This window comes from Rhinolophus ferrumequinum, chromosome 9 (genome assembly GCF_004115265.2).
Source record: "Rhinolophus ferrumequinum isolate MPI-CBG mRhiFer1 chromosome 9, mRhiFer1_v1.p, whole genome shotgun sequence".
Classification (NCBI taxonomy): Eukaryota; Metazoa; Chordata; class Mammalia; order Chiroptera; family Rhinolophidae; genus Rhinolophus; species Rhinolophus ferrumequinum.
The window spans coordinates 67,238,578-67,310,666 of record NC_046292.1 but is presented as its reverse complement, the minus strand read 5'-3'; the positions used below and the strand labels follow the sequence as shown (position 1 = coordinate 67,310,666).

The 72,089-nt window shown below is 38.0% G+C and overlaps 1 protein-coding gene and 3 pseudogenes across 4 annotated transcripts; 2 read left to right on the top strand and 2 right to left on the bottom strand.

Annotated features, from left to right (window-relative positions):
* Nucleotides 1-13,310: 13,310 nt before the first annotated feature.
* Nucleotides 13,311-14,266, bottom strand: LOC117027099 (CCR4-NOT transcription complex subunit 7-like; annotated as a pseudogene).
* A 69-nt stretch (nt 14,267-14,335) lies between these two features.
* LOC117027261 (40S ribosomal protein S7-like) lies at nt 14,336-14,919 on the bottom strand (annotated as a pseudogene).
* Nucleotides 14,920-21,574: 6,655 nt separating this feature from the next.
* On the top strand, nt 21,575-69,757 carry LOC117027259 (guanylate-binding protein 1-like). 4 transcript variants are annotated; one of them, XM_033114823.1, is made up of 10 exons: nt 21,575-21,776; nt 26,485-26,612; nt 27,802-27,911; nt 34,611-34,807; nt 35,172-35,414; nt 36,489-36,769; nt 37,552-37,764; nt 38,505-38,607; nt 38,896-39,074; nt 40,495-40,628. In XM_033114823.1, the coding sequence occupies exons 2-10, from the start codon at nt 26,532-26,534 to the stop codon at nt 40,594-40,596; spliced, it is 1,509 nt and encodes a 502-aa protein (XP_032970714.1). In that variant the 5' UTR covers nt 21,575-21,776; nt 26,485-26,531; the 3' UTR covers nt 40,597-40,628. The 4 variants fall into 4 exon arrangements, with proteins under 4 accessions (XP_032970714.1, XP_032970712.1, XP_032970715.1 ...); XM_033114821.1 differs by having other exon boundaries at nt 21,577-21,776; nt 38,893-39,074; XM_033114824.1 differs by lacking the exons at nt 21,575-21,776; nt 38,505-38,607; nt 38,896-39,074; nt 40,495-40,628 and adding exons at nt 25,766-25,955; nt 67,359-67,461; nt 67,988-68,181; nt 69,311-69,757.
* Nucleotides 63,007-63,885, top strand: LOC117027262 (guanylate-binding protein 3-like; annotated as a pseudogene).
* Nucleotides 69,758-72,089: the final 2,332 nt, after the last annotated feature.

Here is a 72,089-nt window from a genome sequence, read left to right as displayed (position 1 = left end):
AATATTTTTAATTCACTCTTTTGATTTCATTTTCACCTGTATAGTTTTATAGGTATGCTTGCTTAATTTCCAAATATTTGGCATTTTTATAGATTTTTAAAATTAATTTTTAATCTAATATTCTTAAGTCAAGGAACATATTCTATATGATTTAAATCCTTTGAAAGTTATTGAGAGTTGTCTTAGGTCCCCAAATATGGTTTTTCTTCATGAAATATACTGTATTTTGTCATGTACAATGTGCACCCATGTTTTTGGCCGAAACTTTCAGGAAAAAAAATCTCCTGTTTTAATTTTTTAATTCAAATTTTTATTTGTTTACATTTAGGTACTTGTTTTTTGTATTATAATTTTACCATTTATTTTTTAACATATTATGGTACAATAAATTTTATGTAACAAATAATTACAAAACACAAGAACAGATACACGGTATAAGAAATTTTATGTACCGGTAACAAATCTACGATATTTACATCATAGAAGGCCAAGAACTCATTATTGCAAGTCCATTCTAAGTTTAAGAAAACCGATTATCGTATTACAGGGTATTAGTTTGCAAATGGATATCGTTATTGATTTCTAGAGTTACTCTTTTAACTCATAAGCAGAAATAAAAGAACTGAAAACACTTACATAGATACGTAATAGTACTACCTATGTATAATGCGCATCCTTATTTTTCCCTCACAAATTTTAGGCAAAATAGTGCGCATTATACACGGCAAAATACTGTATATCTGTTCTTCAGTTTGACCAATGTACTTCTAACCAAAGTCATTAAACAGATAAAATCTAATATATTTGGAGCAGATATCATATTGCCTGTTTTGTGCTTGATATTCAGAGTATCAAAGTGGTTTGCCTAAAACCCATTAAGAGAGGAATTATTGTCTATTGCCATGTTTCTGAACTTTCTTTGTTTCTTATTCCATATCCTCCTGTTCAAAATGTTCTAATCCATGCTTTTAAAGCAACATAATGAGTCCTGTGTTCCGCTTTCTAGAATAAGTGACAATGGATACCAAGATCTAATATTTTTGTATTTGTGATTTCCCTGAACACTTCCATATGATGTGGCATACTTTTGCATACACATGCTTTCTCTCCTTGAATCTATGTCTTTTGTTTGGTGAGGTTTGGGAAAGAAAGAAGAGAGAGCTGTTAGAAGTTTCTTTTACTTTCTGTCTGTCATTTTCTAACTACTCCCTAGAACTGAGTAGAGAGACCCAGCAGGCCCTAAGTTCAAGCGTTCCACCCCAACTCCTGAAAAACTTCATCTAGCTACATCTTTTAGGTGGTGATTGATTTTTGGTGGTCACTTGGTGGCAGGCTTTTGAGTTACTAATGTGGTTTCTAGAAAATGATGAGGGAGGAGATAGAGAGCAGTGATTCCAGTTGTGCTAATATAATACAGTTTGCAAAGGGCTTGTGGGAGGGAGGTGGTTGGCGCAAGATCTGAGAGTCCCTTCAACTAAAATGGCAAATATTTACCCACCTTTGTTTTCAGCTGTAAGCTTGAGAAGTCTTTTCCTGTAGAACAGGAAAAAATCTTTCTCTGCTCTTTATACTACTATAGCAAACTGAAATATTTAAAAGTTGTTGAATTCTGGAACGGCAGTGTCAGGAGTTTCACAGACCCACTTCCCAGCAAAAAAATCACACTGGCACAAACTATTTGAAAAGCAATCATTTAAAGTCTCTGGATATTGCTCTAGAAACATAGAGCAAATAAATATTTATTCAAGAAAACTTTGGAAAAACTGTGAGTCCGTGGCACTTGAGTCAGTGCCCACTCTCTCCCCAGCTCAGCATGACAGGATCTCCACCTTAGTTAGGTGTGGCGCAGAAAATAGGGATCTCTTTACCCTCAGCTCCCAGTTAAAGGACAGCATATCACAATGAGGGGCAGGCCACTAGCAGTTTGCAGCACCCCAGCTCTGAGTTGCAGAGGCTGCATTCCTGGTGAGTGCAGGTAAGAGTTCAGGGGCTCCCTTCCTCCACCCATGCCCCCATTCATAGGATGGAGGATCAATGTCTGGTGCAGCAGGCTGAGGATACTGGAGTTCTGATCACACTTGCATAACTCACACCTAGGGCAGAGGTTCCACTTCAGGAGAGGCAAAGTGAGAAAACAAGAGGCTGCTGCCCTTGAACAGCACGCTGCTTTAAGGCAGACGTATTACTCAGAGAGAAGTGGGCCGCTGCCTCACCCCGAGCTCTAGAACAGGAGCTCAGAGATTTTGCCTAGGATGAAGGGAAGTCCATAAGAATAGAATTCTGAAACTTCCCCAAAACATGGGCTTCATTGGAACAAACTGTAGAGGATTTCAACCCTAAGGATTCTGTCAAAACCAATTGAGGTTTGGGTGGTAAGCAATTAAGAAATGTGGGTGGTAAGAAATTATATACTCCTCTTAATTAAGAGCAACAAGGTAAACCATAGGCCAACTAATTCATCAGTGAGAAGCAGGAGAAGAGATAGTTAAGAGCCTTACTGCAGTCAGAACCCCCCACACTGGCCTCAAAAACTACCCTTCCCCGTATTTAATTGGATCAGACTTCTAACCATATCCCTTGGACACATATGCTAGAATGGTGGAGTGTGGAGTAAGTTTAAACTTATAGTCCTCAAACAAAATCTTTAAAAGTGCTTACATGCCCATTTTGAAACTGATTTTCGAAAAGGAAGTGTCATGCGGGATGTCATGTGGGGTCTCTGGTCCCGATCCCCACATAAGAACTCAGGACATGGTGAGGCCAAAAAGGAACACCCATGGAGCCATAGGTAGGGGAGTCATACCACTATAGTCTCACTGGAGGCTGGGTTGGAGACACAGGAAGCAGGAGCCACATGATCTGCAACCTGCTGTCCACTTGTCTCTGCCAACCAACCTCACTTGCTAGCTGCAATCCGCCTCTCTGCAATCCATAATCCACACTCTGCCATACCACGCCACACCACACCAGGCCAGGAAGCCATACCACTACACCACCACCTTGCTAGCTTAGCCACGACAGTTATATCAGTGGCTAATGACTAACTGGTAACAGCTGATGGCCAACTAGCCACAGCTGATGACCATCTACTACCCGAGCCAGCACTTTTCCACGTGAGGCAGAGAGCCTGGAAACTGCTCTCTGGGGCTCTGTCCCCACAGGGAGGCTCAGTTCTCTACAAGTGCCTTGCTGACTAAGTACCATCCCCCTCAAGAGATGGCGGCTTGTGGATCTAGAGAACAAAGGTAGCCTTCATCTAGGAGTTTACAGACTATTACCATCAGAAGAGATTGTTTATTATTTATCTTTCTATCACTTATACATAATGAACCTTGAAGTGAGCGTTAAATTCCTCAGCTTTCTTTAATTCTAACTCTGAATTAGAATTAGAATTAACTCTGAACTAGTTCCCTGCTGACCATTTCAGTGAACTCTCTGCATATTTAACAGCATTGTTGAACTCCCCTCTCTGGATGCTCACTCTGTCTACCTTGCTTCTGAAACCCCATGCTCTGCCAGGACCCCTTGGAGTTCCCCAGACTTCTCTTCTTTTGTATTCTCAAGCCGGATTAAGTCATTTCAACACAGGGTTCAATTACCCGTATCATTCACATAGACCTCTTTCCTCAGGATCATTTCAATTTAAGAAATCTACTACTCACATGTAGCCAGAATGCGGACAGAGCAGAGAATAAGATAAACGTGACACCTGTCCCCACAAACTTAGACTTTAGTGGTGATCGTTATAAGTGTGATAAGCAGTGGACTGTGATCAGTGTTGTATTGTCTGTTGTTCTTTTAGTTTGTGATGGGTGATTAATAGACACAGGTAGCTGCCTTCTAAATCCATTCTTTTCTTTCCCCATACTAACAGAACACCTGCTTGTTAGCTGTGTACATGTTTACCTAGAATATTGAAAGTGATTTCAGCCCCTCATCCCCTGTGGCTGAGCATGGTAATGTGATTAATTTAAGAGCTACTGTTTTTAAGCAGAAATGATGGGCTCTTAAAACAGAGCCTATCCTCCCCCCTTTTCCCCAATCTGGTGTTAAAATACAAACATGATTGATGACAAACCATCTTGGACCTTGGCCTGCCCCTCATAGATGGCTGAGCACATGAAAGAAGGGTCCTGGGCACCCACTGAGATAAAAAGTCGTGCAGGCTCACCTCCGCCACTGGTGACGCCCAGAGGAATACAGCCCAATTAGGTGTTCAGGACACAGCTCAGCTGGCTCACCTTATAAAAGGTCAAAGGCCATCCTCTCTTTCCCATTACTGCTCCCACCCGCACCACAGCACCTATCCTACCACAGGCATGAGCCTCCACATAACGCAGAACATACTTTGATCTGAAAATACAAGTACTAGGAGACCTGCTGGACAGACTTATTGACAGCTCTCTGAGTTCAACAGGAGATGAGACAGCCCTGAAACATGGTTGACAGGAAATAATGAAGAGCTCATGAGTGGGATTAATAATCGGCGATTGTGATGAGTTTGCTGAAGTTCATTCCTCACAATACCTCTTTGCTAGTAATGGTCCTTCTCCTTAGGACTCTGATGCCTAGAATAAATGTCGAACACGTAGTAGGAACTATTTGGTAATTGTTAAACTCATTTTTAAAAAATGTTTTCCACAAACTCTTTCCCCACAAATATAAACTGATGGGAATTTCATGACCACCCTTGCATGCAGTTTTGCAATTTTTTAGAACAATGAGAATTTGATGCGTTTTATTTTGGCTAGTTCTTCTGTAAAGCATTTTTAGGCCTGTAGCCTGCTTCTTGTTGCTATTTTTTGACCATTAAGAAAGATTTATAGAACACCTCATTTAATTTATTTTCAGAATAATTGTCTCATTCTGGGAGGCCATAAACTCATTCATAGGATTAAAGACATCTGCAGATATCCAGAATAGGGATTAAGCCGAGCCATGTGAAGGAAGCAGGGAAAACGGACAGGTCGCTATAAGAGGAACTCCTTGGCTCTCTCAGGTTCTGAGGTAACAGTTGTGGGGATGTCAGCATCTCAGGCATGTGTGGCCTCTCGGGTGGGTCATATAACTGTGACACACATAACTGTGTTCTTGACTTAGCATGTCCTTCAACTTCTCTGAGATGCAGCTCCTTCCCCTACAATACTGGGGGTTGGGCAGCATGACCTTACTGGTTCTATAACATTGTACCAATTCTAGAAAGACCAAGATCTACTCCCTGTCACCCTCCTCAAGAACATTCTTCTTGGGGCACTCTGTCCACTGCTGAAAGTTCAGCCACATCACTGTTCTCAGAACCTCTCTGCCCCATGTTAGACACCCCAGGACCCACAATTTCAGGGTCACCGGCACTGGTCTAGTTTCTGCTGTCCCCTGGCTGCTCTAGGTCTCATATTAGAGCTTCTTTTAGGGTTCCTGTTTCAGAGTTCCAGTTTTGGAAACATGCCCTGTCTTCCATGCACCAGGCTGTGACTTCCATTTAACACCAGTGGCCAATGTCTGAAATAAAAGAGGAGACATCAACAAAGCAGCTGTAGACATTTTTATGTCAATTTATGAACCTATAGCATTACTCTCCATGGGGAGATTTTTCCTACTACAATTATTCTGTTTTTATCTGATACATTTGTGCACTTTTGATGTCTTAAAATTTTATATATATATATATATATATATATATATATATATATATATATGTTTTACAAAATTAAAGAAATTAAAAAAATTAAAGAAGTGTCTATGTGAGAAATTAAAAAAACACATATATATATATGGTTTTTTTTAAAATTTCTCACATAAACACTTTGTTTCAGTGTTTATGTTCTTGGCAGCTTTCTATATCTGCTCTCCACTAACAGTCTTGACATGAGCATGTTGCAAGAATACGTAATTGTTTTTTGTGTGTAGATTTAGGTAGTGTTTTGATGAGAGCTTCAAGGAGCTCTGATTAACTGTGAATGTTCTGAGATTCAACAGTCTTTGAAATTATTAAACATTATCAGTTATGCTTGCAACTACTCATTTTAATTAACCATGTTCATTAAGAAATCAGTTATATTCTTATTGTAGTTTTTTTCAAACTGTGCTATTATTCTTAGGAAGAGTTTGCTAATTCAATCATTCAAGAAGCAAACTTGACTTTATGTTAGTTGAAATAGTAATAAGCACTCTAAAAAACACAATGAAAAATTATTGAATGATTAGTGCCACCTAAAAATTCCAGAATTTTAGGATTTAGGACATTATAAAAAATGGTTATCTGATGAACAAATTTTATCAAAATGTAATAGCGGTGATATTCTAAATTGAATTGTTTCATTTCTTTAGTGAATCAATTTTTGGTGAAGTTAGAAAGAAAAATCCTGCAATTGTCAATTTATAAGATGTTTTATTTCACTATCTTTTAATAATCAACGTCAGTAGTCCCTTCATCATTTAAAAGAGATGTACCAGAATTATGCAGTGTCTAAAAAGACAGGAAGGGCTAGTTTGGAGTAGTTCAGACTGATGTGAACCAATGAGTGTGAAATAAGCTCATGCTTTCACACCTTTAACTAGGTATCTTTGTTGAGAGGACTTGACTACTACTGCTAAAAAATCTGTTAGTCATTTTGGAAATAAACAAAGACCACCCAAATGAAAATAGGTAGAAGTTACTCAGAGCTGGCGTTAGCAAGGGAGTCAGCCATCATCACTTGCATTTGGCAAAGGCAAGCAGAGGAATGGAAAAGCTTTAAAATAAAAAAACGGGAAGTTTCAAGTCTGCCCAGAGACTAGAGGCCATTAGCATAGGGATGCTGGAGACAGGTTAACAAGAAGCAGGCATCTTACGGGATTGGTTAAGGACCATATTTGGCTCTCTCTGATTTGTGTTGTGTTGGAAGCTGGGGAAACTAGGGAAACTGTCAGTTATTGATCAAGTTCTGGTCAATTCTACTTTCTTTTTCTAAGAATTTGACTTGTCCTTGTGTTTTAAAATGACCTGCTGTAAAGGTTTGAAGCCAGAACAATCTCTTAGGTCATGGAAGTTCACTTCAAATGGTACTTACCATCATTGTAATTCAGATTGAACCTGAAAACAGTGAAGAGCAATTTATGTAATAAGTTCAATTCTTGGAAATCAGTTGTTTTTCAGCACTAGAAAAATAGTAACTGATTCTTTAAAGCTTTAAACTCATAGCAGACTGTATAAAAAGGGTTCAAGGACAATTAAACCAATGTCTGCCTTGGCAGACTCTCTCTAGACACCTCTTTTTCCCACTGGGACTGCCTGTGTTTCATGGTCTACAAAACTTTGACAGCATGTGCAGCTACTGCACGCATAAGAAGTTCACCAAAGTCCCAGTGCCCACGAAATGTCCATTCAATGTCATCTCATGCATCTCTCCACCTGGGGTACACTGTACACCAGAGTTTCCAAAGCAAGGGTGCCTATGCACCACCATTTGCAATACTCAAAATTTTACATGCAGTCTCTCTCTCTCCTAGCAGAACAACTACTGGGATACCATATTATTAAAAGGTAAAACAAAGGTTCATTATTTTAACAACAGGTACCCAAATTCTTGACAGAGAAGAAAAAGTGTGTGCTTATTTAAAACAAACAAACAAAACAACAACAACAACAACAACAACAAAACAACTTAGAATTGCCTACTGGAGCAGAGGGGGAGACCACCAGGTTGTAAGTCTCAGCAGAGAGCTAGCCAATGAAAAATGACGCTAACTTGCTCTGTTAGACAATTCTGTTTGCTCTTAAAAACAAGAAAGTGAATAGAGAAAAGAAAATAGGATAGGTGGAAAAGAGAGAGATTGGACCATATGGTAGAAAGGGCTTCAGAGGAGTGGGAAGCTTGTCATTCCTCACAAAACTGATAGGCAAAAATATTTAAGGAAACAGATACCCCCACCCCATATGTTCAGTAAAATTTATTATATTTAGAACTGATTTTTGGACAGGCTTGCATTTGGGAGTGGGAATTATAAGAGAAACTGTTTCTAGCTCTATCCCTGATTCAATTACTTCCCAAAGCTGAGAGATCACCATCATCATGACTGCAAAAATCATGCTGTACAGATCAGAAAATGACCAAGCATAGTCTCAGCTGTCCCTGGAAAATCACTCAACTATCACGGTAAATGGGGGGAATCAGTCCGTGATCAGTTTTCCCTTTGGGGAAGGCATGCCGTTTGAGATGTCTGAGTTAGAGAAATGAGGTTCCAGTGTAATAGGTGTTTTTAGTACAGTGAATAAGCCTATCATGGCGTAGCATCCGAAATGAGCTCTGAAACTGAATTCCCAGGAAAAGGAATGGAGGACTTTCCAGATATTCTGGGATTGATTTCGGCTCTTATTATGTCTCGTGTTAAGACAGAGTGTCCAGCACACTAGTTTCTTGCATGAATTTGAAACTGAGATGTTCCCTGGATTGTGACGTAGACATAATGTGCTACCAAAACTAGAAATAGTCTCAGAGGAAAAAAAAAAAAAGAAAAAATGTAAACTAAAGTGTTTCAACTGGGAAATACAAATGTTACAGCTACTCTAAGTAGCTGTTCAGGAATACACACACACACACACACACACACACACACACACACTCACACACACCCCTCCAAATAGAAAAATAAACAAGTGAAAAGGTTAAAAACAAATACACACATAATGACATTCATTTTCACAATATATGAGGTCACAAATTAAGTTAGAGAACTTATCCTAGAAAGAGTGCTACATGCCTCATTGCTGAATATCACTACAGTCACCTTCGAAGTACTCCCCTTGGGAAGCTATGCACCTACGTCTGCACCTCGTCCACCCTTCAAAGCAATTTTGGAACTCTTTAATTGGAACGGCCATCAGAGCTGTCATCATATTACCATTGATGTTCTGAATGTCATCAAAATGTCTTCCTTTCAATATTTCCTTTATCTTTGGGTAAAGAAAGAAGTCATTGGGGACCAGATCAGGTGAGTCGGGAGGGTGTTCCAATAGTTATTTGTTTCCTGGCTAAAAACTCCCTCACAGACAGTGCCGTGTGAGCTGGTGCACTGTCATGATGTAAGAGGCGTGAATTGTTGGCGAAAACCTCAGATCGTCTAAATTTTTCATGTAGCCTTTTCAGCACTTCCAAATAGTACTCTTGGTTAACTGTTTGTCCAGTTGGTACAAGTTTATAATGAACAATCCCTTTGATATCAAAAAAGGTTAGCAATATTGTTGTAAACAGTTCACAAACTTAATTGCCAGACCTTCGTATATAACGAAGTAGATACCAAATAGCTAAAAAGAACTGAAAAAGATGCTTAACTTTGTGTGATTAAAACAACAGTGTGTTACCACTACATATCTGCCAAGTGAAGAAAAGGCAAACAATAAGCAGTTTGATGAGCTTGTGCAGTACCTGGAATGTTCTTCTGTTACAAATATGAATTGGTAAAACTATGATACTGACATTGTCTGTCAAATCTCCTGATGCTGACCATATGCATTGACAGCAATTTATTCCTAGGAATATATGTAAAAAAAAAAAAAGTGCAGATACTTGAACTAAAAGATATGTGCAAAAATATTCGTAACAGCCCTTTCCATCATAGCTAAAAAAAGAAGCTAGGAACTACTCAAATGTCTGTTAATAGGTGACTAGATAAATAAATTATAGAATATTCTTACTATAGAATGCTATACAGCATAAAGGATAAAATATCTACAGCTACACAAAAAATATAGGCTAACTCACTAGCATAATATTGAGTAAAAGACACCAGATATTTCAGTTGTATCAAGTATCTTACAACTCTGTGAATCCAGTTGTGTGAAGTCCCAAAGCAGGATAGTGGTTACCTGGTTGGAGGCAGGGGAGGAATGGTAGTGATGGAAAGAAGCATGAGGAAAGAAGTGTATCTGGCAACCCTGACACGAGTTTTAGCAGAGCTCTTAGTGTTTCAGGACAAGGTCAAAGCTTATGCATTAGAAGGTTACTTGCTTTTTGAAAAGTTACTCCTGGGCTGCTGTTGGGCCTTGGTAAAGACTGAGCTCCTGACTCCTATGTATCAAGTCATTGTGAGGCAGAGAGCTTTCCATTATGAGCTGACTATTATCAGAGCTTCTAAACCTCAAGTTTGTTTCAGTGCAGGAGCAGGTGGTCTATGGGACAAAACAGTTATGTGAGCAAGTGGTCCAACTTCTACATCACCAATCTCTGTGACACTGAATGACTCTCCCTAAATTCAGATCTATGGAATAATGAGGCATTCTCTGAGACTAGTTGCATTTCACTCCCAGTACCCACAGGAAGATTGAGCCCAGATGCTCAGTGTGGCTCAACAACATGGCCTTGGATTTGTTACTCCATTCTTTGTTTCACTCTTGACTGTATGTTCTCTTGGTTGAATGTATATGTAGAAACAAATCCCTGGCGGAGTTGTAAAACACCGGAAGTTTGTATGCCTTCTGAAACCACATTCAGATCTATTGACAAAGGATGTTTACTGGCTCAAAGTGTTTAAGCACAAACTCTGACCTATCTTTGGCTGGTTGATAAGCTATGATGACTCAGGAGTGACCTCTAGAAAGTCAACATTGTATTCTGTTCTGTTTTCATAAACAAATTATGAGGCATGCAAAAAACTGTTGATCTAATCGCAGAAAAAGTTAATAGAAATTATTTCTCGTGGGCAACAGGTTTTGAACTTAGCAGACAAACACTTCAAGGCAGCTAGTATGAGTGTATTTAAATAACTAAAGGAAACTATTTTTAGAGAGTCAATGTATGGTGAAAATGACTCATGATATAGAAAATATTAATAGCAAGGTACAAGTCATCAAAAACAACAAAATATAAATTCCAGAGTGGAAGAGGACAAGAACTGGAATAAAAAATAAGTAGCTGTTTTTCTAGAGGGGGCTGAACAACTATAGGAGATGCTTCTGCCCATCCCTTAGCTAAGTGGAGCCCAAAGCAGGGTTCAAAGATGTCCCAGTCGATGGTATGACTTAGTTTATGGATGGATTTATGAAACTCAAAGCTGTTGGAATCCACTGTACCACTGGAATCCACTCCAAAGATGGTCACCTTTTGACTCAGACCATCTTTTGACTCAGACAAGGATGCTTTGCCCAATGGGCTGAACTCCATGAGGAGTTGAAGATGTGGCCTGTTTTCTCCTTGTTGTTTACAGTGAAATGCAAGAGGAGATAGACAAAATGAAGAAGAAATAGCTAAGCAAAAAGAAATGAGCACTAGATCTGGAAGATTCTCAGCCTATCCAGATAGCATGCTCTGGAAACAGTGCCAAGGGTATGGCTAGAAAATCATTTGCTAAAGGGATTAGGTGTGTGGCTCATGGATCTACTCAACTATCTCAGCAGAAGCCAGGAATTGAGATGCATTTACCCAGGAAAGATCTATGGAAGAACTTCTCTAATGGCTTAGATCCCCAGAAGGAGTCAAGTTGTTTGAGAATTTTACACTAGCAGAAACAATGACAGCCTGAACCAAAAGAGACAGAGATACGACCAAATGATGGGAGAACGCCTTTGAGGACAGAGCCATAGATATAGAAGCCAGTAGGACTGCAACTGCCACCAAGAGCCCAGAGGATGCAGACCATGGGCGAGGGTCATCTCCTCAGCTCCAGAAGTCAGGGCTGCCACCCAGAGGGAGGCTATGGGTCTGCTGCCCAAGTAGCCGTGAAGGACAGGTCCACCACTCCAGATGGGCCAGAAGGACAGAGCTTGGAGCCAAAGCAGATTATTCTCAAACCTTAAAATCTAACAGAATTTGCTGTGCTAGTTTTCTGGCTTACTTCGAATCCAAAATCCCTTATTCCTTCCAATTTCACACTTTCAGAACGGGAATGTCTATCCTATGCCAGTCCCATCCTTGTATATTGGAAGCAGGTAACTTGTCTGATTTCCCAGGTTCACAGTTGGAAAGGAATTTCTCCTGAGGATACAATGATTATGATGATGACAACGACGGTAAAAAATAGAATAGTAAGAGCAGCTCACATTCATGAAGTCATGTCTGAGCACTGAAGGATGGATTTTTCCGTATTTTGTTTTACCAGGTCTAATACTCAAGGTTCTGTTAGCCAAACTCAAATGTCAACCAGGCTGACACAAAGCCAGCACTTTTAAACATGATTGCATTTAGCTATTCAGTAAATAGGTGTCGGACACTGGGGAAGGCTACAGGGATACTGTGGTTTGCAAAACAGCCATGGTCCCCATGCTCATGCATGTTTTTAGTTCAGAAGTAGGACATTTGCAAGTTGTCCTACCAATAAGTGTAGAATTTCCATTTCTGATAAGCATTGTGAAGGACTCATACAGGGTGCATAAGTAAGTACAGAGGGGAGAATGAATCTAGATTAGTCAATCAGAAATGCCTCCCTGAGAAAATGAGAATTAAGATTAATTTTTTCTTCCTCACTCAATTCTTTATTATCTAAGAGGATACACTATAAAGAATTTTCCAGTCAATATTTTGCAAAAAGGAAAACATTTTTGTAAGCAAAAGAGCTCATTCTGTTTTTGCACAATCAACGTTTTTTATTTGCATCTACCTACAGCGAGGCATACCTGTTCATGTCACTTAACCTAAGAGTAGACTCGGGTTCATTGAATTTTGTTCTTCCTTACCTAACTTCTTTGTTTGAGGAATTTATTTCTGCCTTTTACCACTTAAGGAGGGTCTGCCCAATATGATTTTTGATTCAACAACTACTTCAGACTTATTTAACCCCTTTAGAATTCAAAAACCTCTCAGTAAGACTCAATTTACTAAAAAGCGCAAGTCCTACTCTATAAATTCTCAAAGTACGAAGAATGGCATGAACGATTAATATTTTTGCTAGCAGCTTAATGCCTAAGATAAGACAATGCCAGGGGAAACTTAACATGTGGATGGATTCCGTGACTAGGCAGAAGCAGCACTGACGTGGTTTATAGAAAGAACTCTGTTTTCTCCCACTAATAAAGTATGTGACCTTGGATAAAAGTTACTAGCCTCTGGCCTCAGTTTTCTCACTTCAGAAATATTATGGTTGGCCCTACATGATTTCTAAAGTAGTTTGAATTTTTAAATTTTTTAATGTACACAGCACTTATTTTTTTCATTTCCTTCTGAACTACATTTCAAAATGACTTATTTTCAAATGCTTTCATCCAAGTGTGGTAGTTATGACTAATACGGTACCTCTAATTACACCTTCATTTAATAACGACTTATTTCCCATAAAATTTTGCCATAAAATATTTAATGTTCTCAACCTAACAATGAACTGAGAAAAAGGTACCGATGTCTTCATACTTCTCTCGTTTTAAAAAAGGCCATTCCTGTAAGCAACAAATCAGATCCTGCCTGCTGTTGTGGTCCTATCTGTTCCAGCTTGAACTGTTCAGCAACTTCCTGTAAACCACCTTTGAGGTTTTTGCAGCTCTTCCTGAGATACTTCACCTCATAAATCACAGGAAAAAAACAATCGTAGGATCTCAAAGAAATCAAGTTCTTCAGGCAAGTTAGAGTTGGTCAGGATTATGATGAAGTAACCAAAGTCATAACCACTATGAAACAGTAACCATCTGACTCCTTCACAAAGGACTACTCTTGATGTCATAAAAAGTTCTGCAAAGTATTGGGTCTCAATTCCTTCCTCCTCATGTTTTTTAAATTGAATACCAGATGTTGTTAGTAGCTCTACAGAGTCCTGGCCATATGTGTCCTCTGTCAAATTAAATTTAAAATTAAACTGCCAAATTGAAACTCCTGGAGGGCATTCTCCTTGCTCATTCATAAATGTCAGTCCAAGCTGAATTATCTTTAACAAGTCTACATTACACCGCAGTAGTTGGTACTGATAGTCAGTCAGCGTTGCTCCTGAATTCTCCAAAACAGGTCTTGCAACCACTCCTGGAAACTCAACGTCCATAACCACGTAATTATATTTTCAGATAACTTGAGGAATTTTCTTCATCTCTTCATCCAGGTTGTAAGCCCAAACTTCACAAATTCTTTGGCTATGATCTACAGTGATTGCTGGCAGAGTAAGTGCACAAGACGTCTAGCTGCCAAGTATCACAATATTATATTTAATTGAAGATTTGATTCATAAAATACTTTATCCTTTATTTGTGTACTTGTGTCACTGAGCTCGCATCCCTCCTCCTCACCATGGAGATGGCACCCAGCAGTGGTGGCAGTGACGGTGGTGGTGGTGGTGGTGGCGGTGGCGGTACCGGCAGTGGCAGCGGATGCCCCATAGACACCTCTTGCGCAGCCAAGATGAATTTTTTTTTTTTAATTGCGAATGTTTTATTTAGTCATTTTTGTTACAGCTGAAACTCTGGGAATTCAAAATTAACGTCCTTGCCTGTGAGCTTCTTATAGACCCCAGAAAAGGTTTCAACCTTGTGCTCAACGTTGTTCTGCTGGGTTTGGTCCAGGTGGACCTTTACGAGCGGCTGCCGTCCAGTTTCACGCGGATTCTCTTGCCCACGATCCCACTCGGGAAAACCAAGACCTCCAGGATCGCATCGTGCACGGCGGTCACAGAGCGGCTCCTGGGACGCTTTTGCTTATTTTTTGTACGGCCTTTTCGAGTTGGCCTAGGCAGAATTCTCCTCTGGGCCATAAAGACCACGTGCTTCCCACTGAACTTTTTCTCCAATTCGGGTACTAGCCGGACTTGGATTTTCTGGAAAGATTTCAGTTGAGGAAAAGGAACAAAGATTATAATAGCTTTCCGACCACCACCAACTTCCGTTTCCTTGGCTGCTGTTATATTCAGCTCCCGAAGCTGAGCCTTGACGTCTGAGTTCATCTCCAGCTCCAGGAGAGCTTGGGAGATGCTGGACTCAAACTCATCCGGCTTCTCGCCACTGGGCTTCACGATCTTGGCAATTGAGCTGAACATGGCCTTCTGGGTGAGCACCGGCCTGGGCAAGACGAATTTTTAATGAGTACAATTGAGCCAAGGAAGAATGAGAGACGTGAGCTTCGGGCAGAAGGCGAGTTTGAGCAAAACTATTGATGGCGGAGCTGCATGCTGTGTTTGGTCCTAAATGAAGGTCCTTGCAGTGAAGCAGAGATAGCCCAGGTTTAGAGCGGAGCAGGCAGGAGCCCGAGTATGTAGTATTTTGCAGGCCCTAGAGTCGATTGCACGTCACACTAATTGCAGTAGAAGGCTTTTAAGACTTATTGGCAGAAACAAATAAAAAAAATGATAGGATTCAATTTGTGTTTTTGAAAACTCACTGCCTATTACATGGAGAATAAATTGGAAACAACCAAAAATAACTGTACATCATGACATCTGCCCTGGTCATAGGCCCACCTGCAGCTTCCTATTTTTAACAGCCTGTTTGTAGAAAGGTTTAAAGGAGATGAATGCTATATACTTCCCTTGAAGAACAAGAAGAAGAAGAGAGGGGCTGGAACTCTCTCCTTAGTCCCTCCAAATTGCATGCACTTCCAGGTACTATTTTTAAATGACCTAATACAAAGGTTTTTTCAGCCAGGAAAACAATCGCTTAGGTGAATTCCAGGCTACTTGAAATGGCATTTCCTAGAATATAATTCAGACTGAAACTGAAAGCAATGAAGAGCTACTGATGTAATCGGCTCAATTTTAGGAAAACAGTTGCTTTGCTCCTCTAGCAAAACATGAGTTTTTTAAAAAACATTTAAACTCCTAGCAGATTGCATTAAAAAAAAGTGTTCAAAAGACAACGAAACCACTTTCCCTGAGGATAACTTTGCAGACTCTCTCTAGACACCTACTTCTTCCACTGGGGCCACCTGTGTTTCACTGGTTAGAAAAAAATTGGTGGCCTGTGCAGCTGGAAACGTCACCAAAGACCCAGAGACCTCAAAATATGTAATGCAACTAAAGCTGCATGCCTCTGTCCTCCTATAGTACATTTTCCCAGAGTTACCAAAGCAAGGGTGGTAATCATAATTCTCACTATTTTGAATACAACCTCCTTCTCTCTTGCGGTGCTAGAGCTACTGGGATAATATACTTTGAAAAGGTAAAACAAAATGTTTATTATTTTAATACCCTACTCCAAAATTCTTGGTAGAGTGGTGTCAATCAATTTTGACCAAGAACTGCAAGGCAAACAAAAGCTTTATTTGGTTTTGTTTGCTTGTTTTTGTATTTTAGGAATTGCAATCCAGGAGACAGAGATTTGGGTAGAAATCCAAGGGGGAAAGAAAGGGACAGAGTTTATGAAGACAGAAAAAGGAGGAATTCCAAAGGGGTTATGTAAGTTGTTTTCAAAGAGCTGTGATTGGTGCTGGCAAGCAGGTTTACACTTTTATATATGATTAGTAGTTTATGTCTATTGCTAAGTGAAAATTTTATGTTTAATGGAGAGCTCAGTGATACAGAGCCAGTAACCAAGAACTGTGTCAGGAAATAACAGTTTGGTTTAGCCCACTTCAAAAGTTCCGTTTCACATGGAGGGGTGTATTAGCTCAGCTTTCTGGCGGCTTCCTGGCTCCTTTTCACATTGTTCTCTTGACAATACTGACTGTATTTTGATGTTTATCTTTCATAGAGGGAAATGTACTTGCTTGTGCTAATTGGCCTATCTATTGAAGGAGAGGTGGCTAATACAAGGATGTAAGTCTAGCAGAAACCTAAGAAATAAAAAATGACTTCCAAATTACCTTGTTAGAGTAATTTTGTTTCCTCCAAAAAAGCAAGGTAGTGGGTGGGTAAAGGAAAGCAGATGGATTAAGAAAGAGGAGAAAGAAGTCATCAAGAAAGAGGATGATCTTTCGGAGAGTGGAAGGCTTGTGTTCCCGTTCAGGTTGTGATGGACAAAAAAGTCTTAGGATAAAAGATGCTCCCTCCACATATCTTCAGTGGAAACTTGTACACTTATTGGATAGGCTGCATTTGGGAGTGGGGTATATAGGAACTGTTATATCTAACTCTATCTCAGTGAATTATCATACAAAAAATGAGAGGTACCTTCACCATGACTATAAAAATCACACTTCAAGGGATCAGACAATGACCCAGCATGATCTCAGCTAACCCTGGAAAACCACTCAAATGTCATACCATGGGAATATAACAGACTCACATCTTCCTCTGATTTTTCCTTTTGGAGAGTATGTTGTCAAGCTTTTCCACAGAAAAAGAACAAATAGGATGGCGATAATACATATAGATTAGATAAATAGATAGAGACATCACTAATCATCAGAGAAATGCAAATCAAAACCACAATGAGATACCACCGCACACCTGTCAGAATGGCTATTACCAAAAAAATAAATAAAAAAATAACAGATGTTGTGAGGATGTGGATAAAGGGAAACACTTGGGAACTATTGGTGAGAATGTAAATTGGTGCAGCCATTATGGAAAACAGTATGGAGGTTCCTCAAAAAGTTTAAAATAGAACTACCATATGATTCAGCAATTCTACTTCTGGTATGTAACCAAAGAAAACAAAGTTATTATCTCAAAAAGATATACATACCACCATGTTCATTGCATCATTATTTATAATAGCCAACATATGGAAATAATCTAAGTGTCTATCGATGGATGGATGGATAAAGAAATTGTAGTGTGGTTATATAATGGAATATTATTCAGCCATAAAATGAAGGAAATCCTTCCATTTACAATAACATGGATGGACATCGAGGGCATATGCTAAGTGAATAGGCCAGACAGAGAAAGAAATACTGTATGATCTTACTTATATGTGGAATCTAAAAGCAAACAAATAAACAATAACAACAACAAAATTCATAGCTACAAAGAACAGATTGGTAGTTTCCAGAGACAGTGATGCAGGTGGGTAAGATAAAGGTGGTCAAAGGTACTGTTAAATATAGAATTCAATCAAGTAAATTTGGAGATCTAATTGGCTTTATTAAGCTATTCATAATTTGGGCAGCGTCTCATCCAGCAACTAGAAGGGCCCTCCAAGGGGTGGGACAAAATGGAAGGTTTTCATAAGAAGAAGGGTAGAGCAAGGGAGCTGTTAACAAAAGAAAAGAATTGTGCTCGCTTCTGCAGCACATATACTAAAATTGGAACAAAAGAAAAGAATTATTTTAGACCAGGACACCTTCTTTTAGTGGGAAGGGAACAGGAAGGGTTTGTATCATGCAGATTCCCTTTTCTTTCTATGGAGGAGATGGCAAGGGTCCAAATAACAAATACCTCATTGGTGTTGACCAAAGAATTCCAGACTGATTGATTAATGTTATATTTCTGGTAGAGGTTGAAACAGCAATTAGGTCAGGAGTTAAATCTAGATTTGGTATCATGGGCTTTAGCACAAAGATGTCATTTTCGGTCTGTGGTTTTCTCTTTAACAAAACAAACTTCCAGTTGTAAGTTAAATAAGTCCTGGGGTTGTAATTTACTGCATGATGACTGTGGTAAACAATATTGCATTGTATTTTTGAAAGTTGCTGAGACAGTAGATCCTAAAAATTCTCTTCATAAGAAAAAAATTGTAACTGTGTGTGGTGATGGATGTTAACTAAACTTTTTATGGTAATCATTTCTCATGGTAATCATTTCACAACTTATACATATATCCAATCATTATCTTGTACACCTAAAACTAATACAATGTTACATGTCAATTGTATCTCAATAAAAATAAAAAAATACTTGGGAGAACTTTATAATATTAATATCTTGAGTGGTTGGTTGTTGTAGGTAGAGCTAAGTCATGAAGCTCTGGAAAATTCACCAACACTACTTGCTAAGTGATCATCCTGATAAATCTAGTCCCCACCTGACACCATGCATAGCAATTACAATATTATTGCCTTGATTCCCAATGCTGTACGTTACATTCTTGTGACTTGTTTTATAACTGGAAGTTTATACCTCTTATTCCCCTTCGTCTTATGCCCATTTCCCATCCCCTCCCCTCTGGCAACCAAACGTTTTTTCTCTCTCTGAGTCTGTTTCTATTTTGTTTTGTGTGTTCATTTGTTTTCTTTTTTTATATTACACATATAAGTAAAATCATATGGGTATTTGTCTTTCTTTACAAGGTTGGACAATTAAGTTGGCAAACTCATCCTAGAAAAAGTGCTACATACCTAATTGCTGAATATCACTATAGTCACCTTTGAAATACTCCCCTTAGGAAGCTATGCACCAATGCCAGTGCCTAGTCCACCTTCAAAGCAATTTTGGAACTTTTTTTCTGGAATGGCCATCAGAGCTGTCATCATACTACCCTTGATATGCTGAATGTCATCAAAATATCTTCCTTTCAATATTTCCTTTCTCTTTGGGTAAAGAAAGAAGTCATTGGGGGCCAGATCAGGTGAGTAGGGAGGGTGTTCCAATACAGTGATTTGTTTACTGGCTAAAAACTCCCTCAGAGACAGTGCTGTGTGAGCTGGTGCATTGTCTTGATGCAAGAGCTCCTTCAAGACCATTTTTGCTCACACCTTTCTCATGCCAAGATTTTCAGTTAAGATTTTCCTAACTGTTTCTCTATTGATGTTTCCTTGGTCTGCTATGCTTCTCACAATCAGCCGACAATTTTGACAGACAATTGACCAATGTTTGCAATGTTTTCCTCAGTTCTGCTCGTTACTGGCCGCCCTGACCTCTCTTCATCAGTGACACGTTCTCTCCCCTCAGAAAAAACTTTTAATCCATGCGTACACTGCCATTTTCTTCATGACATTATTCTCATAAATTTGGACTAACATGTCCTTGATTTCGCTTCCACGCTTGCCAAGTTTAACAAGAAATTTAATGTTTGTTCATTGCTCTAATTCAAGCTCAGACATTCCCTCAAGGCACACAAAATCACACAACAATAATGAATGAGTGCCACTCAGCAAGACACTGCCACACATTGACACGAACATAGATAGCTGTGAGACACTGATACACCAAGGTTATGAAACCTTACCGAGCTGTTTGTACAGTGCTGCCAGTGTAAGCGCATGGTGGCAAGTTCGCAAACTTGTCATACCACATATATCACATTTTCTTTACCCATTTATCTATTTTTGTACACCTAGGTTGCTTCCATATCTTGGCTGTTATAAATAATGCTGCAATGAACATAGGAGTCGATATATCTTTTCAAATTAGTGGGTTTGTTTGTTTGCTTTTCAGATAAATACACAGAAGTGGAATTGCTGGTTTGTATAGTAGTTCTATTTTTAATTTTTTGAGGAACCTCCAAACTGTTTTCCATAGTAGCTGTACCAATTTGCAATCCTACTAATGGTACATGAGGGTTCCCTTTTCTCCACATCCTTACCAGCACTTGTTATTTGTGTTTTTGATAATAATAACCATTCTGACAGGTGTGAGATGATATCTCATTGTGGTTTTGATGATTTGTGACATTGAGCATCTTTTCATGGGTCTGTGGGCCACCTCTATGTTCTCTTTGGAGACTTGTCTATTCAGGTCCTTTGTCCATTTTAAATCAGATTTTTGTTTTGTTTTGATATTGAGTTGTATGCCTTTTTAAATATATTTTGAATATTAATCCCTTATGGATATATCAGTTGCAAATATCTTCTCCCATTCGGTAAGTTGCCTTTCATTTTCCTAATGGTTTCCTTCACTGTGTACAAACTTTTTAATTTGATATAGTTCCATTTGTTTATTTTTTTTTGCCTTTGCCTGATGAGACATATCCAAAATAATATTGCTAAGACTGATGTCAAAGAGTTTACCGCTTATGTTTTCTCCTAGGCCTTTTATGGTTTCAGGTGTTACATTTAAGTGTTTGATCCATTTTGAATTTATTTTTGCATATGGTGTAAGAAAGTATTCTAGCTTTTTTCTTTTGCATGTATCTGTCCAGTTTTCTCAATACCATTTATTAGAGAGACTGTTTATTCTTTAAGTTCTTTAAAATTGTTCAGCATTTGCTTGATCTACAGAGGGTGCCAAAAAATGTACACACATTTTAAGAAAAGAAAAAACTGTATTAAAATTATGCTGATGGTAACCACTTTGAGCACCTCTTGTAAATGCAGAAGTCAAATGTGACTTGTATTCATCTTTTGTTATCGGTATATATTATGACAATTTTAATATAGTTTTTTTCTCTCTCTTCAAATGTGTATACATTTTTTTAGCACCCTCCGTATTTAGGAAGTTAATTATTTTCATTGACATTATCCAGCAATATATTCTGTGTATGTTAAACTCAAGTTTTATCAGAGAAAATTCTATCAAAATCTCTAATGCTAAACACAAGTATAGTTGCTTCCTTACAAACAAACAAAAATGGTATGTTCTCATAATTCAGACATGCTTTGCAGTTATTCACTGTAACTGTGTGGTTATCGTGGTTTCTCACAGCCCTGAGGGCATTATGAAGTAGAAAAGAAAAAAAAAGCAAACTATCTCAAAGTTCTCTTCCACTAACAACATGCAGTTTCTGAGAAATCAGGCTGCATACGTGCAGCCCACACATGAGGCAACACTCTGGAAATTCCTTCTAAAACTGCCTACCAAGTTAGTTTGCCTCATGGTTTCAGTTTCCTGTAGTGAAGTTTCGAATTCCCTTCAAGTCTTGGTTTCTATTTCATATTCCAATCCTCTGCCCTCTGTGTATGGGGGATGAGAGAGGAGGGTGGAAAGAAAAAAAAAAACACCCCAGGATTGGTTGGGGAAGAAATTTGTCAGAAACCAACATAATTAAACTGAGGGACAGACTTAGAACTCTTACAACGTTCTCATTGAAGCAGCTTTCTTACCAGCTCTAAAAGATATCTATTATTGATATAGTTAAGGTAAGACTGGGGCCAGGGTGGGGGAAAGTTTCTAAGGGTGAGAATGTTTTAAAAACATTCTGTCCAGATAGGATGCAGCTGAGCCTGACATGGATTATCAGATTTCACGAAAAACTAAGTTATGGAGCTGTCAGACAGGAAGCAGAATTCATTAAATGCCAGCTACATGCGCTTACTGCTGAATTAGACACAAGCATGTGTAGAGACTAACCTGAGAGTCAGAAATGTCTTAACACTGTTTTTCTTCCTTTGCCAATTTATGATCTATGGGGATCATAATTGCCACTTAAGTTAACTTTATCTTTGATAAAACTGATTTAGTTCAAATTTAAGCCTGAACGTTTCAAAAACTCTTATTTTCATGAGAAAAAGCCATGAAAGAGATGCAATGTAAATAGCTTGCTTATATCTTCAAGGACAAAAACAAGAGTTGAAACCAAAGTGAATAATGAAGAACTTTCATGAAAACAGCTACATATTTTTTGTCAGTTTTGTCCTTTGAAGGACAAAGTAAAGGATTTACTCCTTTAGAAATAACATGAATTAATGAGTTTTGATTTCTTGGCACCCAACATTCCTTAAGGCCTTTTATATTGGATTCTGTTTCTACTACTCTATTGCCTCTATTATTACTATCACTTAGTTCAACAGTTGACCAACTTGACTTCTCAATACTATCTAGCAAATTTGTTTACTCCGTGGAACTCCCTCCTTTGAATTTCTTATCACAGCACACCTTTCATTAACCTTCTTTGATTTCCATTTGTCTCTTTGATAAGAGCCTTTTCCTCTTCCTCCTAACTCAAAAAACAACACAAATGACAGCAAAAGCAAACTACAATAACAAAAATAACACAAAACCCAACTAGAATTGTATGGCTGAAAATAGAGATGTTTTTTTCTAGAAACCCCATCACTAGCATTTCTGAGCTTTTCTTTTATATTTCTTGTCATTTTCCTTCTTTACACTTTTTTCTATTCCTACATCTCTCTCTCTCTCTCTCTCTCTCTCTCTCTCTCTCTCTCTCTCTCTCTCTCTCTCTCTCCGCCCCCCAGCAGTTCTACTGATATAAATAAACATTAATTTATGTACTCCCATTATTTTGAAAACAGGCTTAGAGCATTGAGTGAAATGTCAGTGTTATACAGATAGCCAGTTGCAGGGCTAGGATTGGAAATCAGGTCTGCCTTATTTTAAAGCCAAAATGTGTATTTTGATGTATGTGTTCTGATGCCTTCTTGCATTGTTTTTATTTACAAAAGGTTATGTTTTTTTATTATTATTGTTATTAATTTCAAGTGTTCAAAACAATGTAACAGTTAGACATTTACGAGGATTATGGGGTTTAACAGTGTTAGGGGAACTGCGTATCAGGGCACACAGCACAGGCTGTTATTAATAGCAGAGCAACAGGTAAGTATGGGGCTCGAACACATTTAATCTGCAATGGTTTTGGAAATTGGGCTCTCCTAAAAGCGATAAAGATGTTAACCAGATAACATCTGAGGGCATATATAAAATACTTTTAGTAATCTAGATACACAGTTCTAGTGTTTTTCATTGGGAGGTCTGAAAACTCAGACAAATCAGTTCCCATTGATGACATCTCAGAGCACAATATCTGCAAATAGATTTGGATTGTGTATCTTCTGTTTTTCTAGCTAATTGTTTTAGATCACTACCAGGTCCCCACAGCCTTCTACTCTAAAAATACTTACGACCCCTACTGTATACAAATCAGACAACCAGAGCTCCACAAATACAAAATGCCAAGATTGCATTGGAAATGAATTATTAGGTTTGTGCAAAAGTAATTGCAGTTTTTGAAATTATTTTTCACTTTTTTTTTGTTTTAATTTTTTAAAAGATTTTATTGGGGAAGGAGAATAGGACTTTATCGGGGAACAGTGTATACTTCCAGGACTTTTTTTTTCCAAGTCAAATTGTTGTCCTTTCAATCTTAGTTCAGCTTTAAGTTGTCCTTTCAATCTTAGTTCAGCTTCAAGTTGTTGTCCTTTCAGTCTTCGTTGTGGAGGGTGCAGCTCAGCTCCAGGTCCAATTGCCGTTGCTAGTAGCAGCAGTCGCAGCCCACCATCCCTTGCAGGAGTTGAACCGGCAACCGTGTGGTTGAGAGGATGCGCTCCAACCAACTGAGCCATCTAGGGGCTCAGTGGCAGCTCAGCTCAAGGTGCCATGTTCAATCTTTAGTTGCAGGCGGCACTGCCCACCATCCCTTGAGGGACTCGAGGAGTTGAACCTGCAACCTTGTGGTTGAGAGCCCATGCTCCAACCAACTGAGTCATCCAGGAGCTCAGCGGCAGCTCAGCTCAAGGTGCCATGTTCAATCTTAGTTGCAGGGGGCGGAGCCCACCATCCCTTGTGGGACTCGAGGAATTGAACTGGCAGCCTTCGGAGTTAGGAGCACGGAGCTCTAACCGGCTGAGCCACCGAACTGGCCCTATTTTTGACGTTTTAAACCACAATTACTTTTGCACTAACTTAATAGAATGAGAAGAAACTCAGCATTTGAATTTCTAAAGTCAGATGGAATTCACTCTTTCTGGATGTGGCTTCGACTGGGCAAGCTTCTCATGCCCCAGTGCTGTCATTTGCAATGGATATCCTTGAACTGCTCCCAAGCAGTTTCTGTTCTTTTTTATCTGTCACCTGGGTGATCTCTAGGGAACAGGCTATAATGAGGAAGTGTGGAAAATGGGTCTCTATAATTTTTAAAAAGCAACTAGTAAGGAAATCCAGACCTGTTCACTGTAAGATTTCAGTGAAAGAAAAAGTCAAGTAGATAGTGGATTTTCAGTTTCTGTAGCAAATCATCAGTTTTTTCTCTTTAATTTTATTGGGGAACATCGAGGGACAGTGTGTTTCTCCAGGGCCCATCAGCTCCAAGTCGTTGTCCTTCAATCCAGTTGTGGAGGGTACAGCTCAACTTCAAGTCCAGTTGCCATCCTCAATCTTTAGTTTCAGGTGGCGCAGCCCACCATCCCATGTGGGAATTGAACTGGCAGCCTTGTTGTTGAGAGCTCGAGCTCTAACCAAGTGAGCCATCTGGCCACCCCTCTGGCAGCTCAGCAGCAGCTCATTGGCTTCAATCTAGTTGTGGAGGGTGCAGCTCACTGGCCCATGTGGGAATCGAACCAGTAACCCTGTTGTTCAGGGCTCGCGCTCTAACCAAATGAGCCATCCGGCTGCCCTGAACAATCACTTTTAAAATGGAAGGAAATTGTTCTTTATCATAAAGCAGAAAAGCAAGCATTTGCTTAAATCTCAAATAGCTTAAAAATGTTTTATCAGGGACTCTCTGGTTACAGGAATTGATGCCCAAAAGTTAGAAAATAAATGGATAAGTATTATTTAAGAAAGCATTTTCACTCATTTCTCATTCATAAAATAATCATGCATTAAAGTTTTGATTGAAAAAGACACAGCAATAGCTATATAAAACATTCTTTTAAAGTAAACAACTATGATTTGTTCAATAATGCTGTATAATGACCTGCCAGGATTTGGTATAATACATTTTGACTGGACATAGTCCTAAATTAGAGAAAAGCAAATTGATACGGGGTAAAAGCAATAAGTGTAATATAACAAATAGTGGTCATAAAGATTCAATCTGGAGATTCATTTGAGGTAAAAACTAAAAAACATAAGCAAGCCAAAAACCAACGGAGAAGAATCAGATTCAAACTAGCATTAGGTTAGTTTCAGCATATGGTTTTCCATATGCACACCAAATATTTAAGAACCAGTGGAGTAGCCTATAGCAGACCTCTGAGGGACCCAGAACTTATTTTCCTATAACCTGCTTTGTTGTCTTTTTTATGTTTCTAATAGTTTCTTCAGAAACTTAAGCCATGCTGAGGAGTAGTATGTTCCCAGGTTCAGGAAGCAAAATTACTTTCTCTGCTTAAAGACTGAAAATTCTAGTCCATCCTATCTCTCCCCTTGCAGACAAGGTCACACCCTGGCCATGGCCTCCGAGATCCACGCGCCAGGCCCGATATGCCTCATTGAAAACACTAGAGGGCAGCTGGTGATTAATGCAGCAGCTCTGAAGACCCTGTCCGCCATTACAGAGCCTCTTGTCGTGGTGGCCATTGTGGGTCTCTACCGCACAGGCAAATCCTACCTGATGAACAGGCTGGCGGGGAAGAACAAGGGTGAGTGGCACCAGCAAAGCTCTGCTGCGTCCCTTGTGTTCACCCACCCTCCCAGCACTGACTATGGCGATGTGAGGAGAGAAGGTTAGAGATGGGGAGGAAAATTGAATGGTAATGTTTAGACCGCTGCTGGCTAGTTATCTTCTGGAAGATAAAGAACAGAAGTCTGTTCCCGACATATCACCTCTTTTTTTTTTTTCTTTTTTTACTTAGTGTCTCCTTGGAAAAAATATTTTCCAATCATAAGAAGTGACACATCAATTAAATATCTCTTATATATGTAATTATGTAAACTATTAAAATGTTAGTAGCATAACATTTTTGTAAAAAAAAAAACAAACATCAAATTTTCAACCTATGGTACTTGATATTCTTATTTTCCCATTTCTTTATTATAGTTCAGATCAATACTGGTTACACTTTCTTCCATCTCTTCATGTTGCTTACCTTAAACCCAGCTCAATGGTCAAGAAAGTCTCCAATTTCCAGATCCTCTGCTCTATTACAAACTTTTCACTACCCCTTGCAGGCTTCTCTGTTGGATCCACAGTACAGTCTCACACCAAGGGAATCTGGATGTGGTGTGTGCCTCACCCTGAGAAGCCAAACCACACCTTAGTTCTGCTTGACACTGAGGGACTCGGAGATGTAGAGAAGGTAAGGAACACTGATTTCTTTTTGGTTAACATCGTCATCTCTGAACATTCTTTACACATAATTTTTTTTTTTTTTGGTAATTCCACTCTACTAGAGTATATCTTTTATTCCCCTTTTTGTTTTTTAATAGTCAAAGTTTAGAAAACTGAAGTGAGAAAAATGTATTAACATTTATAAGCCAAAACCATGATGGGGAGAGTACACTGATGTGGAGGTAGGCGGTTAACTGAAATGTAGAAAAACAGGCAAATGAACTCACTGTTGCAAGTCTGATCCTGTGGAGAACAGTGATTAGCACTGGGCTCTGGGCAAAAGGAACTTTGACCCAGTTCAAATCAGGGCTCTGGCACTTGTAGCTCTCTGACTTTGACAAGCAAGAGTAAGTCTCCCCAGAGTTTTTGTTTTCCCTTTGGTCTCATCCATCAATAAGATGGACAATTAATTTGATAAAGTGAAGCAGTAGAAACATGAGCTTTTTTTCTCTATGCTGATAAGTGTTTAACAACCAGTGCACTGAGGGGGAAAAGCCTTGATTTGTAGCACTTACCAATTTTCTAAATGCTCCCATCATAGCTGATTCCAAGTTCCCAAAATGAAGTCACTAAACTCAGGGTTTGCAATACATGTTCACAATCAGTTCCTGTGGGCTGGTGTGAGGTGGCTCTAGCTCACAATTGGATCTTTCCCTTGAACTTCCCTTGTTTTTTAGTTTTAGTTTTGATTTAACCACCAATTCAAAAGGGTCACCTTAATTTGTGCCTTCGTTTTCTTATCTGTAACACGGAGATAGCGATTATAAATCTATCTCACAGCATCGTTTTGAGTACTAGATTGTGTGAGTGATGTAAATTGCCCTGTGTATAATAACTACTCAATAAAATAAATACACGTATTGTGTACATAGGCCAACTTTGTTTTACACAATTAAAAATCTTTATTTTGAGTACTCTGTTTACTCCACTAACTTTGCAAATACCTAACTAGTTATAAGAGGGACTGGGGAGTTAACAGTGTACAATTCCATATAAAATTATCAGTGCTAATGACAGACCTATTCTACTCAAATTTATATGTTTCTCCTAATCATTTTTGTTCATCTTATTTAGCATCGTAGGTCAGGGGCTTATTTTTAATGATCGCTCATCTGGGAATGCCATGAGATGTGACTTGAATTTATTCTGACTTCTAGGGTGACAACAACAACGATGCCCAGATCTTTGCACTGGCAATACTACTGAGCAGTACCTTTGTATACAACACCATGAACAAAATTGACCAGAGGGCTATCGATCTACTATAGTATCCTTTTGTGGTCCAGGACGGCACCAAAGCCAGAGAGAATGTCTCTATTCACAAGCTGTATTTATGAGTTCTTGTGAATCAAACACAAAAATTAAAACCATGATAAACATTAAAAGTATAAGAACTGACATCATCAAAATGGTGGTGTGAGGTGAGCCTCTGTAAAGCTCTCCTGGAATTTACAACTAATCAAACAATAATAACTCCACAAAGTACTCCCTGCACAGCAGACAGACAAGACGAAGAGGCCCACTACTGAATTCACCTAAAGGTGGGCGAATCGCGTGAGTGGGCGAGGAGGGAAGGGAGAAGTGCGGAGATGGAACCGCGCGGGTGGGCGCAGGATGCAGACCTAGCTCAGTTCTCCGAGCTCACTGCATCCCGGAACTACCGCAGCTGCGGGAGAGGGAAGAACTCGGACTGCTAGGGCTCCGCTTATGGCCCACAGGGCTGAGGGGGCAGCATATAACACGGCTGAACCCAACGCTCACGGCAGAGACCTCGGAGCAAAGACTGAGGGAAGAAGGCTGAAAACGGTGGTTTAAGCCCTCACTGGTGAGCAGAGAACGGAGGCCTTAGGCACTGAGACTAGCCCCCGCCCCTGACCCTCCCAGAGCTCACCCCGCCCCCACCTGCCCAGTGCTAGAAGTGGAACAGTAGCAGTGTCAGATCAAAAGAACAGAATATTTGCTGTTCTGAGAACTGTGGACCGCAGACACAGATTCGCAGCCCAACTAGTTAAGGCAGAGGGGAGGGAGGGAGCTGTGGAAGCAGGACCGGCTGTGGTGGTGGTTACTGCCATTGCTCTGGGCCACCTCTCACAACTCACCCCGCCCCTGGCCTCACCTATCTGGGTGGATCCCTGCAGGAGTAAGCAGAACTGCTGAAACATACGGGCTCTGAATCTGGTGAAGGAAGAGCTTTGGAACTTCAAAAGCTCTCTGCATGCCCCCACGGACACTGCGCCCTGTGACCCAAGTGAACTATAAAAGAGGAGAAGCCCGTCTCCCAGGGAATCCCCCCATTGTGTGAGAAGCTGGAATAGTGCAGAGAAAACATAGCACTACCGTGTGAGAGAAATAAAAGGCTGCAGTCGGAGAGAAAATAAAACATTCTACCAACAAGTACTGGAAAACAAAAGAAAGACCTCTTCCTATCAACCTGTTGCTGAAGCCACTCCTGTAGATGTCTAGGAAGAGAAATTATAAATCAGTAATTGCCATGAATAACCAAGACAACAAGACAGCTCAGAAAGAAAGTGAAAAGTCTCCAGAAAAGGAACTTAAAGATATAGAAATATGTGACTTAAATGACAGAGAATTCAAGATTGCAGTTCTGAAAAAACTCAACGAGATGCAAGAAAACACAGAAAGGCAGTTTAATGAACTCAGAAACTCAAAGAACAACATGAGCATTTTATGAAAGAGATTGAAATTTAAAAAAAGAACCAAATAGAATTTCTGGAGATTAAGAACTCAATAGAAGAAATTAAGAATGAAATACCCAGCTTAGGTAGTAGAGTTGACCAGATGGAGGAAAGAATCAGTGACATCGAAGATAGAAACCTGGAAATGACACAGATGGAAGAAGAAAGAGACTTGAGACTTAAAAGAAATGAAAGAACTCTACAAGAACTTTCTGACTCCATCAGAAAGAGCAATATAAGAATAATGGGCATACCAGAAGGAGAAGAAAGAAAGAAGGGAACAGAGAATATATTCAAACAAATTGTTGATGAGAATTTCCCAAACTTGTGGACAGAACTGGATCCTCAAATCCAAGAAGCAAATAGAACACCTAATTACCTCAATCCCAACAGGCCTTCTCCAAGGCACATTGTATTGAAGCTGTCTAAAATCAATGACAAAGAAAGAATCCTCAAGGCAGCCAGGGAAAAGAAGACGGTAACCTACAAAGGAAAGCCCATTAGATTATCATCAGATTTTTCAGCAGAAACTCTACAAGCCAGGTGGGAGTGGGACCAAATATTCAAACTATTGAAAGAGAGAAATTATGAGCCAAGAATAATGTATCCAGCAAAGATATCCTTTAGATATGAAGGAGGAATAAAGACCTTTCCAGACATACAGAAGCTGAGGGAATTTTCTAATACACGACCTGCACTACAAGAAATACTAAAGGAGACTATTCGACCACCATCAACAGGGACAATTTGTGGCAACCAAAACATAAAAAGGGGGAGAGTAAAGGCCTGAACCGGAATATGGGAATGGAGAAAGTAAGCGTGCTAAAGAAAATGGAATACTCTAAATATCAAACTTTCTTTTACTTAAACTTAAGGGTAACCACTCAAGAAAAATCCAGAACTGAAATACATACTGTAATAAAAGAAGAAACAGAGGGAAACATCATAGAATATCACCATACAGAAATAATAGACAACAACAAAAAGGTAAAGACACAATGGAGACACAGCCTTACCAGAAAACTAAAGATAGAATGACAGGAAATCCTCCCATATCAATAATCACCTTACATGTAAATGGACTGAACTCACCAATAAAAAGGCACAGAGTAGCAGATTGGATCAATAAATTAAAGCCAACCATATGCTGTCTCCAAGACACACATCTCAGCTACAAGGACAAGCCTAGACTCAAAGTGAAAGGGTGGAAATTGACACTCCAAGCAAATGGTACCCAGAGAAAATCAGGTGTAGCCATAATGATATCAGATGAAACAGACTTCAGGGTGAAAAAGATAACAAGAGACAAAGATGGACATTGCATAATGGTAAAGGGGACTATACAACAAGAAGACATAACAGTCATCAATATTTATGCCCCCAATCAGGGTGCACTGAAATATACCAAGCAACTACTAACAGAACTAAAGGGAGAAATTGACCAACACACAATTATACTAGGGGACCTAAATACATCACTGACAGCTATGGATAGATCATCCAAACAGAAAATAAAGAACGAAATAGCAGCCCTAAATGACACATTAGATGAAATGGATATAATTGACATATATAGAGCACTTCATCCTAAAACATCTGACTATACATTCTTTTCTGGTGTACATGGAACATTCTCAAGGATAGACCATATATTGGGACATAAAATCAGCCTCAGCAAATTTAAGAAGATTGAAATCATACCAAGCATATTCTCTGATCACAAGGCTTTGAAATTGGATACCAACTGCAAAAAGAAAGCAGGAAAAAAACACAAATACATGGAGATTAAAAAACATACTTTTAAAGAACGACTGGGTCAAAGAAGAAATTAGAGGAGAGATCAAAAGATACATAGAAATAAATGACAATGAAAATACATCGTACCAACCTTTTGGGAATGCAGCAAAAGCAGTTTTAAGAGGGAAATTTATATCATTACAGGCCTATCTCAAGAAACAAGAAAAATCCCTAATAAATAACCTCATGTTACACCTTAAAGAACTAGCAAAAGAAGAACAAGTGAAACCCAAGGTCAGCAGAAGAAAGGAAATAACAGAAATCAGAGCAGAACTAAATGAAATAGAGAACAAAAAGACAATAGAAAAAATTAATGTGACAAAGAGCTGGTTCTTTGAAAAGATTAACAAAATTGACAAACCCTTGGCTAGACTCACTAAGATAAAAAGAGAGAAGACACTAATTAACAAAATCAGAAATGAAAAAGGGGAAGTTATCACAGATACCACAGAAATACAAAGGATCATCCAAGAATACTATGAAGGACTATATGCCACCAAATTCAATAACCTAGAAGAAATGGACAAGTTCTTAGAAACATATACTCTTCCAAGGCTGGACCATGAAGAACTGGAAAATCTAAACAGACCGATCACCAGTAATGAAATTGAATCAGTCATCCAAAACCTTCTCAAAAGCAAAAGTCCAGGACCAAATGGCTTCACTAGTGAATTCTACCAAACCTTCAAAGAGAATCTAATACCAATCCTGCTCAAACTCTTCCAAAAAATTGAAGAAGAGACAGTACTCCCTAACTCATTTTATGAGGCCAACATTACCCTGATACCAAAACCTGGTAAGGACAACACAAAAAAAGAAAACTACAGACCAATATCTCTGATGAATACAGATGCAAAAATCCTAAACAAAATTCTAGCAAATCAAATATAACAATGCATTAAAAAGATCATGCATCACGACCAAGTGGGGTTCATCCCCGGGGCACAAGGATGGTTCAACGTATGCAAATCCATCAATGTGATACATCACATAAACAGAATAAAGGGCAAAAATCATATGATTATATCAATTGATGCAGAAAAAGCATTTGACAAGATACAACATCCATTTATGATTAAAACACTTAATAAAATAGGTGTAGAAGGAAAATACCTTAACATAATAAAGGCCATATATGACAAACCCTCAGCTAATCTCATAATTAATGGTGAAAAACTGAAGCCCTTTGCTCTATGTTCAGGAACATGACAGGCTGTCCCCTATTACCTCTGCTTTTCAACATAGTGTTGGAAGTCCTTGCCAGAGCAATCAGGCAAGAGAAAGAAATAAAAGGCATCCACATTGGGAATGAAGAAGTTAAATTATCACTCTTTGCAGATGACATGATGCTATATATAGAAGACTCCTAAAGACTCCACCAAAAAGCTATTAGAAACAATCAACGAATACAGTAAAGTTGCCGGCTACAAAATCAACGTACAAAAGTCCATTGCATTCCTATATACTAACAATGAAATCTCAGAAAAAGAAATACAAAAAACAATTCCTTTTGCAATTGCAGCAAAAAGAATAAAATACCTAGGAATAAACTTAACCAAGGATGTGAAGGACCTATATGCTGAAAACTATAAGACATTTTTGAAAGAAATTGAAGAAGACACAAAGAAATGGAAAGACATTCCGTGCTCATGGATTGGAAGAATCAACATAGCTAAAATGGCCATATTACCCAAAGCAATATACAGATTTAATGCAATCCCCATCAAAATCCCAATGGCATTTTTTAAAGAACTAGAACAAAAAATCATCAGATTTGTTTGGAACCACAAAGACCCCGAATAGCCAAAGCAATTTTAAGAAAAAAGAACAATACTGGAGGTATCACACTCCCTGACTTTAGCTTGTACTACAGGGCTACAATAATCAAAACAGCATGGTACTGGCAGAAAAACAGACACATAGACCAATGGAATAGAATTGAGAACCCAGAAATAAAACCACATAAATATGGACAGATAATTTTTGACAAAGGAGCTAAAAACATACAATGGAGGAAAGACAGCCTCTTCAATAAATGGTGCTGGGAGAATTGGAAAGCCACTTGCAAAAGAATGAAACTGGACTGCTATCTGTCACCATGTACCAAAATTAATTCAAAATGGATCAAAGACTTAAGCATAAGACCTGACACAATAAACTGCATAGAAGAAAACATAGGTGCTAAACTTATGGACCTTGGGTTCAAAGAGCATTTTATGAATTTGACTCCAAAGGTAATGGAAGTAAAAGCTAAAATAAACAAATGGGACTATATGAAACTTAAAAGCTTCTGCACAGCAAAAGAAACCATTGACAAAATAAAGAGGCAACCAACTGAATGGGAGAAGATTTTTGCAAACAGTGCCTCCGATAAGGGGCTAATATCCAAAATATACAAGGAAGTCATGAAACTCAACAACAAAAAAACAAACAACCCAATTGAAAAATGGGCAAAGGACCTGAAGAGACATTTCTCCAAAGAGGACATACAAATGGCAAATAGACATATGAAAAAATGCTCAACATCACTAATCATCAGAGAAATGCAAATAAAAACCACAATGAGATATCACCTCACCCCAGTCAGAATGGCTATCATCAACAAGACAAATAGTAACAAGTGTTGGAAAGGCTGTGGAGAAAAAGGAACCCTCATACACTGTTGGTGGGAATGCAGACTGGTGCAGACATTATGGAAGGCAGTGTGGAGGTTCCTCAAAAAATTACGAATAGAATTACCATATGACCCAGCATTCCCTCTCCTGGATATCTACCCAAAAAATCTGAAAACATCTACACATAAAGACACAAGTGCTCCAATGTTCATTGCAGCTTTGTTTACGATGGCCAAGACATGGAAACAACCAAAATGTCCTTCATTAAATGAATTAATAAAGAAGTTGTGGTATATATACACAATGGAATATTATTCGGCAGTAAGAAAAGATGAAATAGGACCATGTGTGACAACATGGATGGATCTTGAGATTATAGTGCTAAGCGAAATGAGTCAGAGAGAAAAAGCAGAGAACCATATGATTTCACTGATATGTGGTATATAAACCAAAGACAACAAAAGAACAAGACAAACAAATAAGAAACAAGAACTCATAGACACAGACAATAGTTTAGTGGTTACCAGAGGGTAAGGGGCGTGAGGGGTGGGAGATGAGGGTAAGGGGGATCAAATATATGGTGATGGAAGGAGAACTGACTCCAGGTGATGAACACACAATGGGATTTATAGATGATGTAATACAGAATTGTACACCTGAAATCTACGTAATTTTACTAACAATTGTCACCCCAATAAATTTAAAAAAAAAGTGTAAGAAAAAGAGTTCTTATATTTACTAATGAAATAAGGAATTGTTTACAACCCAAAGAGAACACAAAGATATAGGGAGGCATGGCATTTAAGATGAGCTGAGATGCATTTCTATTCCTGCCAGTTTTCCTTAATTGTATCTCAGTTATGTAACAGAACTGTCACATCTGCTCAGGGCAGAATCCTCACCTAATCTTGACCGGGTTGAAGATACAGCTGACTTTGTGAGCTGCTGTCCAGACTTAGTGTGGACCTTGAGAGATTTCTATCTATCCCTAGAAGCAGATGGGCAACTCATCACAGCAGATGACTACCTGGAGACTTCACTAAGGCCAAAGCAAGGTAACAGAGACTCCAGGTTTAGAAAGAGAGAAAAGTAATACAAGAAATTATTCCTTGTATGCAGGTGATTACATTTATAATTTCCTGTATTTACGGACATGGCTAAACTACTAAGTAAACAATCAACACTGTTAATTTAAAATGAACTAAAAGATTCCACATTAAATTGTATTACTCCCTGTTCATGGGGCAAATTACTTTTCTTCTTTCCTTTACCTAGTTGGTTACCATTTAACTTTTTGTTTAGGTTTGTGGGGATGTACTGAAATAAATAACATGAGATGGAAGACAAATTTAGTCATGGGAAATACATTAAAATGAATGCTAATTCTATGCTAAGTAAACCTTATTTTTCTTTCCCCAGACACCGATGAAAGTCTTCAAAATTTCAATTTGCCTCGTCTTTGTATACAGAAATTCTTTCCAGTAAAGAAATGCTTTATCTTTGACTCGCCCACTCACCGGAAGAAGCTTGCCCAGCTTGAGACACTGAATAATAATGAACTGGATCCTGATTTTGTGCAACAAGTAGCAGATTTCTGTTACTACATCTTTCATTCTTCCAAGACTAAAACTCTTTCAGGAGGCATCAAAGTCAATGGACCTCGTGAGTACCTCTTTTAGGATTTTCCTTCAATTCAACATAAAGAATGGGGGCACTGTTATAAGCTTCTTTTTCCACTGTCAATGTTGAAAATGCATAGTCAGTTACTGCGTAGAAAATCATATGAGTCACATTTTTTTAAGTTCCAGTGGGTTCCAATAGCATTTCTAGTGGTTTTTTTCCATAATTCCTTTAATATAGGATAAAATAGGAGTATAATCTGAAGAAAAGTCAAGGTAAAGAAGTTCTACTCATTTGCATTCCACTATTGGACTAGATTAACCCACAGGAGTTGGCAGCATTTTTTCCACCAATATGGTGGCTCCCTATTATGTGTCATAGACTTTGATACGCACAAGATGAGGAAGACATATCCATTCTCTGTAGAAATGGAATTTACTTGATACAAACATTAAACAGAGGCCCAAGCTGTTTAGAACTCTAAAGGAAATCTAAGCAGACATCTCGGTAGTTTTTCCTAAAGACTCTACATCTCAGAACTCTATAAATTATTGCTACACTTTAGAGGAAAGTGAGCGCCAACCAAAGTACGCAAAGGACAAGGGAAACAAACAGGAAAACTCCAACAGAGAGTAAAGACGACCTGGTCTAATTAATTGACTTACTTTGTGCTTTTTCAGCTAACATTCATACCAGCTTTACATATGGAAGTGGAAGAGAAAGGGGAATTCTGAAGGGAATTGAAACTTGAGGAAGAGAGAAAGAAAGGAAAGAGTAAAAAGGCAAAAGGCCAATAGTATTCTAATCAAATGAATATGTATAAGTTTATATAACTATTTCCTCATTTCTCAGTGGGAAAAGGATAAAGTGTAGATGATCACATAGATCTTGAGTTGTCCCTCTTTGAACACTTTCTTTTCCAAAAGAAAGAAAGATCCGGCTTCTTGGTCACACAATTTCCTGAAAAAACTTACCTGGGCCACTTGAACAGTAACTATGCAGAATCCTGAAAAGGCTCATGCAATGCATTGTTAAAATAACATTCTCAGAATTACCCAGTTTAGAGCATGCTCTGTTTCTTTGCAAATCATACAAGCGTTTCTTTCCCCTGTGAAGATCTAAAGAGCTTAGTGCTGACCTATGTCGATGCCATCAGCCGTGGGGATCTGCCCTGCATGGAGAACTCAGTTCTGGCCTTGGCACAGACCAAGAACTCGGCCGCAGTGAAAAAGGCCATTGCTCACTATGACCAGCAGATGGGCCAGAAGCTGCAGCTGCCCACTGACACCCTCCAGGAGCTTCTGGACCTGCACAGGGCCAGTGAGAAAGGGGCCATCGAAGTCTTCATGAAGAATTCCTTCAAGGATGTGGACCAAAAGTTCCAGAGGGAATTACAGGTAATTAATTGTTTTTGTTCTAGTTCATGGGGCTTATGGGCAATAAAAGAGAAAGAGCCAAAATGAGGACTTAATTAAGAAAAGCAATTCTTACTAGACTGGAAAATAATGACTATCACTTATGTGACCAAGACATCACTGTTATTCTGAAAACAACCAACCAACCAAACAAATAAACAAACATGTAACTACTCTGGGTCCTATAGATTCTGAAACTTGCACACACATACAACTCATCTTACCATGTTACACCCATGGACTAATTTTTTTAAAATTAATTTTACTCCTTAAAATGTTTATTCACAAGTATTAGTTAACTTTCCTTTTATATTTAATCCAGTGTACAGAATCACCAAAAGGATCCACTAAAAGATTATGTCTCCAGGTTCAATGCATACACTCATATCCTTCTTGCCAATTATTCCATTTCACCTCCTCATTGGGAATCCCAGGCCCGCTATAATACTGAAACCAGGAATGATTGTAAAAAGCAGGTTGCATTTAAAATTAGTGCATGAAGCTAGAAATTTTAGACTGAAGATCACATCTAAAACAAAAATAGCAAGAGAAAGGGGTTTCAGGAGATTTCAAATATAAAACTAAAGTCGCTTTTCTATAGTGTATCATCCTTGGAACTTTTTTAGGTTTAGGAAAGGTTTAGGAAAGATATATAGTCTTGCTTGTAGTCCTCTAGAAAAATATATAGATTCTTTTCAAGAATCATTTCTAGAAATTCTGGAGTGTTGCTAACACCTTTTCCTTGGGCCTTTGTCCCTTTGAAGACCCTGCTAGAAACAAAACAGGATGACCTTTGTAAACAGAACTTGGAGGCATCATCAGATCGTTGCTCAGCTTTACTTCGGGATATTTTTGGTCCTCTAGAAGAAGATGTGAAGCAAGGGATTTATTCAAAGCCAGGAGGGCATCATCAATTCATTCAGAAGACAGAAGAGCTGAAGGCAAAGTACTATCAGGAGCCCAGGAAAGGAATACAGGTATCCCTGGTTTTATGTATTAATTTCAAGAAATTGTTGGAGAGGCTTCTTTCAAAATCCAGTGAGGATAGGAAGAAAGTATTTATACTCTAAAGATAGCTGTGGAATTAAATTGAACTATCACCATAATCACCAGACTTTTACTGCAACCATCAACAGTCATTGCAACAAAGAGATTTTTTTTGGTTACACAGCACAGAATTCCAATAATTGAAACTAACTTAAGAGAAAAAAAAAGTAATTCATTGGCTTACATGAAACGTTTAAATTTAGTTGCAACTACAAAGTTCAGTTTAAACAATGCCATCAATTCCCTACTTCCTTTTTTCTTTCCAATCCCCACTTAGTTTTCTGTTCTGTTTTCCTCACTATTGCCTGAATTCTCAGGCAAGCTCACCCCACGTGGCAGCTAAGGTGACACCAACAGTTCCACATTTAATTAGATCGTTTATCCTCAGTCTCAAGGAAGAGAGAGCATTTTCCCCAGAGTCTCACCCAAATTGAGTATTTTCTCACCTCTACCTAAATCCTCTGTATCAAGTGGCCTTGAGTGCTATGATTGGCCAGGCCAGAGATTGTGCCCACCCCTGTGACAGAAGAGGCTTAACTGACAGTTCCACTAAGTGTAGGCTGAGCTCTTCGAGGGAGGAGAAGATGCTAGGAAGAAAAAGAAGTGCAAGGTTTACAACATTCCTAATCACCATTTCCTACTTCTAACTGCCTGTGTTTGGTGTCCCTAGGCTGAAGAAGCTCTGCGAAAATATTTACAGTCCAAGGAGTCTGTGAGTGATACCATTCTACAGACAGACCTGGTTCTCACAAAGAGGGAAAAGGAGATGGAAGGTGAGGAGAAAATGGAAGAGATGCAAATTAGAAAATTTTACACATTTTTAATTAATTTGGCCTGGTTCATCTGGGATCATTAAACTAGAGCAAGAATGGCAAGGATGATTTTTAGCTCCCTGGGCTTCGTCTGCTGAGTAGGGTGCACACTGTTGGCTGAAAGGGAAAAATAGCCCCATGGAATTTTCTCTATGAAGTAGCAATAATATCAAATCAAATCAGAGCAGGAGGCAGAAGGAAGGGATACTTTACTTCTAGAGAGGTTTGTCATTTTTTTCTTCCCAGAAGCACGTAAGAAAGCAGAGGCTGCAAAGGCTAAAGCACAAATGTTGAAGAACATTCAAAGGCAGAACCAGCTAATGATGGAGAAGAGGGAGAGACTCCATCAGGAGCAAGTGAGACAAATGGAGGTGAACAGAGCAAACTATCTGGCACAGCAACAGAGGGACATGGAACGTCGCCTCCAGGTATTCATCTATCATTTCATTTGAGGATTGTAATCATATCCCCTGTCTCTGTATTGATAAGAGCATGAAGCAGTGACAAAGAGGGAGTGGCAGCATAATATTATGGCTCAGGGCAAGGACTCGGGAGCCAGACAGCCTGGGTAAGAATTCACCTCCACGTGCTACTAAATATATGGTTTGGACAAGTTATTTCTCCCCAGCGGTGCCTTAGTTTCTCCTTGGAGAAAATGGAGATGGTAATGATACCTATTTTATAGGGTTATTTTAATTATTAAATGAGTCAATACTTTTGTTTAGAATGGTGCTTACCACTGAATAAGCACTATAATGTATTAAATAAAATCTAAGCACATTTCTATCCCACGGTAGTTAGTCTTTTTTGTTATCTTGTTAATTGCTTGTTAATCTTTTCCTTTGGTCACAGGTTACCTCCTTAAATTAATTTCATATTACTGTGTCTATACCCCTGTCCTTGTCTTAATTGTCACTCATTTCAAAGACCTTTAACTTTCAGAGTTTGTTTCATCCAGTCCTTCATTGTCATCACTCAATGAGCAGTACTTCCTATTTAGCAGGCATTGTACAAACTACTTTACGTACATTCTCCCATCTAATCTGTTCACTGTGAGGCAGAAACATTATGTCTCCACTTTTCTGATTAGAAAAGTTAGGTTCCAAAGAGATAACTAAACGACAATATCACACAGCCTAGAAAGTTATCAAAGTTGCCTTCCCCGTAAGTGGGGTTTGTACTGCTTTTATTTTGGCAAACCTTGTGTGAAATTCTTATGTGAGCACGCTTATGAGTCAAATGGTACAGTAACCCTTCCCCCAGGCTGGCAAGTCTGCCTGAAGTTTCTCGTTTTCCAGGCATTGCTCCAAGACATTTTTGTGATTACGGACCTACACTGAAGGGCAGTACGGTCAATCTGGGGTTTTTTATCTACTTCTGCCTCATAACTGGAGACCTGAAACAAATCCCCTGATTTAAAGCTCAGACTCCTCGCCTGATTGTGGATGTCACCTAGACACCCAGTTCTTGTATCAGCTTCTCCTTGTAGAATTAGATCTGATACTTCTCTGTATAAATGAAAGTTGAAGTTAAGACGTGACTCAGATTGCCCAAGGAGGAAAGGGAAAACGGATCTCAGGATGAACTTCTTAAGACACCAATATTTCAGGGATTGAGAGATGGTGATCTTTCTGTACCTAGAGAAAGAGATATGGGAGAAGAATTATTCATGTAGGAAACCAAGACAGAGGTAAAAATGGACATGAATAGAAAGGAGAATTCAGAGACTGTCTTTTGTTACTGATGGCTTAAAATAAGTAAGGAAAGTCAATGATTTGGGCTTATCCCCCTACCCCAATGATCTCGACAGTCCTTTTTGCTAATCTCTACAGTTTATTTATTCTTCAGGAAGAGGCTGCAAAGCAGGAGGAAAGAATCCAAGCTGAAAGGAGAAGACTCCAGCAGCTGAGGAATGCAGCCCCACCAGAGGATACATGCATCTTACTCTAAAGCTAAACATCAGAACTTCCTTTTTGTGTTCACTTTCACTGAAGACAAAAGGAACACGCAACTATAGAACTTGGGACAACTATCATTTAAAAAGCTATATAGTAATTATATTGAAATTTTGTATGTAGTTATAAAGTTATGATGCTCCTAATTGGTAAAATGTGCACTTTGATAGTTTAAATGATGATTAGTTCCTTAAAAAGATATGAATCGTATAATAAGGGACATTTGATCCCAGCCTTTATTTGGTAGAGATATTGAGCTGGCTCTCTCAGGGTAATTTTCTCTTGTACCTCAATGTCACGCCTCTAATGTTCCATATTTGTCTAAAGGGGGATAGAAAGTGACATAAGGGGTGTGATTCACAATGGGCTAAGTCAAGTGGGATTTGACCAAAGTTTCGAGCTCAGGTGGGCATCACTCCTGCCAAGTGCTCATGTGCTGCTTGCCACCAGCGGGAGTCACCAATGCAAAGACAACTAACCTAGCTTCTCAGTGGAGACAATGTACGGTTCTCAACTGGGTGGAGGTTGCTCAGTCTGTGGGCAGTGGTGTGATCCTGGCCATGGCAGTAGAGTGTTTGCTTAGAGAGATTCCAAACTGTAAGTAAATAACACTATAACAAAATAGAGGTGCTCCAAAAGATGGAAGGAACAACCAGCATGGAAATTCTGTCATAGGCTGAAAGGCGAAAGAAGCCTTTTCCTTTTTGTAACCCTCACCAAGGGCATAACTTAAATAGAATATTTTATATCATGAAGCAATTTATATTGGATTTAATAATTGTGTATTGTGTCTTTATAACCCCTTAGCCTGTACATAAATACTATAAGGAATGCTAGATTGTGTGCCCAAAAATCTGATGGGGCTCATTTCATTTTATGTTTGCATATAGTGCTGAAGTTAAATGATCTCAATTCTTTGCAAGCATCTATGAAAGCCTACGGATGTTTCTTAAAAGCTATGAATTGTATAACTATATGTTTGTACATATTTTTAACCGTAAAAAAATGTTAAAGTAACTCTACTACTTTGTTTTTCTTTTCCCCAATAATTAAATGTCTATAGGGAAGCCTTCTGAATTTCCCTGGGGAGATTAAGAAAACCTTTAAGATTGAAAATAAAACACATTTTATTACATATTTTTGTTTTTTATTCCTTTGCTCTATCTCCAGTAAAATAGGTTTTTAAAAATTATAGAAACACTACACCAAGCTCTATTTTGTTTCCCTTAAATTACTTACTTATCTGTATAAGGAATTTCCCATTTGGGTTATGTTATAGGAGCTTAAATTTTCTTAGTTGCTCAAAATATTATTTACTTATTTACAGAAGAAAAGCAGATAAATTTTAATCTCTGCTCTCTAGAGATTATCTTACTGTTGTTATGCTGAACTTTGCATATCATATAAGGCCTGGTGCTGCTCAGCTGTGTTTCTAGACTTGAACTGAACTTCAGAAGGTACAAAAGACCACAGCATATTTGGCTGAGCATTTGCCTAACAATACTATATAGTTGCCTTTGCAAGTTGTACAATTTATAGGAGATAAAATAAAATGCATTTTAATATCCCAGGAAATGTCATGGTTGAAGAGAACAACAGTATCTTCAAATCAAATATTGATTTCATTACTACTTCTCTTATACAGAATAAACTTAAAAAAAAAAAAAAAACACTTGAGACTAAGCAAAATTATGTCACTTATCTAAGATTCCAAGCTTGGTACTGTTAACTTAGACCTTATCACAAAACATTTGACTTCTAGTCCAAGACTTCTATTATATCTTCAGGAAAAAAAAAAAGGCTTTCTCCTTTCTCTTAGAACCTACAGAGGTGCATGTTACTTTCACCAGTGGTCCACATTCTTCCCTACCAGCATTCCTGACTCCTACTCATCCCCAAATATTTTGATCTAGATGACTGTCATGTTAGGTGGTCATTGCGTACAAAATAGCACTGTAAAAATGGTAGCTCTCCTCAGATACAGGAAATGAATGTTCTCTTTCAGGTTTGGTCATTGCTGCCACAGTTTGGGGAAGCATTTTTCCTGAGTAGCTGGTCCAGTTAGTGACCTAACCCTGGTATTGAGGTTTGGGCTACCACACCTCAAATAACATGAGGGAAGCCCTTCTAACAGCCAGAATCTAGGATGTGCTGTGACCTTGAAACCTGTAGAGAGCACTCAAGAGGAATTTGAACCAGGAATTTCAGAGACTTGTGTATTTCCTAATGTGAGCCTTTTTCGTAGATTATGCCGTATCTATTAATTCCATTTTATCAACACAAAGTGCTGGTTTTAAGGGCCTTGGAACTGTAATAATGACAAATAGGCAAAATGCAAATCAATTGCTTTTGACAGCCAACTTTGATTGACATGATGCCAAAATCAGAAATTTGAAAATTCCTTAACCTAAAGTGAAGTAGCCTTGAAATGTTTTGGAAATGTATAACAGCACTTCCAATTTTGAAACAATCTACTCACATGCAATTTTCACCGTCTAGAAACAGATGTCACAGGCAACAGAGGAGGCCAGACTATCTCATTATTGTTTTAATTTCACAGACTGGGTCTTGGGACCAGAGGTGAAGATGCTCTCTCCAACTGACCTCACCTTCATGACACTAAATCTATTCCTGGAAATGGGGTCAGGGCAAGCTGAGGAAAGACCAAGAGTCTGGGCTGTACCCACAGGTGGTGCCTGTGGTCGCCGTCAATGAAGTGGTTTGAAGTGAATATACTCAATGACCGGTGGCAGAGGAGATAAGTCACAGTCAGCTGAACCTGTACTGACAAGGATCAGAAGGAATGTCAGCACTTCTCAGGGAATAACATAAGAGATCCTTTTGTGTTTTTCATAATTATAAATATGTGAGGCGTTATTTAGCAGAAAGTTGTTTTTCTTTTCTAAGTATCCATCCTACAAATTTTCATTTTAGTGGTCTGCTATTCCCCATGAAGTTGTTACTGATGCCACCCAGGCTGAGGAGGGCCGAGTCCCTTATTATTGTTTTCCACATGGCCGCCAGTGACACCCACTGTTTGGTCGCCTCCCTGCCACTGAGAGTCCTGCCTCTCCACACGACCCCAGTGAGAAGAGAGAAGGGTGCCTGGTGATCATGCAATGAGAATGAGAGTCCAGTTTCCTAGTGGACCTTCTCTAGCAACATCCAGGCAGAGGATAGCAGAGCCTCTTTACAACCTGGAGAGAGCAGAAGTCTCGGCCTTTCCTTGCTGTGTAGGAGGCTGGGGTTTGGCCTGCAGATTTTACTGTGCTGTTTGACTGGAATAAAGTGGCTTTATTGTGAAGAACTTTCTTTGTCTTGCTAGGTTGCCTCTTTCCTGGTCTTTTGGCTAGAGAAAATGTGCTTTTACAAGGCTTTTTCTTTCAGAACCTATTGATGTTTCTCGGTCGTCAGCTTTTCCAGCACCAAAACGGGGACACGTCTAATCTGCCTTCTTCTCTTCATCTTTAAGAGTTTTCTAATGTGTGTTATACCCACAATATTCAGGGTTTTTAGTCGCACTTGGTGGGAGTAGTAGGGAAAAGTAATTCTACTTTATCTTTCCAGAAACAGAAGTCCTCTCTTCAACACTGAATATTTCCAATTTAAGGAAAAGGGACAGGGAAAAAGAAAACATCTCTTGACCCCATATCTCAATCAGTTACAACACAATCTTTTGCTCCTTTTCAAAGCAATATGTTGATAATTATATCCCGTTCTCTCTGTTTTTCAAAATTATGAAGTGTGGCACATACAGAAGAGTACATAAAATGTAAAATGCACAAGAGAAATATAAATATCATTATCAAATGAATACCTAAATTACCCCAGATACAGTAAGTCAGCATTCCTAACACTGAGCATCCTTAAAGGACATCTCACAACCTCTGACAACCCTGCTAGAGCCAACCAACATCAAAATTTTCACAGTTCTTTTCTAGGATGTTATCATATGATGTCCTAAATAATATAATTTAGTTTGGCCTGCTTTCAAACATAATGTAAAGGGAATTACATCGTGCGTATTCTTTGTATCTTGCCTCATTTGTTCAGTAAGATATTTATAAAATTCAGCTGTTTCATTGTGTGTAAGTGTAAGCTACATATATTGTTTTGTACGAAGACAAAAACAATTTATTCCTTCTATTATTAATACATATTTGGATTTTCAGGTTTATCTTATATGAAATGTTGTTTAGGATATTTTTGCACATCTATATCTATGCACATATGTCTACAATTCCCTTGTGTAATAAACCCAGAAGTGCCATTCCTAGGCCATGAAGAATGTGTGTCTTTAGTCTTTCTAGGTCGGGGTCAACATCATTTCAAAGTCTCTGCAGCAATTTTCCAACTGACCAGAGAATATGACTGCCCTCCACATCAGAACTTTTAACCTTTGTGAATATGGTGGCTGTGTGCTGGTATATCATTGAGACATTAATTTGCATTTTCCTCAAACAAATCAGGTGGAACAACCTTTTTGATCAAAAGCCAGATACATCTCAGAATAAGTAGAGAAAAAAAACTCGGGGAGAATATGCTACAAAATTATAGTGATTGTTTCTGGACTATAATATTAAGAGTTTATATATGCACATACATATATGTATGTTTATTGTTATGCAAAAGAATATTCGTGTTAACTGCAAGAGTATTTTTTTTTTTTTAAGATTTTTATTGGGGAAGGGTAACAGGACTCTACTGGGGAACAGTGTGTACTTCCAAGCCTTTTTTCCAAGTCAAGTTGTTGTCCTTTCAATCTTAGTTGTGGAGGGTGCCGTTCAGCTTCAAATTGTTCTTTCAGTCTTAGTTGTGGAGGGTGCAGCTCAGCTCCAGGTCCAGTTGCCATTGCTAGTTGCAGGGGGCGCAGCCCACCATCCCTTGTGGGACTCGAGGAATTGAACTGGCAACCTTGTGGTTGAGAGCCCACTGGCCCATGTGGGAATCGAACCGGCAGCCCTCGGAGCCAGGAGCACGGAGCTCCAACCACCCTAGCCACCCGGCCAGCCCTGCAAGAGTACTTTTTAAGAAAGATATGGAGAAAGGAAAGGAAAAAAAATAAGAAACGAATACCTAAAAATTAGCAACCCTAACCCCCCAAAAAACCCACAGACCAATTCAAACAAACAAAAAAACCCCAAACCTTTTTCCTTACAAAGTACCCCTGAAAGGCTGTTTAAATATCTCAGTCTACCGTTACTTTGCTCACTTTCATGTCTGCTGTTCTGTATTCATCATAGAGCCAAGGAAACCTAAACCAGCTGTGAGAGGAATGGGCTTGGGTTTTCAAAGCCAGATGTGGAGAAACCACGCAGATTTGCCACCTGTCTCATCCCGTTTCTCAACTCATTTCTCCAACCTCGGTGAAAACAGGGAAAATCCCCAACCGTTAAAGCCGCAAAAACAACAGTGTAATCTTTCTATTTCTGTTCTTCTCATCCCTCCCCGTAACAGTTTGGCTGTAATTCCGGCTCGATTTTCAACTTCTAAAGAGAACGGTCAGTATCCCGAGAAGCCAGACGCAGGAGGAGCGCGCAAGGGACTAGCAAGGACAGCTGAGAACTTGTGTCCTGGCTGCAGCTCCCTGGCCACGTAAATTCTCTCCTAAACTTGGTCTTCCATGCACATGTCCGTTAACTAACTAACGAACTAACGAACTAACTAACTAACTAACTAACTAACTAACTAACTAACTAACAACTGACTAACAACTGCAACAACAGCAGCAGCTGCAACAATACATGCCCAAAACCCAGACTCCACATTGGCAGGTGGCAAAGGCAGAGGACCACCAGCGCAGGGCCCTGTGGTGTGTGGCCCACGGCACTTTGCTCTGGGCAGCTTCTGAGTTTGGACCCAAGACAGCTGTGAGGCGACAGCACGCCCATGGTGTTCCCAAGATGCTCTGCTCCTCCTCAATCACCCACTCAGAACTGTACAAAGATCCCTGCGCGGGAGAAGCAGGAATGCTTCCCACCCTTATTTGCTTAAAGGGAGATGAAGTCCTTTCTTGGACTGAGGTACTAAACCCAGCCCGTTTGCAGAGGTGCTGTGTGAGGTCTCTTCCTTCTCCCTCCTCAGACATTCCTTGACTGCGCCCTGCCAGAGGCATTGAAAAAATAGAGAGAAAAGATGATCTTTACCTTAGGGACAATTTAAATAAAAAAGGAGGCCTATTGATGATTTTCATATTAATCACATTCACTATTTCAAAGATACTACAAAGCTGTATGATGTAGAATAATTCAATGACACTCTTCCTATTCTACTATTAATCAGTTGTTAAACACAGCTATATGGTCTAACTATATGGCTCGTTCATTATGTGCTTTCTACATGCATGGCTCATGCACAAATAACAACCTGCAGTACTTATTAAACATATGGGTTTAGAGACATGTTTAACCATCACTCCGGTTGATTCTTATGGACAGTACCTTTGGGGCATCTTTGTACATGAGAGGTCCTACCACTTGGTGGGGTCCAGGACAGCCTGGATGACTATTCACAGTAACCCTACCTTAGGTAGAGTGCTGACAACACTGTGAGAACATACGAATGTTGCTTAGCATTGTCTTAGAGAGAATAAAGGCACAGTAAATGCTCTTTGGTCTCCATCCTTCGGTGCCATGAAATGTCCCATTCGTTGAGATGAAAACAATCAAAGTTGAGCTTCTGGGTTTGGACCTAAGAGCTTCACCCAGATGTGGGATTCTTTGAGATCTGGGAAGATCCTCAAACACTGCACCTATAGACAAGAAATGTCCTTTTTGTCCAGTTAAATTAATTAATCTTGGACCAAAATATTTCTTTAAGCACGATACAGGTCTTTCTATTATTTTTGCATGTTGAGACAAGCCACGTTCTTTCTCTGTTCTCCCTTCTTTCATGGTCAGTCCTCCATCCAAGTCTGCCTCCTGTTTCCACCATTTCACTAAATCTGTCCTCATTGCGGTCACTGATTACCTTCATTTTGTCTCTTTCTCAGAAAGCCCTATATATAATTCAACCGCCAACAATCCCTATCCCATTCCCTTGAATAGTTTATTCCCTGCTTATTTTTCTCGAGACCACTTATCATCATCTAACACACATATAAACCCTTGCTGGTTGGTTTTGTTAATTACCTGTCTGGCCCTACTAGACTAGAGCTCCATGAGGCAGGAATTTGTATCCATGCTGTTCACTTCTGGATACTGAGCACCTAGAACAGTGCAGCATGTGGTAGGTACTCAATAAATATTTGTAAAATTAATGGTGTCTCATTAATGCCTCACCATATTGTCCTGAAAATCTTAGAAACTCTTCTGACCACTTTTCTCATCACCTGCAGGGTTTCATTCTGCCTCTACTTACCCACAAAATGTTAGTTTTCTCAGGACTCCATCATCAGTCCTTTGCTTTTCTCATTCTATTCGTTTTATGCATTTCCTGGGCAAGGTTATCCTGGGCTTCACTTAAAGGTCAGTGAGATAATAGGCACAGGCATCTGTACACTAAGCTGCACAGAAATGTCCAAATATAAGAAGTTATATATATATATATATATATATATATATATATATATATATGTATACACATTTATATTCTACTAGCAGAAAGCTGATGTATATGTAAATATATATGCAATTTGTATGATCATTAGAGATGACTTTGGGATCTCTTATTATGCTGAACAGTTCTTCTGAGTTACAGGTTACCATGGCATCTGGACTTACCATGATGGTCCCCATTTGCATGATGGAAAACCAGGAGGAGTAGCTGATGGTGAATCTCAAAGCATTAAAGATTCTTGACAAGATCTGTCAGCCTGTGGTACTGGTGGCCATCGCAGGGCAGTGTCAAACAGGAAAATACTACCTAATGAACGGGCTGGCAGGACAGAAGCATGAGGAGTATTGTCCTCATGGCGACAGGAGCCATTTGCTAGGAAGCAGAGATAACACAGGCTGATCACACTTCCTTCGGGGTCATCATAAGAGAGAGCCTAACCCCTCCCACTGAAAAAAATTTCTATTTCTTACCTTTAAATTTACAACCTCAACCCTATATGTCCACAAAATCTTATTCTTCTCTCTTGTAAAAAACAAACAAACAAAAAAACAGAATCTAGCTCCTATTAAATATCCCCCACACTTGTCCTCTGGATCCCATCCATTTTCACCTGCTCAGGAGCTCCCTTTCTTTTTCTTGTATCATCTTTGCCCAAACTACAGTGTCATTTCCAGCAGCACAACATTTTAGTTTTTTGTGTCTTCTTTTCAAAAAGTAGAAGGTGTGAAGGAAGGGAGGAAGAAAGGGAGGAAAGGAGGGAAGCAGGGAACCTGTTTTTCTCAAGTCTCAAGAGAGCTAAGATTCATTTATTGCTCCATTTCATAACAAAAGTTTGATAAATTATACTCCCTTCTCTTTCTGTATTTAGTATTTTCTAATATGTGAATTACAACACAGAGAAGAGTATATAAAACATACATGTACAATAAAGTAAGTAAATGTAAAGTGATCACCTGTGTAATCACTGCACAGGTCAAGAAGTACAACATTACATACACCCAAAAGCCCAAATCACACCTGTCACCCTCACTAGTGCTCACCAGTACTTTTGATTTTCATAGCACTTCTTCCTCTTTGTTTTTTAAAAATTGTCTTACAGTCTATATATTTCTAAAAACAAACAAACAAACAAACAAAAAATCAGTGTAATTTGGCCTGCTTTTAAAGTTTATATAAATGGAATTATATTGTATGTACTCTTTTGTGTATTTGTTTTTTACATCAAAAAGTCTGTATCATCCATTTTCTTGTACACATATGTAATTTATTTATTTTCAGTACTTTGTAGTGTGCCATTGTTTGAAGATGCCACAATTTGTTTCTTTGTTTATTATTGATAAATGTTGATATTATTCCCAGATTTTATTTCTTATGAACTCAGCTATTATAAATATTTTTGTTCTTATATCCTGAAAATGTCAAGCTCTCCCTACGCATTGTATCCAGATTTGGAATTGCAAGGTCACAGCATATGTGTGTCTTCAGCCATTCAGATAATATCAAACAGTTTTTCAAACTTTATGTGCAATTTACATGATTATCAGCCATATTGAGATTTTTCCACATTCTTACCATTTGTTTCCACATCCTGACATTTGTTAATGTCAGGTATTTTAGCTTTTGCTGTTCTCAGAACTGTGTAGTAATATATCATATGCCTCATTATGAATATGTTTGAGAACATTTTCACATATTTATTTGCTGTTTGTATTTCCTTTCTTTTTAAATGCAAAAATTGTATTTCTCGTTTGTTTCCTCTTCTTCCTGACTTTACAAGATCTGAAATTTTACTTAATTTACAGCATTCCTTTTTTATCATCTGTGATTAGCCATGTCAAACATGAGGAAAAACTAATCAATTTAAAATTTCAGCCCCTTTCCCCATGTTGCAACGAATTTAGGATAAGGCTGCAGCATTCACTTACTTTAACTGGTTCTGATACTGAGGCTTTTTTTTTTTTTTTTTTTTTTGAGAATTAACACCTAAAGACTTGGCTAATTGTACAGTGCTTGAATCAGCCTGATAAGTGTCCCAAGATCCACAAAAAATCTAAAAGTGCCTTCTAGGTCTTGTACAACTTCTAAGACTGTGCTAATTACTGACAAGCATCGAGCTTTGCCTTCAATGTTATTGTTTGTATGAAAACGGAATAGTTCAGGTTCAAGGTAGCCAGAATGAAGTGAATGTTCTTACTGCTCCCTAATGTGGAGTTTTTTGTTTTTGTTTTTTAACTTGGTTGTTTCTTATGGTTCTTGTTGATTTTTAGGAGAATCTCCCTATAGTCCTGCAGGACTTTCTATTTAGAACATGTAGCCATTTTTTTCAAATGTATTCATTCCTTTCTGGATCAGCATCACTAGGGGTGGAACTGCAGCCCACTGACCTCTCAGGTAGGATCCCACACATCCAATTCCCTCTTATCTCTCTCTCCCCCCCAGTCTGCCTCCCCCATCCCCCATCTATGTTTCTTCTTTCCTTCCTTTTGCTTTCCAATCTCCCATTACCTTCCAAGCAAAATATCTTTCTTTTAAGGGAATTCTTGACCATCCATCAGGGAAGGACTTTTTTTTCCTTTGGCCTGGCCCGAATAAATTTATAGGTTTTATTTGGGGAATTAAAGAATTCCAAAAAGTGAGAGGTAAAATCAGAGAGTTTCAACAATGTGCTTTTTATTTTCTACTCAAGATGAATCAAATAATAACGCGGCGATTTCCCAGTGGACTCAGTGGCCACTGGAGTCGATCCTGGCTCTAAAATTCTAGAAGCCTTCTAACTATTCCAGGATCTTAATTCCTAATTAATCCCCTATTCCAATGCCACACTAATTTTTCTAAATATATTTTCAGTTTTGTTACTGCCCATCTCAAAAACGTAAGTGATTTTGTTGTCTAATGAATCCTGTCTACTTAACGAGGCATTCAGAGCCTCACGTTGTAGATTACGCAACTGCATTTCAAGACTCAGTCCTCACTAGTCCCCTTCTAGAAGACTGTTTCAGCAGAACTGGCTTAGAGTGACAGCTCAATGCTGTCCTTCCCATGACAATATCTTCTTCATGAGGCGGTCTTCTCTTAACAATGACCAAAATAAAGAAAAGAGGTGCTACATAAAGATAAGCCACAATCATAGAGTTCTATCAGCCCTCTCTCTAATTATACTTATCAAGGCATGCTTTTTATGTCCTTTTGAGTGTCAGATAAAAATACACAGGTTAATAGAGTTTACTTTAATCTGTAATGTGATCTGGGCCCATAAAGATATGAGGTAAATAGGGGCACCAAGTGTTTCCTGAGAAAGTCTGTAATATTTGTAAAGGTTGGATTGACTGACCTTGCTGAAATGGAAGCCACCCTTCTCCCTGCTGGGCCTTTACATTCTTACAAGTTTAACCATGAAGCTCCGGGACAGTCTGGACTATCCACTGTCATTTTATGTTATTTGTTTCTCCCTTGCAGGTTTCCATCTGGGTTCCTCCACAGTGAGGTCTGAAACCAAGGGGATCTGGATGTGGTAAATACCCTGCCCCTCAAGCCGAACCACACCCAGGTCCTTCTGGACACTGAGGGCCCAGGGGATGTGACAAAGGTAAGGCAGAGTGCTAACAAATCTTCTTCGCCCTTGCCATTTATTTCACTGTCTTATTTCAACTTCTATGACATATTCCTACAAACAGCAAATGCAAGTTGTGAATGTGGTTAAGTTGTCTTACCATGAACTTATTTCCTGAGAGCAAAAATATTCTGGTACTTTAGGGCAAGATTTTCATCTTAATTTTAACACTGGTGTTCATGACACAATTTAATAAATACATATTGAATTTATAGCTATGGCAAATTTTCTTTCCCCTGTAACTCGTTGTCATGGCTAAGAAGGGGACACAGGGCAAAAGATAATATTTATAAATGTATGGTTTTGTGTGCGATCTGGAAATTGTGGTGTAGAGCACTTCTTCCCTAGCTAAGTTCCCAGCTCTATTACTCAGCTAACAGAGCTAATCAGGGCAAGATCCACCTCAATGCCTGATGAAGTATAAGACTCCATCTAATTTTTTAAAATTTCTTTCCAGAATTTGTTTGGACTACCTGGATATCACCCTGCAGATGAAGACAAATGGACACACCATCATTGAAGAATGAGTACCTGGAAGATACCAGAAGCTGATTCCAGGTACCAGAATATGGTGTGGGTGGTGGAGGGTCCAGAAGTGGGTGGGGTCAACTGAGTCCCATCATTCAGCACTTGAGTTCAAATTTTGTTTGAGCCTGGACAAAGATCCATGCTAATAGTTGACTGATAGATGAGTGGCAATCGATATTCGTGGGTTGTTCCTTGCAAAACGCCTGCACTGGAGTAAGTTCACTGAAGAAATTTGTATTACTCAGGGTTCTCCAGGGAAGATTCCTTTTACTCACCTTTATTGTCCTTTGCCTCAATTCTGATCCCTTCCTGATCTATAAATAGCTATAATTTCATGTCAACATTCTTAGTTGACTAGTTTGTATTCTGTATCCTGGGCATGTGTATTAGGGAAATTTGATGGGTATGCAGGACTGTTTCCTGCTCCTTCATCTTCACCCACTTTGAAATTTAGACATAAGTTGTCATCTGTTGTAATAGTTTATATGCATCCCAAGATAAGTTTCCAAACAAAAAACCCGCTCACACACTTGAAAATTAATAAATAATTATTGAATTTTTTGTAATTTTATTTATTTTTCAATTACAGTTGATATTCAATATTATTTTATATTAGTTTCGGGTGTACAGCGTGGTAGTTAGACATTTATATAATTTACGAAGTGATCCCCTCGATTAGTACGGACCTGGCACCATACATAGTTTTTACAACATTATTGACTATATTCCCTATGCTGTACTTTACATCTTTATGACTATTTTGTAACTGCCAATCTGTACTTCTTAATCCCTTCATCATTTTCACCCAACCCCCCAAGGCCCATCCCATCTGGCAACCATCAATTTCTTCTCTGTATCTACGAGTTTGTTTCTGTTTTGTTTGTTCATTTATTTGGTTTTTAGATTCCACATATAAGTGAAATCATATGGCATTTGTTTTTCTCTGTCTGATTTATTTCACTTAGCATGATACCCTCTAGGTCCATTGCATTATTGATGGAAGAAAAGATCTATTTCAAGTAACTTTTTAACAGCTTTTTGGAAGGATGGTTCACAACCACTCTTGCATGGCATTTTGATACACTAAGAAGTCTGCAGTGTGGCCATTTCTAAAGTTCTTTCCTTATTTTCTCAGACTTTGTCTATACCTGCTTCACTGATGCTATCTTCTCGCCTGTTAGCGGGGTCACAAATAGTTCTCACAGTATGTATTTTTTAAGGAAACGCTTCAGTGATAGAGTAGGAGTATATGTGCTTCTAGGCTTTTATATAGTAATTATTGATTTGTGAGCTTTTTATAAATAGAATACTTTTATACATACCATAAATTGAGCCATTCACAACTAACAAGTCCAAATTTATCTACAGATTATAACTTTAGTTCATCTGGAAAGGGGTTTGGAGGGAAAGCAGCAAATTCAGTTGTTTCACATGGCTGGTGAATTACAAGTTTTACCAACAAAGAACGTCCTCTCCATAACAATGTGGAAAAGAAGGAAAACTTGTATGATCGAGTAAGCAGAGCCAAGCACATGCATACAGGTAGACTGAAAGTTATTAGAAAGTCGGAATGAAATTTCACACTATTTATATATCCAAGTAGGTAAAATTCTTTTGCACCGTTTATAGCCAGTATCTAACATGTTTCCTTGAATCATTGATATCCAAGGTGTCAGGAAGCCTGGAGCTCTAGCTTTCTGGGTGTTTCCGTATATTACAAAAGGGAGGAAGACCAGACACTTGGAGATATCTCTGGATTGTAAAGCTGCAATGGTTTTATTTAGTCCTTGGAGAATTTTATTTACATTCAAGAGTTTAGAGAAAAGACACTGACTGGTTCATTGTTTCCAAAGAAACACTCTAAAAGGGGGTAGGGAAATGGGCTTTTTTCAACTTATAAGCAGAAAAAAGCTTTCTTTACCCCTACATTGTACACAATTCACAAGAAGCTTCAATTGTCCCTGGAATTATTTTTTGGTTGCCTGAAATAAACAATAGACTTTATTGGTTGAAAGAAGCAACAGTTGATTTCTCAGTATTAATCCTATGTAGTCCTGCCCTACTTTCACTTTCAGTCTCACTTTATTAACAGAAATGAAGTTTCAAAATTTGTCCTGAAATTGACAACAGAAGTTCAGATTCATGAAAAAGATGAGGATGAACTGTAGACCTTATTGTTGACAAAATATCAATCACACACACTGTGTTGGGGAAGGCAAGAAGAGAGACAGGCAGAATTGTTTCATCCTTGCCCAATTTCTTTCAGCTTAGAGTTTAAAATCTCCCTGAATTCTGTTGACACACTGACTAGTTATTTTAGGATCTGAGCTTTTTTTCCTGAAAGTGTGGGTAAGAATCTTAATTTTGGGTCAGGCTTTAAATTTCCCAATTATTTCACAAAAGAGTCCAAATATTAGCAGATGACCGCGGCATTGAAGAAGAAACAGTACAGGACATGTTCATTTTGTTTTTCTTTGTTTTGGGGAGAACACATTTATAATTACAGACCCCAACTGGTCTCTTTATTAATGTAAAAACTTCTCCCAGAAGATTTTTAAAAAATTAATATATGTATAATGTAGGAACAGAAAATGGCTCAGATTAAATGTACACAATAGATGAAATACCACAAAATGAACACAACCCTAAGTGGGTAAAATATCAACATTTGGAATTATCAGTATCGTTAAGCCATTTTGGGCGGTGTGTACTACAATATCACAGCGATGTTAACTTCTGTCATGATTTACATTACACCTTTTTCTAATGTTTATAGTTATTTGGATATCTTTTTTTTGAAGTGCCTATGTTGTTAACCTATTTTTCTATTGAGCATTCTGTCTTTGTAGAAGTTATTTATATATTCTGTATATGGATCATTTATCATTTGTATTCATCTTCTCACATACGTGGCTTGCCTTTTTGCTCCATTAATGGTGTCTTTTGATAAACAAAATATCTTAATTTTAATGTAGTCAAATCTAACAGTCTTTCCAGTTGTGTTTAGTATATTTTGTGTCCTAAAAAATTGTTTCCTATCTTCAAATACTTGAAAATATTCTTCCATATTATTTTCTAGAGTCTTTATTTGTTTTCCTTTTTATATTTAATTCTACAATCCTTCTGGAATTGCTTGTTGTGTATAATATAAGGTAGGAGTCATTTTCTTGTTTTTCCTATGGATATCTGATTAACCCAGGACCATTTATTTAAAAGATAATCATTTCTTCCTAAAACAGTTTTAAGTGATCCCTGGCTGGCCCTCCTGATCCTAGATCTGGGAATAATGCTGGATAATATTTTTCATAGGCATCCAACACAGCTTTAGCATGAAAATTTGTTTAGTTTGCACTTACCCTTTTTGTGCCCACTGATTTCAATCCTTCCAATTAGTAGTTTATGTGTAACTCTCTCTTCAACTAAAGAGTAGTTTCCATTTAAGGTGAAGATCATTTTTATTCAAATTTATATTATATTTATATTTATTTGTATTTATAATCCTAGGTGAAAACTCGGAGATGGAGAATGGAATGAAGAACAAAGAAAAGAATAAATATGTATGAAAATATAAATTTTGAAAAGCTAAAGGAACATTCAATATTTAAAACAATAATAATATTGTTCACGGACTTTAAAATATCTAAAGAATGAAAGAGCAGGATAACAAGAACACATAAGTTGAGAAAGGGTTAAACAGAGCAAAATATCTAAGATCCTTTCATTCTCTCAAAGGAGGAGAAATGTACAGATTAATTTTCATGAGTCCAAGGTATGAACAATATTATTCCCACAGTAACCACAAGATGAATTGAACCAGATTGAATAACTTTCAGACAATGGATGAAGAAAGTGGGTAGAATGATTAAAAATCATAATTTGTCCAAAAGAGGGATCAAAGGAGAAAAGAAGAAACAGAATAAGGAGAACAAATACAAAGCACATAAGAACATAATATATTTAAATCCAAAATTAGATGCAACATAAATGTTCCAAATCTGCACTATCCAATATGGTGGCCACTAGCCATATTTGGCTATAGAAGACTTGAAATGAGACTAGTCAAATTGAGATGTGCTGTAAGTGTGGAATACGCATCAGATTTTGTAGGCTTAGTAAAACAAAAACAAAAAAGTGTAAAATTTCTCATTAATAGCTTTTTATATTAATTACATGTTGAAATAATACTATGGAACCTATTAGGTTAAATAAAATATATTATTTAAATTTATTTCACCTGTTTCTTTTTATTTTCTTAATGATGCTACTTGAAAATTTTAAATTATATGTGTGTCATATATAATATTTCTACTGGACAGTGTTGCTCTAACTGCTCCAGAAAATACCAACATTATTTGATTTGATAAAAAGGTAAAACCAAATTCTATGGTGTAGAAAAATAAAAGAACAGGAAAAAAATATGTATCATATAAATACTAACCAAAAGAAAGCTGGTTTTGCTATATTGATATCAGGCAAATAAACGTTAAGGCCAAAAGGATTACTAGGGATAAAAATAGTAAGTAATTTCATAATGATAGATGCTTCAATTTGCCTAAAATACATAAATTATTAAAATTGTGTTAAATTTAAATATACATATTTAAATAAATATATAATGTTAAATTTAAATATATATTTAAATACATATGTATATATATTACACACACACACACGCACACACACGAGGTCTGCCAATTAAGTTCGTGGCCTTGTTGCAAAGATGTTGCTAACCTTTTTTTGATATCAGAAGGATTATTCATGATTAATTTGCACCAACTGGACAAACAGTTAACCAAGTTTACTATTTGGAAGTGCTGAAAAGGCTGTGTGAAAAAGTTAGACGACCCAAACTTTTTGCCAACAATTCATGGCTCTTGCATCACGACAATGCACCAGCTACACGGCACTGTCTGTGAGGGCGCTTTAACTAGTAAACAAATAACTGTATTGGAACACCCTCCCTACTCACCTGATCTGGCCCCCAATGACTTCTTTCTTTACCCAAAGATAAAGGAAATATTGAAAGGAAGACATTTTGATGACATTCAGGACATCAAGGGTAATATGACAGCTCTGATGGCCGTTCCAGAAAAAGAGTTCCAAAATTGCTTTGAAGGGTGGACTTGGTGCTGGCATTGGTGCATAGTTTCCCAAGGGGGTTACTTTGAAGGTGACCATAGTGATATTCAGCATTGAGTTATGTAGCGTTTTTTCTAGGATGAGTTCAAGAATGTAATTGTCTGACCTCGTGTGTGTGTGTGTGTGTGTGTGTGTGTGTGTGTGTGTGTATGTGTGTGTGTATACACATACAGTCAATAATGTGGCTTTAAATTTATACAAAGAAAAAGTTGAGAAAAAGGGGAGAAATACAAAATCATAGCTGGAGGTTTGACCACAGTTGTCTCAGTAATTTCTAGAGCAAACAAACAAAAAAGCTGAAAAAAAATTTGAGCAACACGATTAATGAAACTGACCTAATGAATACCCATAGAACATTTCATCCAACATTTGCAAGGTATATAATAAAGTACACAGGACTATTCTTAACCCCTGACTATGGTATATATAATAAAATAAGTAAGATAAGTCCTATTCAAAGGATGGAAGTCAAACAATATGTTCTCTGACCAGATGAAATAATGTTAGAAATAAAAGTAATTAGAAAATCTACCAGAAGTATAAAAATTAAGAAATACATTTCTAAATAACCCATAGTTCAACTAAGAAATTACACTAGAAACAGAAAATCTTTTGAACTAAATGAAAATAAAAATATTACATTTGAGGTGTGCAGGATACAATCAAAGCAATAGTTACAGGAAAGTGTAGAATGATAAATGCACATGTTAGAAAAGAAGATAAATTAAAATGATAAGGAAACATCTTTTTCCTTTTAGAGACAGTGCAAAGTAGAAAAATATGTGGTTTTAATGTAATAGATTTTAAAGTTTGAATCTCACTTAATGATTTGCTAGCTTTGTGTAGCTCAGTGATCTTACATAGACATATTTCTTTCCTTCTCTCTCCTTTTCCTCCTTGGACAATGGGGATAATAATTACTCCATATCAGAAAGCATTATTATGAGTCTTAAATATGTAAAGACTTAACTAGAAAGCAATCAATAAATAGGAAACATTATTATTATTGCTTTTTACTCAGCAGACACAAAGGTATTAAATGAAGTGGTTGATAGCATGAGTTCTGGAGCAAGACTTTTTGGGTTCAAATCGTACTTAGTATTTGTGATTTTAACAAGTTATTAAATCTTTCTGTAACATGATGGTAAAAGTAGTTGTAATAAGAATAAAATAGGATTATCTATGTAAAGAAGTTGTCACTGGGTCTGGATCATGTGTCCAAAAAAATAGAAGCAGTCCTCATTAATTACGTGCTAAGTGCCAAGACCTGGGTTAGGTACTGAGAATTCAGGCGTGTGACACGTGTTTATTCCCTCAGGAAACTTACAGTTCTCTCTAAACATAAGTAACCAGGTCCATCATGAATGACTCTAATATTCCAGGCAACTGGACCTATAAAAATATTATATGACGTTTTCTCCTTCTCATGCGTTTCAAACTGGCCCACAAACATGAAATAAGTGGCACTACAGTTAATCCTTGAACAATGTGGGGGTTAGGGACACCAGTTCCCTGCGCAGTAGAAAATCCATGTATACCTTAAATCGGCGTGCTGCATCCGCAGAGGCCCAACTGCAGATGGAAAATACTATTTCAATACCCGGTTCCTGAATCTGCATATGCAAAACCAGGGATGCAGAAGGCTGACTGCATATTTATTTATTTTTTGACTCTGCACATTGACGTACCCACGCAGTTCAAACCCATGTTGTTCAAGAGTCAACTGTATTTCAATTGATCCAATTGACTTTTTTTTCTTGTTTGCAAGCTGTCTCTAAGGTATCTTCTAATATGAATATTTGATGATTCTAGTTGAGAAATCATGTCAAACCTTTTCACAAGCATAGCTCTCAGAAATTCCTTCACTGAGTGACTGCATTGGACTCAGTGCTTTCAGTTTCTGTTTCCTTGCAGAGTTTGTGCATTATTGGGCCTCTGAAGAAAATGCAGTACATTCTAGGACATTGGAGGGGTAAAGTAAAAGGCTAAATCGCCAGTGACAGAGAAACCAGTACAGTGAAGCTCAGAAGAGGGAAGAGGAGAAGCACGTACAACTTTCTCACTGAAGCTGCTGTCTTCCCAACTCTAAGGGATCTCTGTTCTGGGTAAGATTGAGGCTGGGTGGGAAGAGATTTATAAGGAGGGTTATTTTTTTCTGAAATGACCATCGCATGATAGGCTGCAGCTGATCACTGGCACACCAGTTCAGATGACATTCTGCTGTTGTCAGGCAGCAGGGTGTCCTTTCAGTGCCTGCTGCTCCAGCTCTGTGTTGAATTAGGTTCCAGCACAGGGAAAGCCTAGACTGAGTCTGGAAAGTTTTAACATTGTCATTTCTTTCTTGACACTGAAAGTACCTTTATCTTTGATAAAACCCGCTTAATGAGCTCACACTCCATTTCATTCTTTATTGCAAACTTCTATAGTGCAAGGTAAAAAGAAGTTAGGCAACTTGAGATCTGTAACAAGAGGCAATGAGCTATTGAAATTTAGGATTTTATAAAATCTTTGTGGAGCCACTTTTCCTGAGTCATTCATTTAATGATTTGTATTTTATAGAATTATGTTTTACGTTATAAAATCATACAGACTATCCACTTGTCAGCAGCCCCTGTAGGTCATTGTTGTAAAAGAAAATGGGTCCTAATCATAGAAAAAACTAATAATATATTGTATCTTAACTATACTAATCATAGAAAAAACTAATATAACATTATATGTTAGCTATTTTAACTTTTTAAAAAGGCTTTTTTTTTTTTTTTTTTTTTTTTTGCCATCTTCCCCAGAAGACATGGGGGACAGATGGTAGGCATGACTGGGACTAGGTATAAGCCCTCAGCAAGAGCAAGTCGGAAGTAATCAACTTTGAAGTGTGAGCAAATTGCTCTTTCTTACAGGATAAGAGTGAAAATGGGGGTGCCTATACTCTGTATTTGTTTGTAACTAAAAAAACAATAACAAATGTTTTATAATGATCACTTCAAGTTACAGAGCTTGACACACTGAAGTTGAAAAACCTAAAGTTAAAGAGACATTACTAAAGGAAGACTTTCACTCCTATTAATTTTATAAAATTATTAAAATTATCAAATCATGCAATCATTTACCAAATGAAATCTGGTGGGAATGCATGCAATCTGGTGTATTCTTCCAGAAAGGAATTTGGCAATATGTAACAAAAGCACGTGTTCTTCTGTTTTGACACAACAATACCACATCTAGGAATCTATCTTCATCAAAGAGCTACAATGTGAAAATAAATATGCACAAAGTTAGCAGAGTTATTCACTGCAGCATTGTTTGAATTTTTTTTTTAATTGGAAGCAATTTAAATGCACTTACATAGGAGAGTTGTTGAATAGACTATGGTATATATACATAATGGAGAAAGCACCAGCCAAAAAGAATGTGAAAGCTTTCTATGAACTGATCGATATGCAGTGATTTCCAAATACCTGTACCATGTGATCTTTCATGTTAGATAATGTGAATAAGAAAACATACATATATCTGCTCATTTGTTGAAAAAGATATCTAGGAAGTATAAACCAGAAACTGAGTAGATTAGGAACTTACAGAAGATGGGTGAGAATGGGGTAGTAAAAAAAAAAGAAAAGTAAACAGAGAATGTGGTGGAAAGATGAAAGAGAAGTGACATTTCTCTGAGAATACCTTTTTGGAAAGCTGACTCAGAAACAAGTAATGTTTCACATACTCAAAAAATAAATACATACTTAAAATCAACCAAGACTTGGGTGAGGCTGAAATGAAACATAAACAGTAACAAATGAACCCAATTTCATTATAAATGAATAATTTCACCACACTGAAGAGGATAAGGGAGGAAAGAACTAATCTAAGAAACTTTGGCATACAGTGTTCTGACTGTATACATAAGGCCAAAGACGGGGAAAACTGTACACTAATAATGTACTCTAATTAGAGTATGAATTAAAAATTTTGAAACTATACATGTACTAGAATTGAGCAAGTAAGTAAATTTATTATAGATAATAAGAGTCAGGACTCTCAGAGTAAGAGAAAGGAGTAAAATAAAGAAAGGAGAAAAGCTTGAATAAACCCTGTTGTGTTAGATTGGAATTGGAAATGTCAGCAGGAATCACGGTTATCCACAGCAATGAGTAGATAAAGAACCAAATATAGATGTGTGTACACAGGTGCTGGTATACATTCAGAGATTTCTTAACTTTGCCCCTGAGAGACCTAGAAGTAATGCACACTCCTAGTGTGATATCTTGGTATCTATGTACTGTGATCCGAAAAAAGAAGAATCAGGGCTTCTGGGAGAAATGGTCGATTCTAGAGCCAAATCAGGGAAAATACAAGACAGAATACTTTCTAGTGCCAGAAAATAAGGAATTGCTCCGATTATGATGCCAACATGGCAAAAAGACACATCAGGCAGCCTGAAGGGGCTCTCAATGAACAAATCTGGGGTAAATCAAGCAACAAAATAAATAATGATAGTAAAGTATTAAACCCATGGGATAAATATCTATGAATCTATACTGATACAACTAAATAACTGAATGAGTAAATAAAGGAATGGAGAAGAGGGACAGCGCTTACTTGTAGTTGAACTCAGTTTAATAGATGTTGAAGGAAGGGCGAAAATACAAAATGACCTATCAGCAAACACTACTGTAATAATTGTTACAAGCAAGAATTGTCATCAGTGAATGCTAAAATTAGCATTAAAATGATATGAAAGTATGATGAGAATATATTTGCATAGTCTCAATAATATGTCCCCAAATGGTACTTTGTAATTACAAAGAGGTAAGTAGTAACTTTACAATGGAGAATCTGGCAGACACAGCCTTACGCAAGTGGTCAAAGTTAGCGTAATAGCATCAGACTAAGTTACACTGACATCACAAATCCCTTGATGCAATGCACTGAGACTGGCAGAACATCACTTTGATGGCAATCTTGCCAAAAATGCATACCCTCAATCTAATTATGAGGAACCATCAGATAAACCCAAACTGAGGGATAGTCTACAAACTGACCAGCCAGTTCTCTTCTAAAAAGTCAAGGCCATGAAAGACAAAATAAAAAATGAGGAACTGTCAAAGATGATAGAAGACTAAGGAAACATAATGACTGCAATGAGAGATCCTGGATTGGATCGTGGATCCGGAAAGGACATTGGTGGGAAAGTTGGTGAAATGAGAAAAAGGTGTGTAGATTATGTTAATAGTATTGTATCAATATTAAAATCGTGTATAAATAATTGCTCTATGGTTATAGAAGACATTAACATTAGGGGAAACTGGGGAAATGGTATGTGGAAACACACTGTACCTATACTATAACCTTTTTGTAAGTCTAAATTTTTTCAAAATCAAGTTATTTTTAAAAAGAACCAGTGGACTAGTCCATAGGACAGTCTTAAAGGGGACACAGAACTTTTAAAAACACATAGGGAAGAAAGGTTAAGGACAGGAAAACAATTTTAGTCCATATTGTAAGTTCTTGCTCAGCTAATAGACTAGAAATTGCTTTCCATTCCATCTTTTCCCTTGCAGATAAGGTCACACCTTGAACATGGCCTCCGAGATCCACACGCCAGGCCCGATATGCCTCATTGAGAATAGTAAAAGACAACCTGTGGTTAATCCAGAAGCTCTGAAGATCCTGTCTGCCATTACAGAGCTTCTTGTCGTAGTGGCTATTGTGTTCTCTACCCCACAGGCAAATCCTACCTGATGAACAGGCTGGCTGGGATGAACAAGGGTGAGTGGCACCAGCAAAGCTCTGCTGAGTCCCTTGTGTTCACCCACCTTCCCAGCATTGACTATGGTGATGTGAGGAGAGAAGGTTAGAGATGGGGAGGAAAATTGCAATCTAGCTTTCAGTTCACTGATGCTCTCCTTACATTTATGTTGTTCTGGAGGATAAGAGTCAACTCACTCTTTCTTCCCGCTTTGCCTTCATTTTCCCTTTTAAAGTATAAATGTATCTTCCGGAAGGAATAAGGTAGTAAATAAGACAATTAGTATATATAACAATAAACTATAAAACATTTACTAAAATGTTTGGATATTAATATCTAGCTTACACTGTTCTTTATTTTTCTTTTGTTTTGTTGGGATTTTTTGTTCTGTTTTGTTGTCTGTTATTAAGCTTGCACTGATCTCGAAGGTGAAATAAATGTTTCACTTTGTATTGGATATTCTAATTACCCTATTTTTCTGGTTATAATTAAGATCAACACTGGTCATGTTTTAACTTTGATTTCATTAACTTTTATCTCAATTTCCAGAACCATCTAATATTAAAACTTTAAGTCCTCTTACCTCCTCTCCCCCTGCAGGCTTCTCTCTGGGCTACACGATACAGTCTCACACCAAGGGAATCTGGATGTGGTATGTGCCCCACCCCAAGAAGCCAAACGACACCCTAGTTCTGCTTGATACCAAATAGTAAATTGTAAAACTGTATTTATATAAGATTATTTTAATTTATTTTCTGTTTTAAAAAAATTAATCAAAGGCACCAGGCTTTCATGTTCCCTGCTGATAACCTGGTAGGATTCAATTTTTATTTTATTTTTTGAAAACCCTAATTATGCATTGTCTTTAATGTAAGGCAATGGTAAAATTTTCAGAAGACCAAGAAAGTGAAACCAATCATAAGAATGCTATTTGAGAATGGTTTCAAGTCTGAGTCCTTCCACATTAGGGAAGGATTGTTGCATGACTAAAGATTGTCACTTGACAAGTGACAATCCCTGGTTTGCAAGGCAGGATCTTACAAATTATAACTTCCTGCATTCAGAAGTTTTGATGAAACTAGCTAGTCAAAGTCAACAGACAATGGACATCCTTCTAGACTAAAGAAAAAGCTTGATATATAAGTTGTCTTGAATGATTTAATGTAGGTAAATATGCTGTTCTATTAGGCTTTATCAGTACTAAAAATACCTGGAATACAATCGCCATTACCTTCATTAGCCTTCTGCTGAGAAAGTTTACAAAAATATTCTCATTTTAAAGAATGTACCAATTAATCATTGACCCTTTACTGAGCACTTAAGAAAAAGTCACTGCACTTAATACTTTACATCACTGTGTATAATCCGGAAATAAAATCTATGAGACAGATATAATTTCCCATTTTACCAACAAGGAAACCTCAATTCAAAAAGGCAGAGTGTCACAAAGCCACAAAATGGTGGAACCAGGAATGTCACCCAGGCTTGCCTGACTCCAACATTTATGCTCTAAACTATTCTTGAAATTAAAGAATTGAAAAGAGAAGTTTCATATGGAATAGCGTCTGTGCTTTGTGAATCATTCTCTGAAGCAGGAAAAATAGCGGAAAGGAGCTTCAGATAATCACAACCAGAAAAGTAGATGTATTTTTTTTTTTTAATCGACACTCTTTTTAAGGATATTCTAGAATCTCACAGCAAGGTGAGGAGTGAGGTCCTGTTTATATGCTACAGTCCCTGCAGGAGAAGTATTCCCCAGTAGTCTGTGTGTGGTTAACATTCTCATGGCTCACTGTACCATATGTGTTATTTTGTCATTTCACAGGCCTGTTTGGTAGCAAAACGAGATGACTTTTGCAAGCAGAACATGAAAGCATCATCAGATTGTTGCATGGCCTTACTTCAGGATATTTTCAGTCCTCTAGAAAAAGATGTGAAGCAGGGGACATTTTCTAAACCAAGAGGCTATTATCTCTTTATTCAGAAGAAACAGGAGCTGATAAATAAGTACTACGAGGTGCCCAGAAAGAGGATACAGGTAAGCTACCTACTGAGTACCATTTCTGAGGTCTTGCTTTCAAACTACAGCAGAAAAAAACTAAAATAGTACATAATGCCTCTGCCTTTCATTCATCCACTCACTGATTTATTCAGTAAGAGAGCCCACCGTGGGATGGAGAACTTATTATTCCTTGGAAGCACAGATGGAGCCCTCCAAAAAATGTTTGCAGAATTCATTCATTAATTTAATCATCCAATAATCCAACAATTATGTATTTAGGCCTCACAGTATGTCAGGTCTTATCAAGTTTCTGGGGTTAAGGCAATTAAAAAAAAAAAGGACAAATAAACAAGTCCTCTCAAAGTATTTACCAGCAATAAACAAATTATAGCTTACAGACTAAAATAATAAGAGTTAACACATATAGAACTTATTGTGTTTCAGGTAATGCATGGGCTTAACTCATTCAATCCTCACAAGAATGCTGTGAAGTACATGTAAGTAATCCCCCTATTTTATAAATACGAAAATTGAGATACAGAGAAGTAAAAGAACTCACCCAACCAAGAACACAGGTGATGATGAGTGGTACAGTGGAATGCCAATCCAGAGAGCAGACTGTGCTCTTAACTATTCCTTTATGCTGGCATGCTCAGATCATATCAGTAAGAATTAGGCTTGGGTACATATTATTGTTTTTTAAATGGTGGCTTTAAACAGACAAAAGTTTCTTTCTCATTTACAAGAAATGAGGAAGAGGGAATCCAGGCTGACATGACAACCTCATAATAATACTTGTCTCAGGCCTCTTCCTTCATTCTGCTCTAGTACCTTAGCACACAGCCTCCCTTTTCAAGGTCAATTTATGGTCCAAGATAGCTGCTAGAGTTTCACCTATTAGTTCCATATTACACACGGAAAGAAAAGGGAAAAACAAGAGTAAAAGACCTTTGGGTCAACTCTCTTGAAGGTGATTTCCAAGAAGTACCATATGACATTTCTGCTTAAGTGTTATCAGCCAGAATTTAATCATATGGGCACCCCAGTTACCGGAGATGTTGCGTAGAAAATAGACAATTTTATAATGATCCACAACGTGCCCAGGAAAAAATTCAGAGTTCTGTTACTAAGAACAAAGAGGAGAACCATATTAGGATAACTCTAGCACTCACTAGCACAGTGACAAAAAGTGCCCTGAAGAGAAAAGTAGGTTATAGGTATGGAAGAGGAAGGAGATGTGACGCTATTTTATATTTGTGTTTTTACAGAAGGCCTTGCTGATGAAGTAATGTTTCAGCAGAGTCTTCAAAGGAGGAAGGGAGGAAGGCAAATGGGCATCTATAGGGGAAGAAACTTTCAAACAGTGGCAAAGCACAGAAAAAGAAATTGGTTTCTGTTCCAAGAATAGCAAGAAATATAGTAGGTGGGCAGTGAGCAAAAAAGGAGGTGGCAGGAGATGGGGTCAGATAGGTGTTCAGAGGTCAGAGGCCAGAAAAGGTAGTACCTTAAAGATCACTGAGGATGTTTGAATTTTATTTAGAAAGAGTAGAAAAATCAGTAGAGGATTTTGTCCATAAGATAAAGGGATCTTTCTTAAAATCATATAGCATAACATTAGCTGCTCTGAGCAAAATGGACTGCAGCAGACCAAGAATGAAAGTGGGAAGACCAATGATGAAGCTAACACAATGGTCCAGGCAAGATGTAATGATGCTTTGGACCAGGGCATTTGGGAGGAGCAGGTGACAAGGGATGGGTTCTGGCTGGTTTTACTTTGAAGATAGAGCAAACCTAATTAGCTGATGATTACATGTGGGATGTGTGAGAAAAAAGGTATCAAGGGTAACGATAAGGTTTTTAACCCATACAGTTAGAAACTCAGAGTTACCAAAGTAAATAGCTAAAATTGGGGTGATTGGGAATGACACAGGTTGAGGGGGATCAGAGTTACCAAATTAGAGTTACCAAATTAAATAGTTAAAACTGAAGTGATTGGGAATGACGCAGGTTTGAGGGGGTCCAGAGTTGGGTTGTAGGTCAGTTTAATTTGAAATACTATTTGAACTCAGAAATGATTTTTACATGGGTGGTAAAATTTTATTGAATTAACAGATGTATCTCTGAGTTTTGCTTAAACCCATAATCCCTATTTCCTAATTCTAACTTCCTCTGTATCACTAGGCAGAAAAGACACTGAAGAAATACTTGGAGTCCAAGCAGGACGTGGCTGATGCACTTCTACAGACTGATCAGTCACTCACAGAAAAGGAAAAAGAGATTGAAGGTGAGAACAGCTGAAAACACTCTAGACAGTTGGGAAGCCTGAGAAATGTTCATGTAAGCCATATTAGTCCACCCGAAATCATTATTGTAGAACAAAGAATAGCAAATATAGTTCATAGCTCTAGGGGATTTTGTTTCTTAACTGGAATTTACAGTCATCTAGCTTTTGGTTACTCAGTGCAAAAATTATCACAAAAAGTTTTCTCTATGAAATGAGAATAAAACAAAAAAGGGGAGTGAACAGCAAAATAAGGCTATCATATTTCTCTGCTAATTGGAGATTGAAGGTGAGAAGCAAGTCAAGAGACTAGATAGCCTCAAAAGCTCTTAAAAGTTTAAACAAATTGGCTGGGTGAATCTGGGATCTTAAACTCGAGCAAGATGAGCAAAGATGCTTTTTACCAGCTGAAGTCAGTTCTGAGTAGGGCATATGCAGTCGGCAGCAATAATGGCAGGTAAGCATACCAAGAAGAAAGAAACAATGTGGTCACCCCTATAAATTTTTCTTCTTCTTTGCTTCCTGACAGTGCAATGTATGAAGGCTGAATCTGCAGAGGCTGCAGCAAAAATGTTGGAGGAATTGCAAAAGAAGAATGAGCAGATGATGGAAGAGAAAGAAAAGAGTCATCAGGAACATGTGAAACAGTTCACTGAGAAGATGGAGAGGGAGAGGTCCCAGTCAATGGCAGAACAACAGAGGATTCTAGATCTTAAACTTCAGGTATTCGATTGTGTCATCACCATTTCATCTTCCACTTGGGCCGAATCAAAAACACTGCTTAGAAGTTAGAGCATCATGTCAGATTAAGAACTATTCTAGCAAAAACCCTAGTAGAGATTTCATTCTATTATTGCTTCTACCTGTGACCATCTCCGGTTACTAAAGGCTAATTACTTGCAGGATTAAATATCATGCATTCCTTCATTTTAATCACTAATAAATGGTAGCTATTCATTGCCAAACACAGCACAAGGCTTTACAGACATTCTGTGATCAAATCCTCATGTTATGTTATAGGTATTGTTATATTATCCACTTTCAAATGAGAAAATTGTAATTTCATGAGGGATAAGTAATATTTCCGGGTCCTACCTTGTGGAAGAATATCTGGACTGTCATACTGAGTGGAGTCCAAGTAATTTTGTTTCTGCCATAGCTGGTATAACTTTATCTCTGCAGGCACCCAAATGAGTAGGAAGACTCCGTAACCTTCTATACAATTAAACACATAATTAAATACCCAGGATGCCTGTACCTTCCTGTTCTCCAGACTCTACCCAAAGTCTATGGTGAATCTAAATACCCACCCAGAAATACAATATGGGCCAGAGCAGGCCCTGAGCTCTTCAACTCTTTTCTGTTACCTTGCCACCACAGTTTGGAGACTTGTACTAAGTTCCCTAAACAAACATCAGCCATGATTCTGAATCAGGTTGTAACCATCCTATTAGAATTCATCCATCTTCCATAACTTCTTCGGTATATTTTTGAGACTCCACACTACCTAGATCAGAGTTGAAGGGGGGAAAAAATGATTGTTTTTCCAGAAAGGCTGTGTTGCATGTGGGTGAAAAGGGCCAAGAATAGGATTCTGGGTCACTAATATTTTAAAACTATAAGAGAAGAACATTCCTGCAGTTAAAAAAAAAAAAAAAAAACCAGTAAAAAAATATTAGCAGTCATAGGAAACTCAGGAGAGTGATACAACAGAAGTTAAGGGAGGAACGGATTTCAAGGATAACTTTCAAAAGCTCATGAGGGTTAATGTAGGTATTGGCAGGGGAAATAATTTGGAAAATGTGGGAAATGTTTAAAGTTGTGTGAGTTTGGTCTCCACTTTCTCTTTTAGGAACATGAACGGCTTCTCAAGGAGGGATTCCAGCAAGAAAGCAGGAGACTTCAAAATGAGATGGAAGCCATCCAAGGAGAAGCGGAGGATTATTCCCAATATGCAACATACTCTCAATATCCAAAGAACATAATTTCCTAACCAGCTCTCCTCTCCTCCACTAGGAGCGAGTTAAACGAGCAACTTCATGACATCAAACAACTGCCACTAAACTACAGTTAAAATCATGATGCTTGTGTTTCTGTTGAGCCATAGAGTTTGCGAAGATGAAATAAACTGTGAAGGCAATGTTTTGCCTACAGAGTGATTCAATTCATGATTAATTATAGTAATAATGATTAGTATGATTCTTAACTGGATCCTATACTTGAAATTAGTATATTGACTCTAGACACACTTTAGATTATTTAATGGGATGCATTTCACAACGAGGAGATATCAGGTGGGCTCTGTTTAGGATACACTTGCTTTTCCTTACATACACCACCCTCTAGATATCCACAGTCCCTTGTTTACTTTGATCTTTGAATAGAGTTGGAGAGTTGTAAACATAGGGCAATTCTGATGGAAGTGGACAAAGCCATCGGGCATGATTGAGCTCACTCCTGCCAAGTGGTCATTGGCTCGTGGGCTGGCTGCAAATGAGGGAGATCTGGGACAACTGGCCGCGAGGTGCAGACAGTGTACAGTTCTTCATTGGGTGTTGGCTGCATGGTCTATGGGCACTGATGGGATTCCAGGATACTGGTAGGAGAATTGCTTGCCTCTGTGCAGAATGGATTTCTGCTTGGATGTTCCAACTTCTATATCTATAAAATCCCTGTAGGTTAACTACTGCCCCTTCCACAGTCCACTTTACATCTCTCTCTCTTCTAGTATCCTTTCTTTAGTCTTTGCCCTCCTGCAATTCAGAAAGTAACTTCTACATTCATAGAAAGGGAAGTTTTAACTCAAACTTGAAGTAAATTCCTTTCCATTCCTCTGAGCGCCATGGTTAACTATAGTCCTACAAAACCTAAAACTGGACTCCATTTTTTGCTCTTTCCCTCTGCTTTTGTGTGGGAACAATATTTTGAGGGGGGGAATATGAACTTTGACCCTCAACTCACACCATATGCCAAAATAAAGAGATTTTTCTTGTTTCTTTAGGTAGGCCTGCATTACTATGAATTTCCCTCTTAAGACTGCTTTTGCTCTGTCCCATAGATTTTAATCTTTGTGTTTTTATTTGCATTTGTTTCAATAAATCTTTTGATTTCTTCTTTGATCTCATTCTTGACCCACTCATTATTCAGTACCATGTTATTTAGTACCATGTAATCTAGTTATTTAGTTTGTGTGCTTTTAAGTTTTTTTCTTGTATTTGATTTTTATTTTCATGCCACTGTTGTCAGAGAAGATGCTTGATATGATTTCAGTCTTCTTAAATTTATTGAGACTTGTTTGTGGCTTAACACGTGGTCTATCTTGGAAGATGTTTCATGTACACTTGAGAAGAATGTATATTGTGCTGCTTTGGGGTGAAATACTCTAAAAATATCAGTTAAATCCATCTGGTCTATGTGTCATTTAAGACCACATTTCCGTATTGATATTCTGTCTGAAAGATCTGTCCATTGGTGTCAGTGGGTTGCGAAAGTCTCCTACTATGATTGTGTTACTGTTGATGTCTGCCTTTATGTCAGTCATGATTTGCTTTATGTATTCAGGTGCTCCTATGTTAGGTGCATAAATGTTCATTAGGCTGGCGTCCTCTTGTTGGATTGATTCCTTTATTATTATGTAATGTCTTTCTTTGTCTTTTATTACAGTCCTCATTTTAAAGTCTCTTTTCCCAGATATAAGTATAGCTACCCCATCTTTTTTTCTCATTCCATTTGCATGAAATCTTTATCCATCCCCTTACTTTCAGTCTGTGTGTGTCTTTTGATCTGAGGTGGGGTAGACAGCATGTGTATGAGTCTTGTTTTCTTATCCATTCAGCTAACCTATGTCTTTTGATTGGAGCATTTAATCCATTGACATGTAAAGTGATTATTGATAGATACATTGTTATTGTCATTTATTAATATTATGCATATTTATTTATGTTTAATTTCCCTACTTCTTCTCCTTAAAGAAGTTCTTTTAACAATTCTTGTAATACTGTTTTGGTGAGGATGAATTCCTTTAGCTTTTCCTTGCCTGGGAAATTTTTTCTCTCTCTAATTTTAAATTATAGCCTTGTGAGTAAAGTAATCTTGGTTGTAGGTCTTCACTTTTCATCACTTTGAATATTTCAAGCCAATCCATTCTTGCCTACAAAGTTCCTATTGAGAAATCAGCTGACAATTTTATGGGAGCTCCCTTGTACTTAAGTAGCTGCCTTAGTCTTGCTGCTTTTAGGTTTCTCTTTACCTTTAACCTTTGCCATTTTAATTATAATGTATCTTGGTGTGGGTTTCTTTAAGTTCATCTTATTTGGGACTCTCTGTTCTTCCTGAGCTTGTATGTCTATTTCCTTCACCAGGTTAGGAAAGTTTTCAGTCATCATTTCTTCAACTATGTTCTCCAGCCCTTGCTTTCTCTCTTCTCTTTCTGGGTTTGGGGTGATTTAAATTTCTATCATTAATTGTAGCAATGGTTGCACAACTCTACGTTTATACTAAAACCATTGAATTGTACCTTTTGATTTTGTGCATTGTAGGGTATGTGATTTATATCCCAATAACTCTGTTATTTTTTTAAGGTTATGTAACCTGCAATCATATATATTGCCACCTCTTTTCACTTCAGCTCC

Coding starts and splice junctions, on each gene's coding strand:
- LOC117027259 (XM_033114824.1), top strand. CDS start 25,766: ATGGCCTCCGAGATCCACGCGCCAGGCCCGATATGCCTCATTGAAAAC. Junction 25,956..26,484: donor GCTGGCGGGGAAGAACAAGG/GTGAGTGGCACC, acceptor TACCCCTTGCAG/GCTTCTCTGTTGGATCCACA. Junction 26,613..27,801: donor GACTCGGAGATGTAGAGAAG/GTAAGGAACACT, acceptor TCTGACTTCTAG/GGTGACAACAACAACGATGC.